A 70,037-nucleotide genomic window follows, 5' to 3' on the forward strand; every position below is an offset into this window, starting at 1 on the left:
TGTGGTTATTTCTTCTTTTGTAATTTTTTTTTATATATAATAGTGTGTTTACACATGCATATTTGTTTGGGAAAAAGATAATTCCCACATCACTCATGGGTAGGCAGCAAATCAAAAAAAAATAATAATAATAATATATATATATATATATATATATATATATATATATATATTTTTTTTTTTACATGCGCATATAAAAGTGAAAAAAAATTAATTGTTGCAGAATTATATATGATCAATCAATTATTCAACCCACAAAAATATTGTTATGATAATGTCATATGTAAAAAAATAACTTATTTATTTTTTTCTTATATTTATCAAGGATTGGATATTTTTAAATACTTACCGAACCAAATTCTATGATTCATATAGTAAATGATTGAGTTTGAGACAATTTTAAATTTAGAAAATAATACCTATATCGTGTTTGAATAAGGTTTATATTTTATGGAGTGAATATTCATTGCTCGAATTCATTTATGTAAAAAAACAATTAAATATAATATATATATATATCTTTTTTTATAATAATGTTTATAATTTTTTATATATTATATTTTAAATAAATAAATTTCAATATTTCATAAGATTATTAAATTTTTAAAATATAATATATTAACAAAAATATATTTTTATATACATAAAACTAGATGAGAAGTATAATAATAATAATAATAATAATAATAATAATAATAATAATAATAATAATAATAATAAAGTATGAAAAGAATTTGGGTAGTTTAATATGAATTTTAATAAGTTTGAGATTAATTTATGTATTAAAAATATTTATTATGTTTGGATTTAGGTGATTTTTGCATGTAACCTACTTTTTATCATCTCTATTAAATAATTTTTGTATAAATTTTTAGGTATTAAAATTAAGTTTCATTTCTGAGTGAGTTTAAAGTTACATTTCTTTATATTATCTAATATATTTAAAATATAAAATTTTAGGGTGCTTTTAAGTGACATCTAAGAGAGTGTTTGACTTAACTTATGAAAATTAATTCATAAATACTTAATACTTATAAGTTAATTTGAATCTATAAATATTTAAAATTTTAAAAGATTAAGTATCTTATTAAGTATTTATAATTAATTAATAAACAGTTAATATGTTTAGTAAAAAATAGCTTACAATTATATTTATTATTAAATTCACTAAAAAGAATATTAAATAAGATTTATAATGAAATTTTAAAAATTAAATAAAAACAATATAATAAAATATTTTGTCAAACTAGTTTATAAGTATATGTCTATTAAAATACTAAAATGAAAAGTTAAGTCTTATCAACTTATTTTTTTAATTTATAAACTCAATTTATCAGTTCAAAAATTATTATAAACAAATATATTAACCTATTTTTAAAATTTATAATTTAATTTTATCTGCTTATAAGCTAAGATGAACACTATATAAATATAGATGTTGAATAAAGAAAAATAAGGATAGGATTTGGGAGTGACAAAATTAATCTATATTATATATAAATGTGTGAAGGGAGGTGTAAAATATTGACTTTACTCAAATTACTTTTCATTAGTTATAGTGTTTACAATAACATTTTTTTGTTATTTAATTTAATTTTGAAATTTATATAAATTTAAAATTCTTATAACTTAAAATTTAATTATTTATATAATTTTAAAGCTTATATAAATCTAAAATTCTTAATCCCACTTATATTTAAATTCTACCTAATTAAATTTTTATTATAATGTAATTTAAAATAAAATTTTATAAAAATACTTTCATCATTTATATTATTAACAAAAATGGAAAGTATTTCATTTATATGAATAACTTTTTGATGAATCTAAATGGACTTTTATCTCTATTTTAATTATAATATTTATAAAAATGTATTTAAATTTATGTAAAAGAATAAGAAAAAAATAATTTTTGTTAACTAGACATATGAATTTTTTTATTATTTTTTTAAAGTTTTTAATTTAATTTTTATAAGTTCATTAAAAAAATATTTCTTGTAAAATAAATTTATATTTTTTAATTATATATATATATATATATATATAACAACGGAAAATATTATAAAAAATAATATTTTTTGATTTATAAAAAAAATATTTAATTATAATATGTAATACACAATAAAATTCTATGAATTTAAAATTTTTAAATACTATATAATTATTCACATAAAACAAGTTGTATATATGAAAAAATAATTTTAAATAGATAAATATATATTATTTAAAAATTGAGTTTAATAATAAAATTAATGTAATTAATAGGATACCTGAATTTATAATACTAATTTTTTTTATTTTAAAATAATAAATTATTAAAAATTTAAAAAATAAAAAATATATAATAATTTTTTAATACTATAATTAAATAATGAATACATATAAAAAGAATTAATAATTATATTTTAAATATAAAATTATTATTTAATTTAAATATAAACACAAATTGACATTAGATATAAGAGTTTAATTTTTATATGAATACAAGTATTAATTTATTTAATAAAATTTTTATTTTTTAGGATTTAACAATCTTTTTTATTGAAATTGATCATTTATTTTTAGAAAAATAATTATAAAAAATTTAATTTAAAAATATGTTATAAATTAATTTGACATAATATTTTACTGTGAATTGAATAATTATTTATATATTTTTTTACTATAATAATTCCAATTAAAAATAATAATATATTAATATTAGTATTTTTTTTATTCTATTAATATAAATTTTTTATTTTTATATAAAAAATAGTTATTAATTTATTAGTGTTAATATATTTATTAATTTTATTTTAAAACTTTTCTCTATATTATAAGACAATATAAAATTATGTAAAATATTATATATTAAATAAAAATTAATAATATTAATATTTATTTAATTTTAACCAATAAAATTAAAAATCGAATATAAAATAACTATAAATAAAAAGATAAACATTATATGAAATTATATCAAAATGAATTTATTTTACTATTATATATAAAAATTATTAAATAGGGTGGAAAAAAGTTTAAATTTTTCATGCTAATCATATATATTTTATAAAAATTATAAAATATTAAAAATTAATTAGTTTTGATAGACTTAACACTTTATTATTAAAAAAATTTAATACAAAAATATATCAATCAATAAAATAAATCAATAAAATAACATATAGTTAAATTTATATATTTATAAAATATTAATTATAAAATTATATTATAATAATCATTTTTTCATAATAAATTTCACTACTATAACTTTTTATTTTCATTAATATCTTATTATTAAAAAAATTTAATACAAAAATATATCAATCAATAAAATAACATATAGTTAAATTATATATTTATAAAATATTAATTATAAAATTATATTATAATAATAATTTTTTCATAATAAATTTCACTACTATAATTTTTTATTTTCATTAATATCCTTTTATTTTTATTAATTCAATCTAAAAATCATAAATATACATATAACATGTATGTCATAAAAAATGAAAAATTATATAATAATAATAATAATTTAATAAAAATTTTATACAAAAATATTGAATTATAGATACACGGAATGAGTACAATTATATAAATGATGGAAACTCAAATCCAATAAGATTAATGCTGAACTCAAATAGGAATGTCGCGTTGGATTTGGTGGCAACAAAATTAGTTATATAAGTAATTAGTATTATGCCCATACTATGCACAGTTATATATATATATATATATATATATATATATATATATATATATATATATATAGAGAGAGAGAGAGAGAGAAAGAGAAAATTTATATCAAATTTAATTAGTTTATTAAATTGTTATTAATTAAAAAATGTTATTCTTTAATTAAAAGAATTTTAATATTGCTATTTAAAATATTCAAACTCTAAAACGTTATCGATAAATTTTAACTAAATAAGTTGACAATCACTCTCAAATTAGTGACTTTAATGACTATAAATTTTTGTTTTTAATGGCCATAAGTTATTTTTTGTTTATAATAATAATAATAATAATAATAATAATAATAATAATAATTAAAATTTATTAAATATATAAAAGGGAGAGAAAAAACTTTTAAGTATTGATTTTCATTTAAACATTAGAGAATATGATTACGTGTGATGATTATATTTAATAATTATACAAATATAAAAAATTTAATGTTGATTTAAAAAAAATAAAAAATTAATAAGTGGATTACCTTTAATAATTAAACATGTTTAAAAGAAAATTTAATAATTAATTTATAACAAAAATTCAAATATCTGCTTAGTTCTAATTTGGAGTGGATGTTTTAAAGGAAATTAAACTTTTAGTTGTGGTAATAATTAAAAAGTTATGATAATATTTATTAAATTTTGAATCTAAACATGATATTTCATTAAATGTGTTTAAAATATTTCATTAAACGGTTTTGATTTTCCTTTAAAGTAATCCAAAATCTTGATTTTATTGTCATTAACGTTTTCAAATTAAAAATTATGAAATCTCAAAATGAATGACAATTATATTTGGTAATTAATGCTTTTCCATCATTTAAATTTAAAAGATCAAACTAATTAAGGATTGTATTTAGAAAATTAAATTTTATAATAATTATATATTATAACTATTCAAGAAATACATAAAAAATTATCAGTAATAAATTCAATTAAAAATTGACACTTGGCATAAATATGATATATTTAAAATTCTATGTCCTTTTAAATTTTTTTTACAAAAATCTGGACCACCTGTTCATTATAAAGTAAAAATAGAATATATATAAAATCAGCATTTATATTTGTTGGATATAATTAATAAATTTATCTAATTAATTTTTAGTTTTTCCTATATCTACTTAAATTGAGCTTCTAAGGTGTTTGTAATAATTAAATAATAAGTAATTAATATTTTTCTATTATTTAAGTTTAAAAGATCAAATTAACTAAAGATTATATTTAAAAAATTAAATTATATAATAATTATATATTACAACTATTTAAAAAATAAAGAAAAAATTTAATGTTGATTTTTTTTAAATAAAAAATTAAAAATTAGTGGATAGACATTACCTTTAATAATTAGACATTTTTTAAAAAAAATTTAATGATTAATTTTTTTACAAAAATTCAAATATCTCTTAATTTTTTATTCTATTTTAAAGCATATATTTTAAAGAAAATTAAACCTAATTAATATTTATTGAATTTTAAATTAAACATTTTGAGTTGGTAAATCATTATTAATTAAATATTAAATTTAATTAAAATAAATGTTTTTAAAATTAAAGGTAACTATTTTCTAATTAAAAAAATAACTATTTTCTAATTTAAAAAAAGTAACTTTTTTTAATGCTTTCCTAAAGAAAAGTACACATTAAAATTATTATGAAAATAAATTATTTAACTATAATAAATAGAATTTCACTTAATTTAGGATTATAAATTATTAAATTAAAATTAAAATAAATTTCTATTAATTAAAATATATTCCTTTCACACTTTCAAATTAAATCACCTCAACAAAAAAAGGTTTATGAATTTTTTTTTCTTTTTAGGAAATTAGGATTCCACTCATTAAAATTTATTTTCTTTTTAGTTAGGAAATTTTCTTGTAAGGTAAATTTTTTTAATTCATATTAAAAATATCTTTATTTATAAATTAAAATTTTATAAAAATTTAATTCAATTAATTTCTTTTTATCGATTCTTATATTTAATGGAATACCTCATTTATCATGAACAATTTGTTCATATTTTCTTATCAAAAGCTAGCAGTTGATGATCCCTCTCATGAGTTTTTCTGCTAGTTAACTTTCATGGATTTTTTAGCTAAATATTAGTTCGATTTTAATGCTGTATACAAAGATACTAATTTCTTTTTCTCCAAAATTGATAAATAAGAGCGGTAAAATGTATTATTTTGGGGGAATTCACGATCTTAGTTAATCTCAATAGTATATTATTTATCTAGAGGATAGGAAAATGAATAATTAAGAATCTTGAACTTGCGATATGAGGAAAATGATTTATTGGATAATGTGAATGAAGTTGAGGCATGCCATTAGCCAGTGTAATCGATGTTCTCTTCAGTGAAAGAATGAAAGATAGATTGCATGAATGGCTTGATGGGTTATTGAGGAATGAAAATGGAGGGTCTCAGTTATATGGGACTTCAAATCACTCTAGACAATAATTCCAAACTATTTTTCTACAAGATGTGTCAGCTATTTGTCTAAATAGTTTTACTTCTTTTCAACTTAAATTAATTCATTTAATAATATGCTGTGTTGACTTATTTTGTTTTAGTCAAGAAAAATGTTTCAAATATGATAGTTTTTTTTTTTTTACATTGTTTCTTATACTCAAGGAATTGAATTCTGACATTGATGAAAATAAAAATATGTAGATTATTAAGAAGTATTTTGAAAATATTTTTTATGTTTATTTGGATAGTGAAAAGTTAAATTTGAATTATAATTTAAAAATTAAATTAAAATTAAATAGTAATTATATATTACAATCATATAGGATAATATGAAAAATTTATCATTTTATGCATTTTAAAAGTCAAAATTGATTAAAATATAGAAAATTAATATTCTATAAATATTATATAAAATTTAATAAATATTAATAAATTTAATTTGGCTAATTTTTTTTAAAAAATTATTATTAATAAAATTATCATTTAGCATAAATATAATTTATTTAAAATTTTATATGATAGAATAAAAAATTTTCCATCAATAAACTTAATAAGTATTATATAAAATTTAATAAATATCAATAAATTTAATTCAATTAATTTTTTTTTAAAATTACTATCAATAAAATTATTATTTAAAATAAATATAATTCATTTAAAATCTTATGTTATAAGAAAAAAAATTATTATAAATAAATTTAATTAAATATCACCACTTAAAATAAATATAATAATTTTTAAAATCCATAGCACTAGATAAAATCTATTTACTTTAAATATCACTTCTTATCATAAATACAACAATTTTAAAATACTGCGTGTCAATGTCCGGAGAAAACCTACCTGCTTTGTGTACATAGATGGATGTTAATTATTTATTTAGTTCCCAAGAGTCATCTTTCTTCCTCTCACGGCCTGTTCTATTTTTGTTGCGTTCTTTGGCTATATACTGCAAAATCTCTCGCAGCTTTTTTTTCCTTAATCTCTCTCACAAATACTCTATTGCATGATTATAAGCTTGAAACTTGAAGAATTTGGGTTGAAATTTGGAGCAGCGGTACTATTTTTGAGAAGGTATGGCAACTTGCAACTTCATGTAAATATATATCTATATGCAAAAGTGAAATCTCCTCCATGCGCATTGGTGTACTGGGTTAATCAATTTTGGGTTTTGGGTTTAGTGAATTGTTGGGAAATCCTAGTTTGTTGTGTTTTTACTGTTGCATGAAAGTGAAACACATGAACCATTGTTCATTGATCCCTGTACTGAGAACAATTTGGATTAGCAATTCTTAAATTTGTTTTGTTACATGTCCATGAAATTTAATATGCCTTCAATTATCAAGAGAATAATGTGTTTCTGATATTGTCTGTTTTGAAGGCATTTTAAGGCTTATTGATATTTAATATGATGCCAATTGTTAATAACTATTGTATCGATGAATGCATAAATTTATGTTTTTAGATTTTAGCAATTCAGACTTAGCTATTGAATCAACAGATAATACTAGCTGATTGTTTTAGGCATGGTTGTAGGCTTGCGTTAGAGATGCTTGAATCTGTGATGGAGAATGTGATGTAATCATGACAAGTTGAGTCTATATAATGAATTATTTGAACTTAACTCGTTTCAAAAGCTAAGGTTCCATTCTTATTTCTTAACAAGTACTTGGTTAAATCAACTTGGTGGAATACAGGCGTATGAGTTCGATTTTAATTGTTCAACTTCAAATTAGTGTTTTATTTTTATATACCAAATAGTAATATAATAATTTTTTTCTATTTAAATGTTATATAAAAAAATACAATTTATTTTAAAAAATATAAAAGGCTAAATACTTGGTTGGGCTCATGAGCCACTCAAGTTGAGTATTATAAGACAAACTCGGCTCCATTGTTACATCAGCTACTTGAGTTCAACCTCAACTTGAATTATAATATTTTGTGAGTCAAGTCTGATTTGCTTGACTCGTTTACACCCCCATTTATGGGAGGATAACCATCAAATTGACGGTGTTTTAAGGAGAAGGCAAGTAAATATTCTGTTATGGGGATTGGGTAAATGTATATTGGTTCAAGAGTCGGTTGATGAAATAACAGCAAAAATTTGATAACTTATATACAACCATATAGAAGATTCTGTTCTTAAGAGCAGCAAGAATTTATGGAACCTCTGCTAGTTGAGATGAGCTTTTCTTGAGTTAAGCACCTATTGTGAATTTTAAAAATTTTCAGGGTTCCTTTCCAAGAATGAAACTTAGTCTGTTGAAAGTGGAGAATGGCTAAAGATGATGCATAACACTGAGTTTGATTTTAGGAGATCAAGTTGTAGATTCTTTTTAGATTTTGGAATATAAAGTTTTAAATGTGCATGGGGGTACTAATTATTTAAGTAGACACATTTGACATCATGTTTGTGCCTAGTTTACTAGTGGTTATTTGTACTTGATTTCAGGTATTGAGCTTTCATTAAGTTCATAGAATAGCATATGAATAGAATAGTTATTTGATGTTAAATAGTCGTTCTTAGCTTTGGTTCAAATTTTAAATGTGGAATGATTATTCCATGAAATATATTTTCCAAAATCTCAAATTTTGATTGAAATTCTAAATGTGTAATAGTTATTACATAGACTAATATCGTTCGAAATAGTTATTCCATCATGCCATGGAATAGCTATTCCATTCAGAAAATCAAAGGAAGAACAAGTTGCTTGTGTACAAAATTGTATGTTTCCATGCCCAGAGAGTTTAGTTCTATATGGCATAGATGCATCTATTCTTTTGAGTGCTAATTCAATATTGGTTCTGAATTTTTCATTTAGTTTGCCAAACCTTCATGTAGTTGGTTCACTCAACATTTGAAACTTCAGTCAAGTTTATTTGGTGGATATTTAATTGCACAGGTGATGTTTGTTGACCAAGAATGAATTGAGCTTAACTACATTTTTTATGCTATTTACGCATTTCCAATGATAATTATGTTACACATCAATAAATAGTTTCAAGCCTGCTTCACGGGAACTATTAGAAGTTTTGGATTGAAAATTGGCTGTGTCTATTTTCTGTTTGCATTACAGCAATGCAGCTCGTATTTTAGTTTGAACATAAGTATTGGAATTCTTCTAGTCAAGCTTTTTGTTAGAAACCAATTAATTTGAATTCAGATGCTAGTTGTTATGTACATCTTTTCCCTGATTGTCATCTGCCTTTTGTTCAATTACCACTTGGAAAAAGCTCATGCTTTAGCATGACTTATTTGTGATTCATTCCTGCCTAGTTTGTATGGCTGGCTGGCCTATAGTTCTATACTTTGCTGACAAACTATGTTGCTTGAATATTTTTCAGGTACAATTTTATATATAATGTTTTCATTTTTTTGTCAGTTGCTAGATCCTTGAGCACTTGCAACTAACTTTATCATGTGTTGCAACTTGCATATGTGCTCAAGTTATTAGAAGTGAGTGTACAGTCTGGTGATCCACCTTCACATGATCAAATTCATGAAAAGCAGCAAGATTTTGTTTGTTTGAATTATTTTTACACACCATATAAGCATAATTAAATGATTGTTTAGTCCATAGTACCAAGGTCCTCGTTAATCTCAGTCATCTCATCTGTATCTGTTCACAATATTATAACATGCAATAATGACTTTTTTTCCTTTTGCTGTTCTAGATGAGTGTTTGTCAGAAGTGTGGGGATAAAGGTTACACGAAGCATCTTATATACTGTACCAAGTGTCAGGGCTCCTCTGAGCATAGGTATGTAGAATGGCTACCTAAGCATGTTTGTTCTTTGAGAACCAGTACTTCACTTTTGATAACCAGTAGTTCACTATGTGACAACAAAATGTATTTAATGTTTAAATTCTCATGGAGGTTTAATTGGATCTATTTTGTTTCCTGAGTATTTGAAAAACAAAACATATTTGTTTGTTTCCATCAAAATGATGGTGGCAAGCTGGCAACTACTTTATTTTACATGTCCTGTTATTGCATCTGAATGTTTGGGTAATGGATTGTGATATTTATGTGATATATATGCTCTTCTTTTTTTTTTTTGTGTTTTTAGCTATTGTATGGACATTTTGCCAAGAAAAGGTGATGAAAATTTCATTTGGACTTGTGAGGAATGTAGTTCAAGAAATACTAAGTCTAGTCCTAATCCATCAATTAAAAGTGCACGCATTAGTCAAGCTGTTGAAATCAGGTTGAATAGGATTAAGATGCGAAGGCAGACCAGTTTCTTTACGGTAAAAGCACAGGCTTGTGCAGATACAGATAGGTTGACTAATGCAAAGAAGCCTACAGGTGATTGCCAGAAAGAGAAGATAGAAAGGCTGCCATCTTCTTTCCCCAACATTGGAAATGAAGAGTTCAAAAAACCAAAGAGAAGGTTGGTCCTTGAAGATTGCAGTTCTGATGAGGAGTCTGAATCTGTTAAACACACTGAAGTTCATCCTTGTCAACCAGATCATGCAGTCAGTGCTTATCCACTGAACATATCAAGTGAAATACCATATTCAGAAGCCAACAGATATGTCCATGCCCAACCAATAATTGATCCAATTTGGGGGTAGGATTCTCTCTTTGGTCATCTTTTGCTTTAGCATCAGGGTTATGGCCCTTAAACATTTTATCAGTTGCTCACATGGAAGGTGGTTTTTTTTTCCCCCTTCTGCTTCTATAAACTAAATTTTGTTTTCTTTTTTATAGGGGATCCTTTAGAATCCAAAATAAGAAAAACTCAACTTTCTTTGGACTTGTGGCCCATTTATCAAGTAAAGCTTGCCCAAAAGCAGAGGAAGTAGCAAAAGCATTACCAATGCGACTGAATGTAGCAATTGTTTCTAGATCTGAGGCATGGCCTCAGAGTTTTCAGATAGAACCACCAACTGATGAAAGTATTGCTCTTTATTTTTTTCCTCAACATGAAAGGTTGGCTCATAAATGATTTTTATTGGACTATGCTTCTTGTTGGGTCTTGTCTTCGAGATTTTCTAATCTCAGTCATTTGTACTTGAACAGGGATGAAAAAGTTTTTGATGACCTGATGGATGACCTAATCATTCATGACCAAGCTCTTAAGGCAGTGATAAACAATGTGGAACTATTGGTCTTCTCTTCTCGTGAACTGCCACCCGAACATTGGCGTAAGCTATTTGCTTTTCTTGTTTTATAGTTTTTTTCCCTGAATAATAGCTAGTAGGTTAATGACTCTAAAACCTTGGTTCAGTTTACAATTATAGTCGATCTTTTCAATTTTTTTGATAATATATGCAACCTTCCACATCGGTGTCAATTGTAGCTATTCTTGTAAGAGCATCTGCTAAAACTTCCAAAATGCTAAAGAGAGAGAACAAGGTGAAAACTTTTCAGGTTTTTCTTTGTTCCAAGTTTGGTTACAATTGATACTAATGTGAAATATTATGTATATAATAGACAAAATGAAAAGAATTGGTTATAATTGCGAATTGAAGCAAAGATTTCTTTTTCCAATAAATTAATTGATTTCTTGTATGAAGTTCTCTTATATTTTGAAGCAATTGATTCACAGGTTTTTGCAAGAAATATTTTTTATGGGGTGTATTTAAACCAAACAGCCAAAAAATCGCTTCCAAAGCAGTTGACTCTCACCTCACAATATAAAGAGAGTGTGATCCTGTCAAGTGGAAGCCCACTTTTCAAGCACAAGTAATAGATTGGTGTCTGATCCCAGATGCAATCAAGCTTCGCAATGCAAGAGCAACTGATAGTGTGACATGAAAGGGAACACCTGATGCAACATTACATGGCTCTTCTCAAGCAAAACCTGGTCTAAATCCGAGATGGAGATGGAGATATCGTTGTTATAGTGAACGGAAGAAGCAACACGTTTGTAATGGCTCTCAACAGAAAATTTGATTGCATCATATTTCATTACGCCCTTAAATACATAGAAATCTTTTCATCTCTCTTGCTCTCAGCAGTTTCTTTTTTCCTCATGAAATATGAAATTTCATTAAATTAGAAAGCAGTACATGAGGTGGGTTAGACGCCCAAAATCCATCCAAACAAAACATAAAAGAAAAGCTTTAAGCATATCTCGATGGATCTGGCCCATTTGTTGGCTCTAAGAAAGTCTCCAGATGCTTTCAAAGATGAAGTTTCTAGGTACTTCTTCAAGGTATTGCTGCCGCCAACTACTGGAAATGCAAAGAACAATGCTTTATGGGCACCGATAGGCATCACCAGCACCACAACACGATAGCATATAAGCCAACAACCAAGTCTCGGTCAAAACCAAGAGCAAAGAGAATTCAGAATAGAAAAACTCATCCAACAAAAGGACGTATCGCGGTGTGCAAATCAAGATCAGATCTGAAAATCTATATTTTTCATATTTTACAAGAATTTATAATTTTAAATGAATTCTTTATTTTTATTAAATAAGTTTTATTTATATTTTTTAATTTATTTAAGATTTTAAAATATTATTTTTATTTAATTTAAATTTTTAAATATATTTTTTATTTAAATTATGATTTTTTAATTTATTTCTATTTAAATATTTATTATATTTTTATTATATAAAAAAATTTCAAGATTTATTTAATAAAATATTTTTTTTTATAAAGTTATTTTTATTTTATTTATTTTAAATTTTTAATTAAGTCTTATTTATTTTAAAATTTGAGATTAAATCTTATTTAATTTAAAGAGTTTGATAGTGTGTTGACTCAAAGGAGAGGTGCCGGATGACAACTGAGACTTATCACCGACAGCTATTTTAACCTCAACCGGAAACCACCCTTGGAAACTGCTAAATCCTCCATCTCTCTACTTTGGCCATGGCCACCTCAAAACAGAGACATAATACAAATCCGACCTCAGACCTACCCAAAACAAACTACACCCAAAAGTTGTATATACCCGACCAAATGCGGGAAGGATCAACCTAAACTCCTATAAGGGGAGGGCCTTCCCTTGACCATAAAGGGAGCAGAAGGCCCAAGGAGGGCGAAACTCTGCTTCACTGAGAAAGAGAAACTAAAACAGAAAAACTAACAGAGGACACTCTCTCTCCCTCTTCGAATTGGAGAGAGAGAGAGTATCCAGTCCTCTTTCTCCCAACAGTTCGGATTGTTGACTTAATAATATTAGAATAATTAAAGATTTTTTAAAAAAATTCTATTTCTCAACCATCATATTAATGTTGTTTTAATTTAGGTTGTGCACCACAAAAAACGTTTAAATTATAATTTAATATATTTATTATTTTAAATATTATATTATAAATTTTTAATAAAATTATAATGTATAAAATTTTTTATTAATTGATAAAATTAAATTCTAAATAATGAACAAAATTAAAAATTAACTTTTAGCAAAGTTTTAAGAAATTATTTTATTTAAAATTCTAAACACATACTTTAAATTACAGGATATTTTTATTTTCTTGTTAAATAAATAAATACAACGGAGAATAAAAGCAGAGCAATATTTATCCTTTCAGTTATGGAATCACAGCACTGAAAGAGAAAGCTTGGCGCTGCTTGCTTATTTTCCAAAGCCAGCTTTATCTGTTCTTATTCTGAATTCCTCATAACAATTTTTCACTTTCCAGCTTCTTAATGGCAATCTCTACTTTATTTGCACCTGTTAATTCTCTTAATCCTATCACTCCTCCTACTTCTTCCTCTTCTTCTTTGATTCCTTTCAAAATTCATCACCACCGCTTCATGACGGCTCAAAACAGCTCAAATGGACGGTTGGCGATTCAGTGCTGTCATGAAACGGGTCCGTCCTCGGATCCCATGACTCTCAGGTACCATACGTGGGCTTTGTGTTTTAATGGATATGGGTTATTCAGATTCTTGGTTTTCTTCTGTGTTATAGGTGTTTGTAGAAATGTCTGTGTGGAGTAGCATTTCTTATTCTGATTCTGTGTTTTTTTAGTATTTATTGTTCCTGAGTTATGAGATTTTTTTCCTTCGATGTAGCTGTTATTTTTTTTTTTTTTGGTTGTAGATTGTTGTTTCACATTTTATCTAGTTGTTGGATGCTGGGAACATTGCAATGATTTTCTTCTCTTGCAGACCCCATTAATCATTTGTCTTTGCTGCCAACATTGTCAATTTTTTTTTTTTACTTAAATTTTATCTCTTAAATTTTGCAATGGTTTTGTATACTGGTACGTTGTTCTTCACTTTCTTCTTCTTCTTCTTTTCTTTTTTTTCACTTTAAAAAAAATCTTTTAGCAGGCAGACCCAAATGTCATCTATGACTGCCTTTGGAGTGAATGAAACTGGCTCTTCTAGACCATCTTACAAATGGCAAAGAGTGTTGCTTAAAGTAAGTGGAGAAGCACTTGCCGGAGATAATATGCAAAATATTGACCCAAAGGTAAGGGATGTGAATTATTATGTTATTATGTTCCTACATCTTTCTGTCTTGCTCTTCACTGATGCATTAATTTTTTGGTGAAGTATAGATCACAATGGCTATTGCAAGGGAGGTTGCATCAGTGACACGCCTGGGGATAGAGGTTAAACTTCAACACCTGCCCATGGATGCTTCTTGACATATATATTTTCTAATTAAATATTTCCTTCTATTTTTGTATTCGTAGTTGTGATTATATTCTTTTTGTGTTTTCTTATTAGTTATCATGGTTGTAGAATCATGCATGTGGTGATTACCTGTACATTTTTTTTTCAATTAATCAGAAGCCATATGATCTTTCTGGATGAAATATCCTTATGTGGAGATATTTTAATGTTATTCCAAAGTTGTACATCGTTTGATGACAATTGTAGAAGTTCTACAATAAGAAATATTACAAAATATAGCTTATGTATATTGTTGTTGGTTTCTAGCTCGTATCTGTATCATCTCTGGCAAATGTTTCAGGTTGCAATTGTGGTCGGTGGGGGAAATATATTCCGTGGATCCTCTTGGGCAGGAAGTAGTGGCCTTGACCGTTCATCTGCTGACTACATTGGGTAATTTCTTGAATTCTATCATTGTCACCTTGGATTTCTTTTAATACCGGAAGAACCTCAGCATAGAGTGATTTTCAAATTTGGGATCTTGATTCTAAAGCATGAAACATTATATATATATATATATTGCATGAAACTTATAAATGATTTCGGTCTGACTGACATAAATAAAATTTAAAGAAAAAAGGGGAAAACAAGAATAAGAGCTAACTACTTCTAGCTACCTCTCTTTTTTTTTTGGGTCTATTATTCTATTATTTCCTTTTGGTAATTGGACTTTCAAAGCAATCTCAAAACAATCTCAGTCTTGTACTAATTGACTATTTAACTGTGCAATTGGAACCTTCTGTTGGATTCCATTGGTGAAACATGGATATAAAACACATTTGATTATCTGGCGTTATTGAAAGTCTGATAAAATTTCCCAACGAGGACTGAAATTTGATTGGATGTAATTGGAATTCAACATAGCCCTTAATTAAATGATAAGACAGTGCAGTTGTACTTGATGCTGTTGGACAGGGGATAGGACAGATCTTAGCCTTGAATTATATCAAGTATACTATTATTGAAGTTTTAGACATTGTTGAACAAGTGCTTTTTTGGTCTTGTAACATATAGAATTATGTTCTGGTTATGCCCATCCTTTTCAAGCTCCTGCTTTCTTCTTCTCCCTGCCCTCTTTCTCTCTCATCCCCCCCACCCCCTCCCCTCCCCCCTCCACAAGCTTGTATACTTCTGCTGAATGATGTTCTTATTATCACGTCACTTGTTTTTATAGTATGTTGGCCACAGTTATGAATGCTATATTTCTTCAAGCAACTATGGAGAGTATTGGCATTCCAACCAGGGTTCAGACTGCATTTCGCATGTCAGAGGTTGCAGAACCATATATTCGTCGACGGGCTGTCAGGCATTTGGAAAAAGGAAGAGTTGTGATTTTTGCAGCTGGAACTGGGAATCCATTCTTCACCACAGATACAGCTGCAGCCCTGCGTTGTGCAGAAAGTAAAATTTTCTGTATCAGATCTCTATATTTGCATTTTGACAATTTAGGATATTCACATCCTCACATGTATCTGCACAATGTAGTCCTGATTCAACATGGAACTTAGCACTACCATAACTTTTCTGCAATGATATTGATATTCGGTTGTTCATCCAGTTAATGCAGAGGTAGTGTTGAAAGCTACAAATGTTGATGGGGTCTATGATGATGATCCTAGGTGTAATCCAAATGCTCGTCTTCTTGAAACTCTAACTTACCATGAGGTGACTTCGAAAGATCTTTCGGTGATGGACATGACTGCCATTACTTTGTGCCAAGAAAATAATATTCCTGGTATGTTTATATACTCTGCATCAACACATAGGTAGAGCCACCTTTTCCATTTTTCCATTTTCCTCTTTCCTCTATATACTGGTGAGCCTTAGGTAATGGTAAGATTACTCCTTTGTGTCCAAAAGGTCATGAGTTTGAGTCATGGAAATAGAATTTCTGCAGAAAAAAGGGAAAAGTAGGGGAAAAGCTGCATGTGATAGACGACCTTTTGATTGAAGCTCACATAGCAGGGAAACCCTGTGCATTAGTGATTTATTTTTTTTTCCCCCTCTATCAAGGTGTCAAAGGCTCTTTGAGCATTTGACTCATCTTGAGGTGAAATCCCTTGTCTAACAGGTACTATGAAAATTACTTAGACAAATCCTTTCGATGGCCACTAAAAAGGATTTCATGTGGTTTTGAACATGCGCTAATGCTTCTCGAGATGCCTGAATCAAGGACTCAACCACTCAGGGCTCTTGGGGGGGCTTTGGAGTGGTAGTATGGACAAGATTAACTATTCATTTTTTTTGCGGATGAGTTTGTGGATGAAATGGTCGCTCTACTCGAGCCACCAAACCAGCTTCTACTCGAGAAGCCCAGGAGCTCAAAATTGTTATGAATGCAGTATAAAATGACCCCTGATCTTTTTGCAACTAATATTGACTTTTTTTTTCCTTATTTTTTTCACTTTATTTATTGCCAGAAAACCTTTAGCAGCATCTATAAGTTGATTGGTATCTCTATCCTGCTAACCTTACAGGCACTGATTGTACTCAACTTCTTGTCGCAGTTGTTGTCTTCAATCTGTCCAAATCTGGTAACATCTCAAAAGCAATAAAGGGGGAAAGAGTTGGGACATTGATTGGAGGGGCGTCAAACACAGCAGTGGCAAGGACATGATATTGCTGAATGTCATTTGCTTGGTGGCTTCTCTTGATTCATTGTAGGAGTTTAGATTAGAGAGTATCTAAATTTATGCTAAAGGATTCAACCCTGGAAGCATCCTGGAATTTTATTTGGAATTTGGAGATAGGAGCATGATTCAAAGTTTTTAGGTAAGCATCTAAATTTCAAATTGACTAATTGAGATACTTGTTTCAGTTGGTGCCGAAAATGGTTTGGTCAAATATTGTATATATTTTGAACAACTGAATTTTAACGTCTACTCCAGAGAAAATATGGTAAACAACTCCATAATTTTGATGGACAAGTCAATTGGTTAATAATGCACAAGTTATTTTTATAAAATATTTAATACGTGTTCTTTTCTTTAATTTTAATTGTCATGTTCTGTTATTGATTCATGATTAAATCAACTCAAAATCGCCAGGACCAATTTACAAATAAATTGGTTAATCGAGCCATATGAAGTTTTCATTTTGTAAAATTAATAACTGAGCCACGTCATGCCATTCTATCTCAATTAATTTCATTTTAGTATGAAATGTGCTTAAAAACTTGGGCAGGAATAACCACAGTTTCGATTTAAAAAAAAAAAAAACCCACAGTTTGTACTTGTATATTTTGTAATTTAGGTCCAAATCTAAATTAAAATCAGTCTGAATCAGCCTGACTTGAATTAATCTTAAATTAGATTAGAATCATGGTAGTTTAATTAAAATTTAAATAAGAAATATTTTATATATTTAATAAGTGAATTTCTCTGTAATAAATAAATTTTATAATATAATTAATTTAATTTAAATAAAAAAATTTTAAATTAAAATTACTAATTTTATTAATGACTTATGTTACTTTAATAAAATTAAATAATTCATATTATTGAATTACTTTTTTATGAAATATGTTAAAATTAATAAAATAATTATCATTTAAGGTACAAAATATCTGTAAAAAAAATAGATTTATTTTTATGTGATGAATAGAGCAATCAATATATGATTCTGCTCCAACATCCTGCATTGCAGGCAGAAACATAGGAGAGTACTTAATTAAAACTTTTACCCTTTGTTTGGTTCTCAACTTGGCAAGGAAATGAAGGGAAGTTAAAGAGAGAAAATGAAGAGGAAAAAAAAAAACCAAATAATTTACACTAATAGGGGAGAGATATAATTTTTTCTATAAAAAAAATAATTATTATATCATCATTTTTTTTATATTTATATTATAAAAAAATATTTAAATATTTTAATCACTATTTCTTTTCATTTCTCATCAATTAGAGAGAAATATTTTAAATTAAAATTTCTCTTTATTTCTCCTCTTTTCTCTTTCTTTCTCTTCAATTCTCCTTGTCCAAATAAAAAAATTTAAAGAAATCAATTTTCTTTTCTTTTCTCTTTTCTACCAATCCAAATAAAAGGTTAAAGGACACAAAACCCTACCCTATCCACAAAATTCATAAAAACATATTAAATAAGCCCTACCAAACAAACCCTAGCCCTCATTATAAAAAAATAATAACAATAATAATAATAAAATAAAATTCTACAAAAATTACAATTACCATTAGCTGCCTCACAATTACAAAAATCTACAAATTAATTTTTCTCCTTTTCTTCTCATACACTTCAAACAAAGGTCAGTCAACTTAAAGAATCAACCCGCTCCTTTCTCAGTCAATACGAACAACACAACCAATCGCGAACCACCATCACCCCTCCTCTTCCTCCTCCTCCTCCTCCCCCTCCTCCCTCTTCTCCTCCTCATGATCCATGAACAGGTTGAAGATATCTGGTGAAGGTAATGGAGAAAACATAGGAGCTGATAACAAACCTGAAGGACTATATATAAAACTGTTGCTTCCATATGGACTGCTCATATCATAAAAGAATTTTGGGTCTGTCACCGGCGAGAAAAACCCGGAAGGCACCGGAGATAACATCGCCGGTGCCGGTGATAGGATCCCTGGAATCTGACCTATCTCTACCCCCTCTAACATATCCATCAGATCATTTCTTTCTTCAATGCTTGTACTGCTTCTCTCCCTCGGACTTGCCTTCTCTGTTGCAGCTAATCTTGCTTCTGGTGATACTTCTCCGTCGCCTGAGAAGTCCCCAGATGAGAGTCCCGTTAGGCGCTGGACCACGGCCATGAACTCGGAAACCTCGGTGTGGATGATTTTCGGGGACACTGCGTAGATGATCACTGGTTGCTGCTGCGCTGGAGGACGTGGTGGTTTCTTGATTTTGTTAGAGACTTGATGGAGTTTAAGTGCTGGAGGGCGAAGGCCTTGGATTTGGTTCTGTTTTTTTGTTGGTGATTGTGAACTTGACGGTTGTAGAGGTGGTGGCTGCTGTGGCTTTGACCTTCCTGGCGGTGGAGGTAGATTCCCGCCGGTGGCGAAGCCGGAGGGGTCCATGATGAGATCCTAGTTGATTTGTGCTACTATAAAATATATGGTTGAGAGAGAGAGAGAGAGAGAGAGAGAGAGAGAGAAGGTATCTTGTGAATGCTCAATTCTTGAGGCAATTATTTTTTCTGCAACTATTGAATAATGAATAGTTATTTTTTTTAATTATTTTTTTAAGTAAAGTTTGGCTTAGCTTATTTTATTAATTAATTTAATTGTCAGTGAAAGAATTATAAATAATTAAATTATTAATAAAAGTTAAAATTCTGAAACACGAATGAAAATATATGATAAAATTAAAATTCAAAATACTAATCATTAAAAGAAAAAAATAAAAGTCAAATGGAGGACACGTGTATAATAATGACATATGACTACTTGAAAACTATAAGATTTTTATTTTTTAAAATATAAAATTTTAATTAAATAATGAAAACTATAATTTGATATATATGACAAATGGATTTTGGGAAAGTTTCAATAGTAGGATATAAATAAATTTGAGATAAATATAAATATTATTGGAGAAAGGTTCAATTTACTTTATATATTTATTAGGGAGGTGTAATTTAATTTATTTTTAATTTTTTATATAATTTAATTTATAAATTTTGATTTATACTTAAATTAGTCTAATTAATAAAAATATGTAATTATTTAATTATTTTTTTAAATATTAAAATATTATTTTTATATTGTATAATTAATTAATAAAAATAAAAATATTATTTTTATTATTCAATGTTATTAATTAAACTGAAAATATAAAAAAATATTTTTATATTAATTAATAAAAAAATTTTTATATTTTCAGTTTAATTAATATAAAAATATTTTTTTATATTTTTAGTTTAATTAATAACATTGAATAATAAAAATAATATTTTTATTTTTATTAATTAATTATACAACATAAAAATAATATTTTAATATTTAAAAAAATAATTAAATAATTTATTTAAATAAATTATTTGATATATAAACTAATTAATTAATTAATTATATAATATAAAAATAATATTTTAATATTAACAAAAGTCATTTTTTAATATTGTTTAAACAAAATAATTAAATATTTTAAAATTGATATTAAAATATTATTTTTATATTATATAATTTGTATAATTAAAATATTAAATAAATTAAAAAAATAATATTTTTATTAATTAAGCTAATTTGAGCATAAATCAAAACTTATGAATTAAATTGAACTAAAAATTAAAAATGGATTAAATTGAACCTATCCAACAAGTAAAGGGGGCAAATTTAACCTTATTCCAAATATTATTAGATGAATTTTAATTTTAATTTGAAATATAATTATTTTTATTCCAATAGTAAGAAATGATAATTAGAAGTGATGTTAATTTTTAATATAATTTATTATTTCTATATTTATATATGTTTCATTTTTTTAATTTAAATTTTTTTCCTTTTTTCATAATTAATAAAATTTTTGAACTTAAAAGATTGTGGTTATTAATTCAATATAATGATTTTTAGTTTTATGGTTTAACTGAAAAGTTGGTTGAAAAAAAAAAAGAAAAGAAAAGTTGGTTGAAAATTGGATTTAGTTTTGTAATTAATTAATCCTAAAAATGAAAGTGCCAGAAGATCTTGTGATAGTCCACCTGGAAAATATTTAAATTTTGACTTAATATTATTTATTATTTCTTAAATATTATCTAATAACCCTGGACCTGGCTTCTGGGTGGCATTTATTCTTGCTTCTTGATACTTCATTGTCGCCAAAAGAGAATCTCGTCAGGTGCTGGACCATGGCCCTCAAGTTGGAGACCTTTGCGTGGATGATTTTCAGGGCGACTGCATAGATGATATAGGCTGCTTCGGGGGAAGTGGTGGCTTCTTGATTTTGTAAGTGTTTTTGGTGGACTTTAATTGGTGTAGGGACGAGGGCCTTGGATTTGCTTCTGTTTTCCTGGTGGTGGTGGTGGTGGTTGTAGAGGTGGTTCTTCCGGCGGTGTGGGGTGGATCCCTGCTGTGGGAAAGCGGGAGGAGTCCATGATGAGATACTAACCCTTTGTTTGTAATGTAATAAAGGATTAATTCAAAGACATAAAAGAGAATTAGCCACAATTGCCTAATTCGTTAATGTAATAAAGGATTAATTCAAAGACATAAAAGAGAATTGGCCAAAAGAAACTCAAAGATGCAAAGATGTTTAGGTTCAAAGCTTAAGAACAATCTTTAGAACAATCTTTTTCTTTTTCTATTCTTCTTTTTTCATCTATTTATTTATATCCTTACCTTCTTTCATACTTAATAAGAAGCATATATGAAAGAAGACATGAAAGCAATTTCACAGGAAAAATATACCAAAACATCATATGATGGGATCCCAAGAGGCAAAATAAGCTGTAAATTTATGTAATTATTCTTTATTTTTCTAACAGAGATGCCTTTAATAGTGTATCCTCCATTCTTTTCCTTAAATCTTCCTAGTTAAATCTTTCTTTCCCCATAAATTGACAATTTCCTTAGTGCTTTGCCTTATGCATGCCCCCATTCTTTTCATATGCACAGTTTGATTTCACTTTGCTTTGTCCAAAATTATAAGATCAAGAGTTCACTTCATAAAAATCTCCATCATCTGCTGCAACTGAAAGAAGATCTATCATGGCAGCTTTGGTGTAAAATCTTTCACATTTACAGCTTGCATTGTTGCATGCTAAATTCTTCAACAAAATAAGGTATCAACTAGCAATTTTAGCTTAGCCCTGTCATTTATATTCAAGGCATTTTGAGAATATTTCTTCATAAATTAGAATGCTCGCGCACATACACATACATTATATTGAAAGTTTTCTCGTCTACTATGTTCCCTTGAAGGTGAAAGCAAATTTTTTATGCTAGTGAAATTCAATTTTGCTTATTCAATACTTAATAGTTAGCTTTGAAAGAAAAGGTTCAAATCTTTATTAGCACTTAAACATATCTCCAGAGATCGGTATCATAGGCTGCTAAATTGTCAGAAGAGCATGGAGCCTTATAGTGATTTATCCTCGAGGAGAAAGCCCGCAAGCAAGGCAAAAGCACAGGCTTTAGGATCACAGGAGGGAAGTTCAAGTTATGATCAAGGTAATTAAATTACTCTCCAATGTATATTTTTTCTTTTTGGTCTCCTGTACTCAATATCGAAAAGGAATTAAAAAAAACTTAGATATGCATTGCTAGCAATATCCTATCATTGTGCCATCTTCGTCAAGCTAAAATTTCAAAATTAGTTTATCAAATTTCACTTTAGATGGCAGACTACAGCAATAGATTGATAATTTTTTATATAACTCCAATCATTATGCGTCTAAACCAACTGGGGTTGGCTCAATTTGTACATCTGTAGGTAATTGCAAGTCAGGATCATGGAAAATACTATCTGCATACACAAAAAAAATACATATTTGGACTATCTTGGAACCATATTAATCTGTCATCTTGAATATTGAACAATGTGTGTATCTAAACTTGGCAGAGATAGAAGACACCGAGTACCTTCAGAATCTGCCTCTATATAAAACGGTCGATAATGGAGATTGGGAGGCTGCAATGAAATTCCTTGAAGAAAACCCTGCTGCACTGACTGCTAGCCTTTCAGCAGATGGGGACACAGCCCTTCACGTTGCGGTTCTGGCAGGGCATGAAGAGATCGTCAAGGAGTTGATAAAAAAGTTGAGTGCGGAGGACTTAGCAATCAAAAACGAAAACAATGCTACTGCGCTTAATTATGCAGCCATTGGAGGGATCACAAAAATTGCAGAGGACTTAGTTGAAAAGAACAAAAACTTGCTTACCATTCCTAATCAGAATGACCTGATACCGGTTGTTGTTGCTTCACTTTATGGCCATAAAGAAATGGTTCGTTACCTCTATAAAGAGAGTCCCAAAGAGGAACTTAGTCCTGAAAAAGGCAAGAATGGGATTATGCTTCTTACTACTTGTATCCTTGGCGAACTCTATGGTAATAAGATACTAATTGATAGTTTTCTTTTCTGCTCTGACCCTTTTCAGAGCCTACAATGTAAGAGGCTTTTGTTCTTTCATGTAGATATTGCATTGGATTTGCTTCAACTTCACCCACAATTGGCATTTTATCAAGATAGTGACAACGATACAGCACTTTACATGTTGGCTCAAAAACCTTCTGCATTTCCCAGTGGAAGCACACTTCCTCTCTGGCAACAATGGATATATGATTGTATGTAACGTTTCCCACATATCAATTTCAGAATTGAACTTCCAATTGTTTTAATTAGAACTAAAGTTGAAGTTGTTCTGAAATCTTTCTTTTTCCAAATTAATAGATAAGAATATGGCACTTGCAGCTTATATGACCAAAAGGAAGTATTTTAGCCCATGAACTCTATCTGTTTTTACCTGAAGATGTACTATAAGTGTACTTTTTAGCTTGATGACTTGCCTGAATGATCCCTTATTTCGTTTTGAAGGTATCCGCGTTCCTGAGCCTCATTTCTCTAACAACACCCATGGAGACATCGAAAGGCCTCGCAATGGACCGATCATACGAAGGAACACCAATAGAGGAGGTATATTACAAAACATATGCAGCAAAAAAACTCATTATATGAACAGATATTGATTCTTCTTATACTTTTGCAGCACTTTTCCAATTGTCAGTTATCATTTGGAAATGCCTGAAACCATTAGGTAAGCAACATCTAATACTTAATTCTTAATAGTTTAATAATTATCTGATTAAAGTGCTTAAATTACCTTATTTATTCTCCCAGTTCCAGGAATCAGGCATCTGTATAACCTAAAGCTGACACATGCACAAGCACAAGAACTTCTGTGTTGCATTTGCCAACAATTATCGACCCTGCGTAAGTCAGAATTTGACAGACTTGGAGTTCAGAAAGCCATATTCATTGCTGTTGAGCATGGAATTGTGGAGTTCATTGTAGAGATGACTAAGCACTACCCTGACATTATATGGTGCGAGGATGAATGTAAACGGGGTATATTCATGTATGCAACCCTGCAACGCCAAGAAAAGATTTTCAGTCTTATTTATAAGATGGGTGCCAAGAAAAACTACATGGCAACTCATTGGGATAAGTTTTTTAACAACATTTTACATCAAGCTGCATACTTGGCACCTTCCTCTCAGCTTGAATGTGTCTCAGGTGCAGCATTGCAAATGCAAAGGGAATTACAATGGTTCAAGGTAAGCTTTTTTTTTTTTATTTTTTTATTTTTTTTTTTTTAATTCAATGGAAGTACTTAAGAGCCATACAGTGGGGGAGGTAGTACTCTCCATTTTTCAACATATTAGACTCGAACTCTAGACGTGAGAAAACCAATTAGGGGTAAGGTAATTAATTGCATAAAGGACAAGATTTTTTTTTATTTTATGTTATTGACTGGGCTCTGACTGGGGTTTTGAACTCATAATCGTATAGTTCTGGAGATGGGTTCACTGACTTTTTTACCTGGCAGGAAGTGGAGAGTATTGCACAGCCCAAGTACAGGGACATGGTGAACATTTATCATAAGACTCCTCGAGCTTTATTTTCAGAGACCCACAAGAGATTAGTGGAAGAAGGTGAGGAATGGATGAAAAACACAGCTGAGTCCTGCACGGTTGTGGCTGCTCTTATAGCAACCATTATGTTTTCTGCAATCTTCACAGCTCCTGGAGGTTATGATCAGGCTGGCGAGCCTCTATACCTGTATCAAAATCTGTTCATGGTTTTCATCGTATCTGATGCAATGTCTTTATTTGCTTCCACATCCTCATTACTTATGTTCTTGGGAATCCTGACGTCTCGATACAGAGAAGAAGATTTCCTAATGTCCTTGCCTACCAAGTTGATAATAGGGCTTTCCAGTCTTTTCTTCTCTATAGCAACTATGATGATAACCTTTGGAGTAACTCTCGTTATTTTTCTTCACAAAAGAATACCCTGGGTTTCCTTTCCAATCATTCTGCTCGCTAGCCTTCCTGTCACTCTGTTTGCTCTGCTGCAATTTCCTATTCTGGTTGAGATTTTCTTCTCTACTTATGGACCTGGGATTTTTGACAAGCCTAAGAAGTGGCGGTTCTTTTAATCATAATTCATGCATATCAACTCTCACTGCTTTGATTGATTTTGTTATTACTCGTTTCTGGTGATGAAGAGCAAAACTATTGATGTGTAGTTTTATTTGTTGGTGATGGAAAGAGGAAGCATACCTTCTCAATTTACTAAATTATAGAAAATTGGGAGAATATTGTTTTGTTATTTTTCTAAGTCTTGTGGTTATTCAAGGATTTCTTTTATTGTAATTTGCATAAAATTTTGGATTAAGGGTATTCACCCTCGGTCCAACTATTGTAAACTCTACCTCATGAATAACCTTTACATTCAATATTTGTATAAGAATTGCACACTCATTAATGCCAATAAAATAAAAAAATGCCAAACGCTTTGGTCAAATTATAATTATATTCAAAATTTTTATTTTTGTATGAAATATTTAAATATTTAAAATTTATCACAATTATATTTAAAGGGTAAATTAAATTAAAAAAGTTAACAGTTAATTACAATATAATATCTAAAGTTTTATTTGATTAACAATAAAAGTTTTGAATATAATTTTGTATTTTTAGTCCATTTATTAAATTTTATATTTAACAAAAAAAATATATTTTATATTTATTTTTAGATGAAATTTTATATTAAAAAATAATTTTATTAATTGAAATTAACATAATTATCTTTTGAATCAAGTCAAACAAATCTACATATCTAAATATGAAATATAAAAATAAATTCATGTCTTTTTACAAAAGAATTTTGAAAAAAATATATAATTGAAAAGAATGTATATTACAATATTTATTAAACAAAATATGTATTTTATATATAATTGACTTTAATTAATGTATGTATTTTATTTGATGATGCTATAATTCATGATAAATTGAATTTAAACATAATTTTTTTTTCACTGATTTTTATTTTCTTTTTCTTTGTGAAGAGGATGTTAGAATTGTAGAACTATACATATTATCGCATTGAGTTTTTTTTTCCCTTAAATTAAAATTTAAACTCATTGATGAGTTTTTAAAAAAATTAGTGAGTAATAACTGGAAAAAAAAAATTGTATGTAGGACCAATTTATCATGTCAATTAAAATATATGATATATAATATTAAGACATATAAATTTCATATAATTCGTATGAGTTTTTCACTTTGTAAATCTTTTGAAAAATGAAAAAGTGAAAAATTAAAAAGAAAATACACAAGTTTTTCAAAAATTTTCAAAATGTTTTTTCATTTTCTTTTTTTTTTTTGAAGAAAAGAATAAAATTGTAAAATCATGCACATTATTATCATGAGTTTTTTTTTAATTAAAATTCAAATTCATTAATGGATTTTTTAAAAATTTAGTAAAAAATTAGTGAAAGAAATTTATATTTAAATTTGATTTATTGTGAATCGTAACATTCATAAAATAAAACACACACGTTAATTAAATTAAATTATATAAAAAATTTATATTTTTATTTAACAAATACTATAATTCATGTAGGATATATTTTTTTTAAAATTACTTTGTGGAAAGATATGATTTTACTTTTATATTTTATATTCATATACATAAATTTATTTAGCTTGATTTAAAAGATAATTACATTAATTTCAATTAATAAGAAAAATTTTTAGTATAAAATTTTCTTTAAAAATAAATATAAAATATTTTTCTTTTTGAATATAAAATTTAATCAAAGGACTAAAAATGCTAAATATTTATGTTAAATTATGATTATAGCTAAAATTTTTATTTGTTAATTAAATAAAATTTAGTGTTATATTATAATTTACCGTTAATTTTTCAAATTTAATTTTACCCATTTAGATATAATTGTGATAAATTTTAAAAATTTAAATATTTCACACAAAATTAAAAGTTTTGGATATAATTGTAATTTAATCTAAATGTTTAACATTTTTTATTCAATTGGCTTTGTTTTAATTATATGTTGGGTAAGCAATTTTTAATTAAAACATCAAATTCAATTAAATCAATTCATTTTATTTGAATGGGTTAATTGATTTGATTCGTTTATCTATATTTGAAAATTTTGATTATTTAGTTTAATTGAATTATTTTATCAAATTAATAAAAAAAATCAAATCAAATCGAATAGAATTAATAAAAGATTGCCTATTAGTCCAAATCCAAAGCTTTAACATTTGAAGATCAAGGATTTCCAAGCAAGCAAATACTCATAATCAAATCAAAAGATCAAATTAAACTAAATCAAAATTTTTTGTTTGATTCAACTAACTAGTTAGTTTGCTTTGATTAGCCATAAAAGTCTATTCAATTTTTTCGGTTTGAATATAATCCACTAGAATGTAAAAGAGATCTCAAAATTTTGAGAAAAATAGACGCAATTTTGGAGCAAAAATGGCGATTTTTTATAATAATAATAATAATAATAATAACAAATTATTTTTTATTGTTATTATTATACTCCCATTAAAAGTTGCGAAAGACCAGTTCTAAAACCAAGGTTATTATCGTCTTTTTAGCGAACGGCAACGAACTTCAGAAGAAAAGACTATTCTCCCGGTCAGCAACTCTCACGAAAAGCGCACATCAAATTCCGTGCGCACACGTCGCGCACGTTAGCATCTCTGACCCACTCCACTCCATTCCACTCGGTCGCTCTATTCCCTGCGAGTGAGAAAGAGAGAGAAGGAGACCAAAAACACATTTCAATCCAATTTTCCAGAGCTACATTCTCCTCCCAAATCCTTATTTTACCTTCTTTTATCCCTGTAATTACGACCCTACGCTCCACCTCATGGCTCCGGCTTCCACCACCTCCTCATCGGGGGCGGGGGCGGCTCGGCGTCTTATTGGCTCTCGCCGGCGAACCGAAGCTACTCCCTTGCCTTCGCCCCCGGACTCACCGCCACCGAAGAAGCTGAAGCCCATGTCGGAGATATTAGCCAAGGCTAAGTACGCCGTGGTGGAGCCAGCTGACTACAACGACTTGAGCTGCGAGCAATGTGGCTCAGGTGACCGGGCTGACGAGCTACTCTTGTGCGATAAATGCGATAAGGGATTTCACATGAAATGCGTGAGTCCGATCGTTGTGAGGATCCCGATTGGATCGTGGCTGTGCCCCAAGTGCTCTGGCCAGAGACGAGTAAGAAGTGGGGGAAAATTCTCTCTCTTTTTTGTTTTTGTTTTCAAATTTCTTTGTTTCTGTTGTATGACTTTAGCAATGACAAATGTGACAATGTGGGTTCATCATTTTGTTTTAGGGCTTTCGCAGAAGAAGATAATTGATTTTTTTAGGATTCAGACATGCAATCGTAGGAAAGATAAATGCAGTTATCGTCAAGGTGATTTTTTTATATTTCTGCTTTTAGCAATTGCTTTTGTGTGTGATTGTTAAATTGATTTTTTTTTTTTTGGTGGTTGTTGAATCATCTTTCAGGCTTGATGCTATAAATTTCCACTTGAAGTTATTAATCCGGCCTAGCTGAAAATAACATCTACAACAATAACAATAATGAGGAATCCAATAACATTGAGAAAAGGAGAAGAAGAGTTAATAAATGAATGAGGAAATGTGGGAATAGTTACATGCATTGATATGGAACATACAATAAAAAAAAAAAGAAAATGGTGGACATAATTAAGCTTGCAAAACGTGTTGGAGATGCTTTTATGACATTTCATGTATCACATTGTATGATTTGTACCTGTGATGGTAACACTAAACTCTCAGGGAATTAGGCAAAGGGCTGTTTTTTTTTTTTTATTTTTATTTTTAATTACAATTATGATCACATGCAGACATATATATTATTTGTTGAATGGTTATTAGATTTGTAAATTGTTTCTGTTGAACTTATTTACTTGCCACAATTTGAAATTTATTTAAGCTCAATTAGTTTAGACTGATAAAGGGTTCCATGGTGTAGTGGTTAGCACTCTGGACTTTGAATCCAACAACCTGGGTTCGACTCCTGATGGGACTTTTACTGTTTGCGCCATGCCGGCGCCCGGGTGTGGTGTTAAGTGAGCAAGGGTTCCCACATCATGGACGGGTGTGGGTAAAGAAGTTAGTCCATAGGACAGATGGTAGAATAGATAGTGGAACAGAATACAAGATAGACATAGAAAACAATAGAAGATATCATAGAAAGAGACCAATAAGGAAGGAGCAAGTTAGGAGGAGGATCAGGGTTGGTACTTGGAATGTTGGATCACTTACAGAAAAATTAATGGAGCTTGTGGATACCTTGGAAAGGAGAAGGGTGAATATTGCTTGCATTCAGGAGACTAAATGGGTAGGAGAGAAAAGTAAGGAAGTGGGTAATTCAGGGTACAAACTGTGATTTACCGGAAAGGAGAGAAATAAGAACGGAGTGGGCATAATCATAGACAAGACATTGGAAGATGCAGTAATAGCTGTGAAAAGAGTACGAGATAGAATTATACTAGTAAAGCTAGTACTAGAAGGAGAAACAATAAATATAGTTAGTGCTTATGCTCCACAAATAGGACTAGACAGTGAGAGTAAACAAAGGTTTTGGGAAAATATGAATGATTTAGTACAAAGCATACCGAATGAAGAGAATGTTTTCATTGGTGGAGATTTGAATGAACATGTAGGAAGTGATAGACAAGGTTATGAGAATGTTCATGGAGGTTTTGGTTTTGAAAGTCGAAATGAGGAGGGAAAAAGCATCATGGATTTTGCTATGGCATACGACCTAATGCTAGCAAATACTTACTTTATAAAAGAGAGTCACATTTAGTGACTTTCAAAAGTGGGCAACATAGAAGCCAAATCGACTTCCTCTTAACAAGGAAAACAAATAGAGCTTTATGCAAGGATTGCAAGATCATTCCAGGAGAGGCTTTAACAAGTCAACATCGGTTGGTGGTCTTGGATGTCAAGTTTAGGAACAATTCAAGTAAGATCAGAAGAAATAGTGTAGCTCGAACAAAGTGGTGAGAGTTCAAAGGAGTAAAGCAAGTGAAGTTCAAAAATGAGCTTTTCGAGTCCGAAGTATGGAAGCTGGATATGGAGGCCAATGATATGTGGATACAAATGGCATCAAAGATTAAAAAAGTGGATAGAAAAGTACTTGGAGAGTCTAAAGGACATGGACCACTCTCAAAAGAGAGATGGTGGTGGAATGAGGAAGTACAAAAGGCAGTGAAGAGAAAAAGAGAATGGTATAAGAAATTACCTAAATGTGATAATAATGAGGCATATGAACAGTACAAAATAGCAAAGAAAGAGGCAAAAAAGGCAGTTAATCAAGCAAGAGCATAGGCCTTTGAAAAGTTATATGAGAAACTTGGAACTAAAGAAGGAGAGAAAGATATTTATAGATTAGCAAGGAGGAGAGAAAGGAAATGTCAAGATCTCAATCAAGTTAGGTGCATTAAGGATAAAGAAGGAAAAGTGTTGGTGAAAGATGAGGACATTAAAGAAAGATGGAGAAATTATTTTAATGATCTCTTTAATAATAGTCAAAATGGTAATAGCGTGAATATAGATTATAGAACAATAGAAAAGAATGTGAATTATACTAGAAGGATTAGATTTTTAGAAGTAAAGGAAGCACTTAAGAGAATGAAAGTGGGTAAAGCCTGTGGACCCGATGAAATACCAATTAAAGTGTGGAAGTGTTTGGGAGATATGAGAGTGGTATGGTTAACTAAATTATTTAATAAAATTCTAAACTCAAAGAAAATGCCTGATGAATGGAGGAGGAGTAGTATCTTAGTACCTATTTTTAAAAATAAGAGAAACATACAGAGTTGCTCAAACTATAGGGGAATTAAACTCATGAGCCATACTATGAAGTTGTGGGAGAGAGTTGTGGAGCATGGACTACGTCATGATACTTCTATCTCTCTCAATCAATTTGGTTTCATGCCCGCTCGTTTAACTATGGAAGCGATTTTTCTTATTAGAAGCTTGATGGAGAAATATAGAGATGTGAAGAAAGATCTGCACATGGTTTTTATTAATTTGGAGAAGGCTTATGATAGTGTTCCAAGAAATGTCTTATGCAATGTGTTAGAACAAAAGAGGGTATCTATTAGGTACATACAAGTGTTGAAAGATATGTATAAAGGAGCAACTACTATTGTGCGCACTGTGGGAGGGGACACAAGAGATTTTTCGATCTCAATTGGATTACACCAAGGATCAGCCATAAGCCCTTACCTTTTTACATTAGTTTTAGATGAATTGACGAAACATATACAAGAGAGTATTCCTTGGTGCATGATGTTTGCGGATGATATTGTTCTGATAGATCAGACACGAGGAGTCAATAGAAAGCTAGAGCTTTGGACAAGTGCTCTAGAGTCAAAGGGTTTTAAGTTAAGTAGAACGAAGATAGAATACATGCATTGCAAGTTCAGTGAAGGCCAAACTGGTGATAGGGAAGGAGTTAGTTTGAATGGAGTGGTACTGTCTCAAAGTAATCACTTTAAATATCTAGGCTCAGTCCTTCAAGTAGATGGGGAATGTGAGGAAGATGTTAGTCATAGGATTAAAGCCAGATGGTTGAAGTGGAGACGTGCCACAGGAGTTATATATGATCGTAAGATTCCCAATAAGTTGAAAGGAAATTTTACCGTACAGCCATACGACCGGCTATGTTATATGGTAGTAAGTGTTGGGCACTGAAAGAGTCGTATGCGTCTAAGATAAGAGTTACAGAGATGAGAATGTTAAGGTGAATGAGTGGCCATACTAGACTAGATAAAGTCCGTAATGAGAGTATTAGAGAAAAGGTAGGAGTGGTGCCAATTGAAGATAAGTTGAGAGAAGGGAGATTGAGGTGGTTTGATCATGTGAAGCGTAGAAATACGGAGGCTCCAGTTAGACAAGTAGAGCACATTAGGTTAGAGGATAGAAAGAAAAAAAGGGGTAGACCTAAATTGACTTGGAAGAGAGCAGTACAACATGACCTAGAAGCATTACACATTTTTGAGGATTTAATCCAAAATCGTTTAGAGTGGAGAAAGCGAATCCATATAGCCGACCCCAAATTTTTGGGATAAATGCTTAGTTGAGTTGAGTTGAGTTTTTTAGTTTAGACTGATAAAGGTAATTTATGTATTTATCTATTTATTTGATAAGAAAAGAAAATAAGAAATTTTCTTAAAGAAGAAAGGAGTATAAGGCATCCTCCTAAACTAAGCAACTCTCAAGGGGAACTAATCAAAACAAGTAAAATGAAGTGCCCCCTCCAATCATACCATACAAGAAGGAGGCTCCTTGTTAAGACCCTGAAGTCAAAACTTGTAAAGATTATTGCTTCATCTGTTAGGCACTGTTTGTTGTAACTGGGCTCCTCACCAAATTGTCCCCCCATCTTTCTATATTTTCATTATCCTATTGAAGTGGGAAAAATATCTAGGATTTTGGGTTCTTTTATTCTCTTGTTATATCAGGAATAGGGGATTTTCTTTATTGTAATGGTGTGATATATCAGGGGCTATTCCTATTTCATTTTCTCTTAGCTTGATTCTACATCACCTACATGTGAAGATCTCAATGTCTTATTATTTGTTTTTTCTTTTTCTTTTCTTTTTTTCTTCTCTTCACCACACCACCACCCCAACCCACCACACAACCACACCCCACCCGGGCCCTCTCTTAATCTGTACAACATCAATGTACAATTACGCTTAGCATGAATTTAACAAAAAGTTTGAAATACTGAAGGCAAAGGAATTTCTTTGCTCGTCCATCGCTATCCTAAAGTGCTTAACTTGGAATAGTACTCAGTGATCCATTCTAGTGTGATTCTGTTAAGAGGATTTCCTTAGGTGGCTGCACTATGTGTTAAGTTGGTGATTCAACCAATAGCAATTTCTTTAGCATAGAATTCGCTACTGATTATTATAAGGTCTTACCTTCAGATCGCACTTCATAATTAATTACTTTATTAAGGGGTCTTAGAGTAATGCTGATCATATGATTTTTTTTTTTCCGGAAACGATGCTGAATATATTATTCAGGATGTATAATAGTCTATCCATTTAACTAGACTAAACACCTTGAAGTTTCCACTTTTTTTTATCAACAATTATGCTTCATCAGTTACCAATCCTATGGGGCATGTATTCACCCATCCATCTTCCATTCCTTGTTTTGCAATACCTTTTTTATTAAAGTTCCTGCTTCATAAGTTGGGGAAATTCATGTAAACTAGTGGGGTTATTTGGAAACAGACTTGTATTTGTGTGATAGCATTATCTGTGTGTAGTGTGTGAAGAAGATTCTAGTCTGATGCTTTGGATATGTACTATTGATATGTGAAAATGGCAGCCAATTTTTTTTAATTTCTAATTTGATCTCAAATGGGTTGTATTGGGTAGATCAATTTTATTGAAAATGCTGAGAATGATTTAGGAGGAAAGAAATGATAGAAATTTGTCGAACTTTTATTTCCCCATGATCTAGGAAATGGAATATTCCTGATCTTAGATTCTGATATTTGGGGGAAAAGGGGAACATGACCTCCCACAGACATTGTTTCTACAAGTTATGCATCCACTTAAAAGTTAAAAGTTTTAGAATCAAAGTTCATCTAGAGGATCTCTAGCATTGCACTCCACATAATTTTGTGTTATAGCTTTCTCTTCTTCCAATGGATCAGGCAAATGAAAAATAAGAATATATTAAATTATATCCATTACATTATGGTATACCAAACATTCTCTAAAGTCCTCTAATGGCTGTTAAAAAAAATAGTATATATTATCTTGTTCTAAAGTGGGACTTGGATCAATTTGGACAGTCCTACCTGTTAGCTTTTTTGCATGAAGTGGGCCAAGTGGCTTCTCTTAAGACTTTAATCTGCAGTCTTGCAGTTGCAAGTCCAATGCTTTTACAATTGCACCAAGCAACGGCCCCTTCATGGTACTGATACTTGAATATCTTGATATACTTTTATGACCATGATCCTGAAATTATGTTTCTTTGCTCTGTTTTGCCATTTGGATTCCATGCTATCTCAACATAAAATCGTATTATCATTTTTTGGTTTTTGAACATTGTGCCTGTAGGTTTAAAGGTATGATATTCACTCTTCGCATGCTCTGTTACATTCTTCTCCCATGTATTAGCATTTTTAACAGCAATCATGTTTGTGCCCAAGCATAGACTGCTCATTTACTTGAGTATGATTTGTGATATGAAGTTGATGGTTTTATTTGCTTCTGGTTGACTTCAAGACACAAGAAAGCGTCGGAGGCGTTCTGGATCATTGGTATATCAAAAGAAAAGGCGGAGACTGTTGCCATTTATTCCATCAGAAGATCCTGCTGAAAGGTCAAAACAAATGGGCACCCTTGCTTCTGCGTTGATGGCATTACAAATGGAGTTTAGTGATGATCTAACCTACTTGCCTAGCATGGCTTCTAGATCTGCCAATCAGGCAAAATTTGAAGAGGGTGGCATGCAGGTCTGAAATCAAAAATTCTCTTTTCAACAACATTTTCCCTCAAGAGTTATTTGGTCTCTTACGTTACATGTTAGTTACAATTTATTAGGTTCTTTCTAAGGAGGATATAGAGACATTGGAACAATGTAGAGCTATGTGTAGAAGAGGCGAATGCCCTCCCCTTGTAGTGGTTTTTGATTCTTGTGAAGGGTACTTACATCTTGAACACATTTGCAGCTCTATTGAATTTCATTGTTCAATATTGAGTTGATTCTTATCTGTCTTGTTATGCAGATTTACTGTTGAGGCGGATGGCCAGATAAAAGATATGACATTTATAACTGAGTACACAGGCGATGTGGATTATATTAGAAACCGTGAACATGATGACTGTGATAGTATGATGACCCTACTCTTAGCAAAAGACCCATCTAAAAGTCTTGTCATCTGCCCTGATAAACGTGGAAATGTTGCTCGCTTTATCAATGGCATTAACAATCATACTCCGTAAGCCTTTCTAATCTATTCTATTGCTTCTCCATATTCTGACTCAAAAATATTCTTCTGATTAAACCTCCTCATACCTAGGCCTTTATTCAGCTAGATTTCTGTTTGGAAAACAAGCTATCCCCCTTTACTTTCAATTATGTTTGATTAATTGTGTCAAGATTGTGTTAGAATTAAGAAATATTAAGTCTATCATCCACAAAGCTTAAAATATATCCAATTTTGTGCAGGGATGGTAAGAAGAAGCAGAATTGTAAATGTGTGAGATACAGTGTAAATGGTGAATGCCGGGTATTTTTGGTTGCTACTCGTGATATTGCTAAAGGAGAGAGGCTATACTATGATTATAATGGATATGAGCATGAATATCCTACTCAACATTTTGTCTGAGAAACTTATAGATAGTTGTCTGATAGTTCGACAGAACTAGTATTTGGATCCTCATAGATGCTTTCTCATCGGCATATAATTTCACAGCTTAATCAATGTTGTTGCGGAGTTGAAAAAATCTCTTCTAATGTACTCTTTGGCCTTTTACAGTAATTTATGTAGAGCTACCTGTCATGAGGCCATGAGAAAATTTAGAGGAGGCAAGTAAGGTTTCCCTTAGAATTTAGACATGAAATTTTGATATCCTAGAAATATTTTTAGGAAAAAGAATCCTTTTGTAATACAGATTTCAATTGAAATCTTTTCTTTTACTGGGTGACTCTCATTGCTCTGCTTTTGTTTAATTCATAATTTGGTCGTCTCTTACAGAAATCTCATGAAGATATTAAAATTTCGTCCACTTGCTCCCTAACACATCTAAGAATTTTGATCTTTAAATTGGAAATATGACTAACATTTTATTGTTGTTTGTTTCTATTGAACTTATATTTGAGGTGTTCTCCCTTGTTCTTGTTGGAAAAAATAGAATTCCATGGATTTTGACCCATGGACATGCATAAACCCATAAACCCTTGCTTGAATCCCTGATAGGGGCATAATCACATTGAAAATGGATTATACTTATAATTTCATAGCCTAAGTATTCCTGGTTTACAGATAACTCACACAGAATTTCTCCAAGAAAGATATAGAAAGAGAAAGGACCTTAAGTAGATAGCTTAAGTGACATATTTCATAGAATCTTGCTCCTTCACCTTCTTGATTTTGATTTTCTTGGGTCAAGGTCACACATGGAAGTAGGAGAAAAATTCACATTATGCAGTCTTTTTTTATCAGTTGAGATTGGTTTTTCTCTTTTATTTGATTAAGAGTTATGTACTCTTTAGGGTCCTTTTTTCATACTGACATTGTAACCTTCGCTATTGTGCAGTAATTCCATATCCACTGATATGGACCTAGACCAGGTTGGCCCATCATGGGTGAACCAGATTTATTCCAACAGTTATGTTTTTAATGTTCTAGATTCTTCCCTTGGAATCCAGGAGATGTATCATTTTCTTTTCATTTCAGTTTCTAATCTATGATCTACTTTCACAAAAATAGTCTCAAGATATAATGCTTAGCCATGGGGTAGATTCAAAGGCATTCTTTAAAGCTGCAAAGTTAAATAATTAACTGGAAGCTCTGGGACATGTGAGCTGCTCTGTGCATCATGTTGCTGCCACAGCTCGAATTTACCGGACAGTCATGTCGATGGTTTGGAACTTGTGTTTGCCTTCCATGCACAAGGAGCTTATGTTACCTGTTCAAAAGGATTAGTTATGCTGCTGCATCTACCCTTATCACTGGCCCAGTCAAGGTATTGAAACTTACTCTTTATTAATAGGCATTGGCGTTTCAATTCTTTCAATGTATCTGCTCAAGAATATGGATCTTTGGTACTTAAACTTGATTAGCAGCACTGTTTTTGAGATGGATGAGATAATTTACTTATTTTGAAGGAGGTTGTAGTTGGAGGTGGTTCCAATTGATGAGACAATAGGTAAATGCTGCTTTTTACTTCACTATAGTATTGCAGTAAGAATTCATTATTTGTATCAGAATATTTTTTTTCTTAGTTGGAAGAAAAGCTTTTAGCTTGATCAATCCTCTTTTTATACTCGAGAAACCATATATATGTGACATCATCATATTTTCTTTGATGATCATGGAGAAAATGTCAATTGCAGATTACTTTTCCTGGAGGAAAAAGGAAGGAGATAGAAGGACCTTTCTTTAAAGTTAGGTGCTTCCTAGGGTGAATATCGAGGATGTTTATTGACATGGTAAAGTTTTTTAATAACATTGCATTACTCCAACAAAGCTATAGTACAAATTCTGAAATGTCTGAAAATGTTCTCATTTTCTAGCATAGAATTTGCTTATTGATAAGAACGGTCTGTGAGACACCATGGATCAGTATCAATGATCTTGGCCACATCGTTCTGCATTTGCATTTTTCTTTTCCAAAAGCTCTGATGCTTAGATAAAAGATGTTTTATTCCAAATGAGGAATATCATTTACAATAAATCCTTAATCAGATGTTATTTTCTTTTCAGGTTCTTAAGATTTAAGTTGTGCATCCAAAGCTGTTGTTTAAATGACGCCATTGCTTTTGTTGCTTCTGTTGCTTCTGTAGTGAATGCAAAGATTACTTCTGGAAGCTGGTCTTAGATTTCTGGGCAATTAAAGGTGATGACAGCTACAGATCTGTGCAGTTAAAGCAACTGCAATACTTGTACATGAATTGAATTATGTATGCTTTGTTTTTAGGGGGTACTGCATGCTTTGTTCATATAATGTCAAGCTGAGCATCTGCTTCACTTCTACCATTCCTGTTGGCATAATTGAGTCGATTGATTATCTAATGTCACTTTAAAAATATTCCTTTTGTAAATTTTGGTGTATGATCTAATCGTAATCCTTCTTGTGTGAGAACATATATTATTTCTGGGCAACTTACAAAATGACTAGTGAGATATGATTGTAATTATGGCTTACTCTTCACTTTTTTAATTTTAATTTTAATTTTTTTGGGTTCAATTCCATTAATTAATTAGTCCATCTATCAAAAGTCCCTCAATTTGTCAACTTTGGTATTAGAATTTTAATTGTTTCAAACTAAAAAGAGAGTAATTTATAATTAACCAAAATTTAAAGTCATTTTATAAATTATAATTCTTTTAATGAAAAATAATATATATTTTTCTATTTTTAAAGAAAATTGTATTCATGATTTTTAGTAAAAATAAAATGAGTGATAATTTATTTAATTGATATTAGGAGAGGAAGTGATATGTATATATTAAAATGCACAATTTACAACTGAGATGGTGAATTTGAAGATGAAAAAAAAAAAAAAGAAAATAAATAAAAATCGGAAAGGGGTGTAGGTGCGGTGTCAGGTTATGTGAAGTGGTTTTACTTTTATGTGTATCATCCATGTCCTCGAAAGGCCAAATGCATGATTACATCTGTCGGTGGCCACCGCTACAACCTTTGCCCCACCTTAAATTTCACATTTTTTTTATTTTTTATAAATAAAAAATGAATATCATAATAATAATAATAATAATAATAATAAATCCAAAAATCAGTACTATTATCACGTAAGCATGTAAAATAAAGGAGCCTGAGATTGAAAATTTTTCAGTCAATCACTTTAACACTTAAATTAAAAAATTATGGATTAATAATGAAAAATAAAAAAAATAATACAGTAATAATTTAGATAATATTTACATACTTAATTTTTGTAACACCCTAAAATTTTAAATTTTATGAGCATTTTTGGTATTTTAATTTTATTTAAATTTTAAGAATTTTTTTGAGATTTTTTGGATTTTAAAAATCGGGTTCGATTTTCCGAAAATATAAACTTTGATGAATTTTAAAAATTAATTTAAAGACCACGTGGCAAAATTAAAAATATATTTGGAGTCTAAGTATTTTTCTGAGTTTTCTGAAATTTTTTCGAAATTTTTGGACCTCGTTTTCGGTCCCGAGGCAGAGTAAAAATTCAAAATTTTGTATTCTGAATCGAACAGGCCGAATCTAACCGGACCGGTCTTCTTCTCTTTTTCTTCTCCCTCCCGCGCGCGTCGACCTTCTCCTCTTCTCTCTCTCTTTTCTCTCTCCTCCCTCCTCCCCTTGCCGCGCCGCCGCCTCCCCTGCGTCCCCACCTCGCCGCCGCCCCACCTCGGCCCTTCCCCACGGCCGGCCGCTGCCTGGAACGCCGGAAAATGGCCTTAGAACGGACGCGCAGCGCGCGCGCGACTGTTGGACTTCCCGGCCAAAATCCGGCCGATCCGGCCACCAATTGGACCGGGTCTTGTGTCTAAAATCATCTACTCGGTGAGAGCTTTCCATAGACACCAAGAACGCCGAAATCCATCGAGCGGTTTGTCCAATTTTTGCTCAAGAAGTTTTTAGCCCATTTCGATTTTTGGGCTAGATTTCTCGAAAACCGTGAATCCCACAAGAAAACCGAGGGTACCAGCACGCTCCACTCGTTGAGAGCTTTGCAGCGACATAAATTTCAAATTTTTTCGACACCGTTTTTCGATGGGTCCCACGAAACTTCGCAGTGTTTTTCCGTGCATTTAATGAGCTTAGAAAATTCTGAAAAATTTATGTACTAACCCCCATGTTATGGGCTTCGTGTAGGTATCTTAGATTCGCAGAAATTCGACAGTTGACCGGGTCTGCGAAATTCCGGCCAGATCGACCCGTTACCGGAAAAGTCTCCGAATTGGACCGAGGTTTTGGCTAGCCCCCCATTGTCAGACATCCCGAGCGCGTTCCCGAAGTCGGAATTGGCAAAGGTAAACCCGAACCTTGCTTTTTCGTAATTTTCTAGTGCTTAAATGGGATTAAAAATCCATAAAATATTCGTGGTAGCTTAGAAAATTATGATTCTTTTTGCACTAGCTTAGTAATATTGCTAAGGACCGCGGGGCAAAGTTTTAGAATTTTTAGAGCTTATTTGGGCAGTTTTTGCAAAAATGATCAATTATAGGGACTAAATTGAAATTTTACATGTTGTGATGGATGATTGATTTGGTGGGCCCAGGAGGGGCTGTGTGATGTGATTGAGTTGTGGACATATGGATTGTGAATATAGAAGTGTGTTTTGAGCCCTTTTGTAGGTCGGGTAGGTCCTAGGTATAGGGGAGACTCTGGCGGATTTTCGGCACGACTTAGGACGTATTGGTCTTTTTCTTTGTTTGTATTGAGTCATTTATATTAAAAATTGTAATGTAATTGTCGTGTGAGCCGATGCCTTCTTCCTCCGCCCACCGCCACGATGCCGTTGTCAAGTCTGTGAGTAAAATATTAATTTTAATTGTAATTTCGATATTATTATATGTTCAGCATGCCCATGCATCACTTATATGCATATATTTATGTAGTTAAACTCTAGGCACGATTTATGATGCATTGATAATCATAAAGTGCCATGATGTTGTTGTGGTAATTTGGAGCAGCGTGCGTGCGTTGGCGCGTGTGATGTGGTGTGGACTATGGATAGGACGGGTAGTCACGGCTTGAGTTCTTGTTGGGACCCGATCCTTCGAGGGTAGTCACGCTTGAGTTCTTCACGGGACCCTCGATTTGGTTTATTGCGAAAGTCCGCTTGAGTTCTTCACTGCACCGTGTTGGATTTAAGAGAGTCAGATAGGGATCGGCTCCCATATGTTATGATTGATGCTACGAGTGCGTGAGTGCTCCAAATTACCTTATTGATGTTATGATGTGAAAATGATGTTGATGTTGCATTTCAATCAAAAGGGTGCATTAGTTTTAGAAAGTTATAGAGATTATGGTTAAAATTGATATTTTACTCTCTGAGTCGAACGCTCACTCCTGTTCAATATTTTTTTTCAGGCTACAGGAGGATTTTATTTTGGTTAACCTGATTTTCTCCTTCGCAGGTTGTTTATCAATATTTGTGTAATTTTATTTACTCCTAGAATTTCCGCATGTGTTAGAATTATTTATTTGGTTATGGTCTGTAATATTATTATCATGTTGGACCTGTAAACGTATAATGATATGCATGTTTGATGGATTGGATGAGGGAGCTGAGCTCCCATTTATTTTTTATGAGGATATGAGTATGTGGAGGGTGAGCTGAGCTCCCCAATTGAGTATTTATTGTGTTTACAGGTCGGGTGAGTCGAAAACTCCCCGTTGGAAAGTCCATTTTATGGCCGGACTCTGTCCGTTTGTTTTTTTGAATTTGGGCCCAAATGGGCCTTAGAGTTGGGTTAATGAACAGTTAGGCTTACTACGGGCCTCGGGGGCTTTAGGCTGGCTCAGGTCCTAGTGCCGGTCCGGCCCATAGGTTGGGTCGTGACAGATGTGGTATCAGAGCTTAGGCTCCAGATTCTTAGGGAATGTTTGTCTAAAGTGTTGGAAAGAATCTACTAGGAGTCACATGCGGAAAAATAGGGTCCATATTCGTCTTGCATTGTCATCTTTGCTTCTAGTTTCTGCTTCATATATTGTGTGTAAATATGAGTCTATAGAGCTGTGTAATGTGCAGTTTTGAATTTTGTGGGCTAATGCTGCTGAATTTTAGGAAAATGCGTAGAAGCAGGAGAGCTGCCACTGCACCAGAACCAGATGTGCCTGACGAGGTGTCGGCACAGGATGAGGCGCCTGCCCTGAGGAGGCAGGATAGGAGGCCTAGAGCTGCTCAAGTAGAGGAGCAACACCCCGATCTGAGATCGGGCCCTTTATGGCACAGGGTCCCATGGACCCCATGGCAGCTACTCTAGCTGGTCTGCAGAGAACCATCGACATGATGGCGCAGTATATGGTCCACCCTCCATAGCAGCAGCAGTCCACCGCACCAAGAGGGGAACCTTATAAATAGATAATTAATTTCAAGAAGTTGGTGCTTGGAACTTATGATGTGTCAGACGATGCATATCGGTTTTTAGATTCCTGCAGATAGGCAGGAACAGAATTACAGTTGACTGATAGAAGACTGATAGAAGACTGATAGAGTGTATGCAGCATGTCATGGGGCCTATGCCTAGACAATGGATGAATGACTACGTGTTACCCCGGATGGAGGGTTTGACATGGGCTCAGTTTGTGGAACTGTTCATCAATCGGTTTGTGCCAGAAAGCTTCAGAGATCAGAAGCAGTGGGCCTTTGAGGCCTTAAGACAGAATGGCAGGTCTGTAGATGAATATGCTACAGAATTTCTGAAATTGAGCAGATATGCCCCTACAGCAGTAGCTACAGAAACTATGAAGGTAAAGAGATTCCTAAAGGGGCTTGACAGGAGGTATGCGAACCTGGCCATGATGTCTAATCAGTCTTTTGATGTGATGGTTGATCGAGCCAGACAGATTGAGATTAGCTATGCTACGGATGACAGCGGGAGAGCAAAAAAAAACAGAGCAGAGGGTTCTTCAGGTGTTCCCCACATGGCTACTACAGACAGTGGTGGCCAAACTAATTACAGAGGAAGAAGCAGGAATAAGAGAAGTGGTTTCAGACACAAATCCCGAGGATTCGCACTGTGGTACGGATCCAAAGCAGTGGTACAGTGGTACAGCCTGGTCTGGTTCAGGATCCTCCTTGGCACCTTGTGCACAGTGTGGAAGAGGACATACAGGACCTTGTTTGATGGGATCAGGAGAATGCTTCAGGTGTGGCCAACCAGGTCACTTTGCTAGGGAATGCCCCGTGTTCAGTGAACCACAGATGGGGTCACAAGGTTGTGTTGCAAATGTTCCTCGCCAGTTGTATCCGGGTGCTTCCAACATGGCAGGCAGTCAGTTCAGTGGCCAACAGGGCCGAGGACAAGGGGGACGTGGATTTGGAGGCAGATCATGAGGTAGAAGTCAAGATCGTGGTTCTCGCCACTCGTGATAGGGTCAAGCTCGGGTTTTCACCCCGACCCACCAGATGCTCGAGCTTCCAATGCGCCAGGCGTATTCTTCTCGGTCCTTCTTATGAGGCTCGTGTTTTAATAGATCCGGGTGCTACGCACTCATTTGTCTCCCCTGTGTTTGCCATGAGGTTGGGTAGAAACCCTACAACCTTAGGATGTCCTTTGTCGGTAGCTACCCCACTTAGCGACGACATAGAGGTAGATATGGTTTTTCTGGATAGTCCAGTGGTAGTGGATGGAAAGATCCTCCCAGCAGACTTGGTTCCTCTACCAGTAATGGATTTTGATGTAATCCTGGGGATGGATTGGTTGTCAACTCACTATGACACTTTAGACTGCAGGAACAAAAAGGTGTATTTCCACATACCTGGTGTGGAAGAGTTTAGCTTTGATGGTGACAGGAGCGTGGCTCCATATAATTTGGTGTCAGCAAATAGTGCTAAAAAAATGTTGAGGCGTGGATGCCAAGGGTATTTGGCATTGGTGAGAGATACATCTGTAGAAGGTGTCAGCATGGAAAATGTTCCTGTTGTCAGAGAATTTATGGATGTCTTCCCAGAGGAGCTTCCAGGGTTGCCACCAGGAAGGGAAATAGAGTTTTGCATTGATATTGTGCCGGGTACAAACCCCATATCAATGCCGCCTTACAAGATGGCACTAGCAAAATTGAAAGAGCTAAAGGAGCAGCTACAGGAGCTTTTGGACAAAGGTTTCATACGTCCGAGCACTTCACCCTGGGGTGCTCCTGTTCTATTTGTGAGAAAGAAGGATGGGTCATTGAGGTTGTGTATCGACTACGCATACCGAACAAGGTGACTGTGAAGAACAAGTATCCACTTCCTCGGATCGATGATTTGTTTGATCAGCTCCAATGAGCTAGATTCTTTTCCAAGATAGACCTGCGATCAGGCTACCATCAGTTGAGAATCAGGAATGAGGACGTGTCCAAAACGGCTTTCAGGACAAGATATGGTCATTATGAGTTCTTGGTGATGTCTTTTGGACTCACTAATGCACCAGCAGTCTTCATGGACTTGATGAACAGGGTGTTCAAGCCATTTTTGGACCGTTTTGTCATCGTATTCATAGATGACATTTTGGTGTACTCTCAGACCGAGGAAGAACATGTGTGGCACTTGAGGATGGTGTTGCAGACGTTGAGGGAGCACCAGCTATATGCCAAATTTTCAAAATATGAATTTTGGCTAGAAAGCAACTCATTCTTGGGACACGTGGTTTCTAGTGACGGCATTCAAGTGGATCCCAAGAAAATTGAAGCTGTAACTGATTGGCTTAGGCCTACAACAGTCACTGAGGTGCGAAGTTTTCTGGGTTTAGCTGGCTACTATAGGCGTTTTGTACAAGATTTCTCCAGGATAGCGGCTCCCCTAACTAAGTTGACTAGGAAGAATGTTCCATTCATTTGGACAGATGACTGTGAGGTGAGTTTCCAGAAGCTTAAGGAGTGTCTTAACCACTGCCCCTGTGTTGACACTACCTGTGAGTGGTGAAGGATACACCGTGTATTGTGACGCCTCCAGAGTTGGCCTAGGGTGTGTTTTGATGCAGAATGGAAAGGTAGTGGCTTATGCTTCAAGGCAGCTGAAGAGGCATGAGCAGAACTACCCCACCCATGACTTGGAAATGGCGGCTGTAATCTTTGCACTTAAAATCTGGAGACACTACCTGTATGGTGAAGTGTGCGAGATATACACCGACCACAAGAGTTTGAAGTACATCTTCCAACAGAGAGATTTAAACTTGAGACAGAGGAGATGGATGGAGCTTCTGAAAGACTATGATTGCACCATCCAGTACCACCCTGGGAAGGCCAATGTTGTAGCAGATGCTTTGAGCAGAAAATCTTCTGGCAGTTTGGCACACATTTCAGTAGAGAAGAGACCATTGATTCAGGAGGTACATGAGTTGATGGATCAAGGTTTAATCCTAGATCTTTCAAATGAGGGGGTATTATTGGCTCACTTTTCAGTGAGGCCAGACTTGAGGGACAGAGTTAGAGTTTCCCAGCACAGAGACCAACAATTGATGAAGATTATAAAAAGAGTACAGCAAGGTGAAGGTGGTGAGTTTGGATTTGCCAATGATGGCGCCCTAGTGCAAGGTTCTAGGATATGTGTGCCCGATGTGGACAACCTCAGGAATGAAATCATGCGAGAGGCACACTACACACTGTACAGTGTCCACCCAGGTTCCACCAAGATGTACCATGATGTGAAAGATAGCTATTGGTGGAATGGCATGAAGAGAGACATAGCAGACTTTGTGTCCAAGTGCTTGACTTGTCAGAAGGTGAAGTTTGAACACCAGAGACCGTCAGGGAAGCTACAAGAGCTCCCTATCCCAGAATGGAAGTGGGAAATGATTACTATGGATTTTGTGACTGGGTTGCCTCGTACCACGCGAGGATATGATTCGATATGGGTAATTGTAGACCGCTTGACCAAATCAGCTCACTTCTTACCTGTGAAGACTACATATTCTGTGGCACAGTATGCCCGGCTCTACATTCGAGAAATAGTCAGATTGCATGGAGTTCCCGCCCATAATATCCGGAGAGGACCCCTTCACTTCTGTTTTGGAGAAAGTTGCAGGAGGAACTTGGCACACGCTGAACTTCAAGACGGCTTTCCACCTCGCATGCAGACGGACAAATTGAAAGGACAATCCAAACACTGGAAGACATGCTTCGCATGAGTGTCTTGGATTTTGGAGGTCAATGGGATGAGCAGCTAGCTTTGGTGGAGTTTGCCTACAACAACAGTTATCACTCCAGTATAGGGATAGCACCCTATGAGGCACTATATGGAAGAAAGTGTAGGTCTCCTCTGTGTTGGACAGAAATGGGGGAAACGAAGGTGCATGATGTAGACCTAGTGTAGTACACTTCAGAGGTAGTTCCTTTAATCAGGGAACAACTGAGGACAAATTTTCAAGAGATGTAAGAGTTATGCACTTGCACGGAGGGATGTGGAGTTTGCGAAGGCGACTATGTATTCTGAAGGTTTCTCCAATGAAGGGAGTCATGAGATTTGGAAAGAAGGGCAAGTTGGCACCTCGGATATCTGACCTTTTGAGGTTACCGATAGAGTTGGAGCAGCTTGCTCACCGTTGGAGCTACCACCCAACCTCTCTCACGTTCATCCCGTGTTTCACATCTCCATGCTCAGGAAATACATTCCCGATCCTTCTCATGTACTGCAGCAGGATGTGATAGAGCTAAAGGAGAACTTGACATTTGAGGAGCAGCCTGTAGCCATAGTGGACTACCAAGTGAGACAGCTGAGATCCAAACAGATCCTTATGGTTAAGGTTTTGTGGAGGAGTCAGTCAGTGGAAGAGTGCACCTGGGAGTCAGAACGGGACATGCAAAGCAAGTACCCTTATATGTTCAATGTATAATCATGTGCTTTATTCTGCCTTGTGTAAAATTCGAGGACGAATTTTTTGTAAGGGGGGAAGAATGTAACACCCCAAAATTTTAAATTTTATGAGTATTTTTGGTATTTTAATTTTATTTAAATTTTAGGAATTTTTTTGAGATTTTTCGGATTTTAAAAATCGGGTTCGATTTTCCGAAAATATAAACTTTGATGAATTTTAAAAATTAATTTAAAGACCACGTGGAAAAACTAAAAATATATTTGGAGTCTACGTATTTTTCTGAGTTTTCTGAAATTTTTTCAGAATTTTTGGACCTCGTTTTCGGTCCCGAGGCAGAGTAAAAATTTAAAATTTTGTATTCTGAATCAAACCGGTCGAATCGAACCGGACCGAATCGGACCGGTCTTCTTCTCTTTTTCTTCTCCCTCCCGCGCGCGTCGACCTTCTCCTCTTCTCTCTCTCTTTTCTCTCTCCTCCCTCCTCCCCTTGCCGCGCCGCCGCCTCCTCTGCGTCCCCACCTCGCCGGCGCCCCACCTCGGCCCTTCCCCACGGCCGGCCGCTGCCTGGAACGCCGGAAAACGGCCTTAGAATGGACGCGCAGCGCGCGCCCCACTGTTGGACTTCCCGGCCAAAATTCGGCCGATCCGGCCACCAATTGGACCGGGTCTTGTGTCTAAAATCATCTACTCGGCGAGAGCTTTCCATAGACACCAAAAACGCCGAAATCCATCGAGCGGTTTGTCCAATTTTTGCTCGGGAAGTTTTTAGCCCATTTCGACTTTTGGGCTAGATTTCTCGAAAACCGTGAATCCCACGAGAAAACCGAGGGTACCAAAGATGCTCCACTCACGAGAGCTTCATGCGACATAAATTTCAAATTTTTCCGACACCGCTTTTGGTGGTCTCACTAACTCGTAGTGTTTTTTCGAGCATTTAATGAGCTTAGAAAATTCTGAAAAATTTATGTACTAACCCCCGTGTTATGGGCTTCGTGTAGGTATCCTCGATTCGCGGAAATTCGATAGTTGACCGCGTCTGCGAAATTCCGGCCAGACCGACCCGTTACCGGAAAAGTCTCCGAATTGGACCGAGGTTTTGGCTAGCCCCCCATTGTCAGACGTCTCGAGCGCGTTCCCGAAGTCGGAATTGGCAAAGGTAAACCCGAACCTTACTTTTTCGTAATTTTCTAGTGCTTAAATGGGATTAAAAATCCATAAAATATTCGTGGTAGCTTAGAAAATTATGATTCTTTTTGCAATAGCTTAGTAATATTGCTAAGGACCGCGGGGCAAAGTTTTAGAATTTTTAGAGCTTATTTGGGCAGTTTTTGCAAAAATGGTCAATTATAGGGACTAAATTGAAATTTTATATGTTGTGATGGATGATTGATTTGGTGGGCCCAGGAGGGGCTGTGTGATGTGATTGAGTTGTGGACATATGGATTGTGAATATAGAAGTGTGTTTTGAGCCCTTTGCGAGTTGGGTAGGTCCTAGGTATAGGGAGACTCATGGATTTTCGGCACGACTTAGGACGTATTGGTCTTTTTCTTTGTTTGTATTGAGTCATTTATATTAAAAATTGTAATGTAATTGTCAGGTGAGCCGGGACAGCCTTCTTCCTCCGCCCAGCCGCCACAGTGACCGTTGTCAAGTGTGTGAGTAAAATATTAATTTTAATTGTAATTTCGATATTATTATATGTTCAGCATGCCCATGCATCACTTATATGCATATATTTATGTAGTTAAACTCTAGGCACGATTTATGATGCATTGATAATCATAAAGTGCCATGATGTTGTTGTGGTAATTTGGAGCAGTGTGCGTGCGTTGGCGTGCGTGTGATGTGGTGTGGACTATGGATAGGACGGATAGTCACGGCTTGAGTTCTTCGCTGGGACCCGATCCTTCGAGGGGTAGTCACGGCTTGAGTTCTTCGCTGGGACCCTCGATTTGGTTTATTAAGCGAAAGTCCGGCTTGAGTTCTTCACCGCACCGTGTTGGATTTAAGAGAGCTGTATAGGGGATCAGCTCCCATATGTTATGATTGATGCTACAGGGTGCGTGAGTGCTCCAAATTACCTTTTTGATGTTATGATGTGAAAATGATGTTGATGTTGCATTTCACTCTACAGGGTGCATTAGTTTTAGGTAGTTATAGAGATTATGGTTAAAATTGATATTTTACTCTCTGAGTCGAACGCTCACTGCATTCAATATTTTTTCAAAGCAGGAGGATTTTATTTTGGTTAACCTGATTTTCTCCTTCGCAGGTTGTTTATTAATATTTGTGTAATTTTATTTACTCCTAGAATTTTCGCATGTGTTAGAATTATTTATTTGGTTATGGTCTGTAATATTATTATCATGTTGGACCTGTAAACGTATAATGATATGCATGTTTGATGGATTGGATGAGGGAGCTGAGCTCCTATTTATTTTTTATGAGGATATGAGTATGTGGAGGGTGAGCTGAGCTCCCCAATTGAGTATTTATTGTGTTTACAGGTCGGGTGAGTCGCAAACTCCCCGTTGGAAAGCCCATTTTATGGCCGGACTCTGTCCGTTTGTTTTCTTGAATTTGGGCCCAAATGGGCCTTAGAGTTGGGTTAATGAACAGTTAGGCTTACTACGGGCCTCGGGGGCTTTAGGCTGGCCTAGGTGCTAGTGCCGGTCTGGCCCATAGGTTGGGTCATGACAATTTTTATTTACTCTACTCTTGATATTTATAGGCCATCGCCTCAGTTTTTGAAAATTGAGTTAACATTTTGAAATTATTTCTTAAAAATCAGACTTGATTTAAAGAAAAATCAGACTTGATTTATGATTAATATTACTATTGCTTAGCATAAATTTTGCTTGGCTTTAAGTGAGTGATAACATTGTTTCTTTTACTATTGTCCGATCAGGGTTTAGACCGAATTATATTTTATTCAGCTTTAGTAAGTTGAGTAGTCTCTCGCTCGGTTTTAACTTTCTAAACGAGCATTGACATTTTGATTATCATATAAGATATTTTATTCCATGCACTGACTATTTGACTCGATTTGAAACGAGTAATATCAATTTCATAATGCAAATTAATGCGATTTTAATCTTGATATTTTTTTTTACATTAATAATATAATTAAGTATCATAGAATCTATTTCGTTCTTGTAATTTTACCAATTTTAAATCAAATATATCAATAATATTATTTTTCAATTTAATAGAATAAATACATATAAAATTCACAAAACTATTTTAATAAATAAATTAATTAATTTTCAATTGTTTATTATTATATATTTATATATGTATTAGAATCTAATACAGTAAATATTGTTAGAATGTTTCCCATTATGCTAAGCAAAATCTAGCAGTTTGTGGGATTTGCCTCCAAATCACTATGTCCCACCCTTCTACACTGTTTCAGATAGGTTTAGGATGCTCTTATACTGCAAATTTATTCCCATTATTTTTTGTAATTACTTTTTTTATATATATATTTAAAATCTATTTTTATTCAAAATAATAAGCTAAGGGTTGAATAACTTATCAAAGATTAAAAATAAATATCGAAAATTTTATTTGTTAATTAAAAGTCCATAGCTTTCTTATATGAATTTTCTAATTAATTATGGGAAAAAGTTCACATTTTTTGATATTGGTGACCAGTGGCTTGATTCTTCATAAGTGAAACCAAAGGATCATATTGGAAGAATTTTACAAATAACATTTTATAACTTACCTCAATTAAAGGGATCGAAAATATTATTTTTTATTCAATAGAGTCTAATATACTGAGTAATAATTGATGGACTATAAAATAAATAGATAAGAAAACTTAAACTCAAACCTCCTTACAGTACTCCATACACTTGAAACCAGACTTTGATGGGATCAATTTTGCATTCTTAGATGTGTATCCATTGAGAGGCAGAAACTGAAACTTTGAAGTAGCTAGCAGGGGTGAGCATTATTCTATTTAAATCGTATAAGCTGAACCGAATCAAATCGTCTTAATTCGATAATTCAGTTCGATTTTTAATATAATTTGATTTAATTTAGTTTTATATTATAAAAATTTTAATTATTTCAATTTGATACAATTTGATTTGAATCGAATGCTTACCTCTAGCAGCTAGGTTGCAGAGCAGGATAACCGCGAAATAACAACATTTTAGCGTCACTTTCATGGTTTTTGAAAGCAATCCAAAGATAAGGATATTCTCCACTATTATTCCCCCATACGTTTCTATCACCTTTCATTTTTTTTTATTATTTTTTCTTTTAAAAATATGTTTGCTGTATATTACATATCACATTTTTTATATTATTTATATTTTTTTAAAACATAATTTTTTAATTAATTAAAAATAAACGTATATATATAAAATATAGAAGGCACATCCCTTTTAACAAAATCATAATAATTTTATATAATTAAATTATCGACTTTTCCTTTAATAAAAATACTTATCATTAAATTATTTTATTTTAATTAAAATTTTAATTATATATATAAAAATTTACAGCATTGTTTTTCGATGACAGTGAGGTCAGGATAGGAGCAGGCACTATGAAATATGAGCTAATAACTATATATATATATATATATATATATATCACAATCTGCAAACATATAAGAAAATAAGCAAGACCCTTCAAGAAAATCCCAACTCCAAAACCTCCATCAAGCTTTTATTTTCCTCCAGAAAGGGGGTATATGCATACATATTTATACATAAATATATGGGAAGCTTAGAGGAGGAAAGGCTTGTTCAAATGGTTCATGACTTCATAGAACAAGAATCATCACCACCTATTTTTCCTGCTTCATCAAACTGCCTTGCTATGGACCATCAAGCTAAATACTTTGCTTTGCAGGTAAACTTTAAATATATGTTTTAATTTATTGTTCCTTGGCATTGATTTTTATGTGTGGGGTTTGAAAATTTTTGTGTGATGGTTAGGAGATACTTGGAAAAATGACAGAAGCGGAAGCTAAGGTTCTTGACAGTGTGTTGAAGCATATGAGAAGCAATAAAGAAGTTGAAAAAACAAGTAGCTTCAAGAAGTGGCTTGTCATGAACTTGAAAATTGATGGCTTTAATGCTTCTATTTGTCAAACTTCTTGGGTCACTTCCTTAGGATGCCCTGCTGGTGGGTCTCTCTCTCTATACACACGCATTTCCACTTTGCCTATGAAATGATCTCCTTTTTATGCAACTGTTCTTTATTCAAGTGCTATAGTCTTTCAGAGTTTTCTTTTGTATTTTATGCTTAATATTCTTTGGTATTTTGCCACAATCTTTGGGAAAGGATCACCCATGATTTAGGTACTTGGCAATTGGCATAGAATTTTTCTTTTTCCTTGTAAAGGGAACTGCTAAGAATGCTCGAACAGTGTTAGCAGTTTGAAAATTTGCAAATCTACATTTGAAATATCTTTATTTGTGTAGAAATTAAATCAATCTCTCTTTTATTTTGTGGGTTTAACAGGTGATTATGAGTACATTGAGATCATTGTGTTGAAAGAAGAGAATGGGAAGACAAAGAGTAGTAGGCTAATAGTGGACATAGAGTTCAGGTCTCAATTTGAACTAGCAAGACCAACACCATCCTACAAAGAACTCACAGACACACTTCCAACAATTTTTGTAGGCAGTGAAGAGAAGCTCAACAACATCATCTCTTTACTTTGCTCAGCTGCCAAACAGTCTCTGAGAGAAAGAGGTCTTTATGTGCCTCCATGGAGGACCACCACTTACATGCAATCCAAATGGCTCAAAGTCACTGCCAATAGTAAAAACAATATTGGCTATAAAGAAAATAAGGAAGCTAAAAATGGCTCTCACCATGGTTTTAGCATCTGGTCACCTCCAATGGTTAAGCCCAAGAGAAGGGATTTGAGCAGTGGTCGCGGAGGATCTGCCTTGTCTAGTCAGTTCTCTAACATGGGCATAAATTGTTGTTAAACATTTTGCTCTTGTAGTTTCTCCAATTTTCGTTCTTCTTTTTTTACCCCCCAAAAAAAACTAGAGTTTTAGAATTTCTTTTGGCACTTGAGTGATCTTTTTGTACTGAGGTGATGAGGCTATTTACTAAATAATTAATATTTTATTTTATTTATTTTCATCTTCTCAATATTTTGACATTAGTGAGACTTAAAATTAATTTATTCAATTCAATTCGATAAAAATAATAAAAAATAATTTTAAAAAATGTATAAAAATTATAATTTACTTGTTTTGATAATTAAAAAAATTTTTAAAAATCATATCAAGCTCACTTAATTTTTTTTTTAATTGAATAATCTAATTTACTGACTTACTCTAGTTTTGAAAACACTAAGGAAACAAAAGTTAGTTTTGATTTCTGTAATTCTATTTAAAAATGGCACTATAAAAATTGAAATAATAATAAAAAAAATTTAGAAAAAAAGTATAATTTTCTAGAAAGAATGATAATAAGAAGAAGGCATGAATCCAATAATTGGATGGCTCAGCATATTGAAGCATATCCAGAAGTGAGATAGCCAAAGAGATGAGAGAATGTTAAAGTAAGAAACAAGCAGCTGTTTGAAAACAGGTGGCACAAAACAATGGGGACTGAACCACAAATTAATAATTCTTTGTATTTATTAGGCTTCTCTGTATTTGTTCATATTATTATAAACTATAGAAAATGACAACACAACCACATCACATTATGTAAGGTTTTGATTGATACATAGTTTTTTGTTCTTTTTATAACCCATATTGATAATGAAGTTGCTTCCTTCATATGGATCTTCAATGGTTTGAGAATAGGAAAAAGGTTAGAATGGGGATTGGATTGACTTTAATACCTTGGAGAAATTTTTTAACATGATAACATTTAAAAATATTATAAATATTTGAAATGATTGAAAAGACAGCGATGAATGTATTTTTCAAGTTAGAATATTTTCTATATTTATTTTATACGGTCTATAAATTTTTTTAAATTTATAATTGTCATTTTTAATAATATATTCTCTAAGAATCGAACTTTAGCTCTCCTCTTTAGCTCTCCTCTTGAAAGGGCAATAAGCTTTATTATTGCACACCATACTTAGTGGTGTATTTTTTAATTTTATTAATATAAAAACAGAGTTATGAGATTGTTAATATAGTATGATTTTGATTTGTTGATAATAAATAATGAAATTATTTTTTAAAATTTTATTTTTTTTATTAGAGTTATGTTGTTTATGAGGTTTTTAATTATTTTTATATCATAATTTAATGGATTTATCTTGTAATACAAAGAGATTATCTTGGCAAGTTCAAATACATGATAAGTAATGAACTAGTAATCACATCTCCCCTCCATAAAAGAAGTTACACATTCAACTTGTAATTTTTTTTTTTTTATAAATTTATAAATCTTATATGTTTCTAAAGCAATAAATTTATATATGTTCATCACTCATCTCATCTTATTTCGATGTGTAAATTTTACACTAACATATTTTTAATAAAAAATTTTATATCTCTAACTTTTTCACTTTCTTAATATTATAAAATTGAAGATGATCTGTTAAAAGCTACAAAACAAGAAATTATGAAGCAAAATATTGATTCAATCTTAGCAAATTTTAATGTAAAATCTGAAGAATAATATGTTAATTTGTATCCCTTTGAAATTTGAAGTGTTGTGTGGGTTAAAAATGAGAGAGAAAGAAAGTAAAGATTCTTTTCAAACTCCCTTCATTATGCAGTAGTAAATTCTCTAGTTCTGTTGATAAATCAGTAAGATGCATGATTGAACTCTTAGGATTAAAGCAATGTATTTCATCTCAAAATTATCAAGTTCCCAAGGTTACATATTGTACTTTGCATCATTGCATCATCTTCTTGCTGCAGTGGAACACAACACTTTTCTTGGTTGGCTTAGCTTTGATGGGTTTCAACTCGAGATTTCATGCTCTTTGAAAATGGCTCACAAGACAAGACAAAATGAAATTGCCTAAAAGCAAAGATTTAAAATTACCCTTCAAGTGCTAAGAGAAAGGAATAGCAGCATCCATCTAATTTTGATATGAAAGATCGATCAATGGCCATCAAATCAATAGCTGGTCTGGCTGATGGCCACCAATTTTATGATTTTCTTCTAATCGTGGATGTCGATTGTGCTTTGCGTACGTGTCGATGTTTTACTGATTTACTATTTTAATTAAGAATATTAGTAGAATTTATCAGATGAAGCTGGAATATCAGATCAGAAGAGTATCTGATCCTCCAACTAATAAAAAAAAAAAAAAAATTACCTTCTGGTTCTCTCTTAAAAAAATGTCAAATTTTCTTCTTTTTCTGGTTTTTATCTTTATGATTCAATTAATTAATAATTATTTATTAATAAAATTATTTTATTTTTATTAAATTTTTTAATAAATTGTTAAATTAATTATTAATTAAAAATTTAGTATTAATTCAATCATAATGATAAGAAAAAGAGAGAGAGGTAATGAGAAGGCAAAGGGGAAATGATAATTTTATCTTAAAAAAAGAAGGGTAAAAACATAATTTTATCATTTTTTAACCTAAAAATTTAGTATTATAGATTAAAAGGATTGTTGTAAAATAAAATTAAAATTCATAAATTTTATAATAATAAATTAAAGATAAGATACGTAAGTGAAATAATACTTAAAGTTGAGAGATAATCGATAAAAATTATCTTTTAATTCATTTAATAATTTCTCATAACTAGAATAATTGATTCACTGGATAATTTCTTCTAAAATAAAAAAATCATTAAAATTGAGCTGGGGCTTTATCATTTTTTGAAAAAATTGTGTCGTTTTGAGTTAGAATTTTGGAGTCCAATGAAAAATAGAAAAATCTAAGCAGAATATTGTAATATTGGCACCATTTTATTAGGGCCAAACTAAATCAATTCAGCGTGGCCCATCGAATGTGGAAGGGGAAGTGTAAGAAAGCCCAATCATGCGACATCCAGTTTTGGGCTAGTCGTGGGTGAGGACAAGCCCATCCATGATCCATGAATCTGTGAATCCTTCACTTGCAGTCACACTTTGATCAAACAGCCAGCCGGCAGGGAGAGAGAGACAAGGCGTTCTTCTGAGTAGGGTATTTCATTTCTCTGTCCACGAAGTAAGAACTCACAGACGCAGGGGCTTTCTCTCTGGATCTTGAAATGACGAAATTTAGAAAGCTAGGTCGACCCACAGGTCACCGTATGTCTATGCTCAGGTTCTTAATTTACACTCTCTTTATGTGTCACTCTGTTGTCCATATAATCCTGCTTTAATTTCAGAAAATATTTAATATATGATCATGTAATTGTAGAACAATGGTTTCCCAGTTAGTGAAGCACGAGCGCATTGAAACCACTGTTGCCAAGGTGCTTATTTTTCCTTCTTTTGTTCTACATTTTTAAGGGTTTTTCTAGGGTTTATGGGAACTATATTTAATTTGATTGAGATTTTACTTCTGTAGTATGTTTATTTTTATGGGTTTGTTTTCCCCCTCTTTTTTATGTTAAATATTTTAATCAAAATCTTGTTGTGGTTGGGGTGTGAGCTGATTGAAACTTAATATTGGATTCTTTTTAAACTAAGATAGTAAGAATTATATTTAATTTGGTTGATTTTGCTTTTATATATCATAAGTTTGTTTAATTGTTTGTTTGTGGGATGTGTGGTAACGGTGGTAAAATGAAAATGAAAAAAGGAAATATTTTGGCAAAAAGGAAAATTTCACTGAGCTACATACATTTATTTTGTTTTCCAATTTGCAGGCAAAAGAGATACGACGACTTGCAGATAATATGGTACAGCTTGGGAAAGAGGTGTGCTTATGAAATCATTTATATGATTAAGTTAGCATTCTATTGCATGCTGCACTTTCTATAATGTTGAATAGATGATACTGGCTTAAGGATATGAATGCAATCTTGTCCAAGTTCCTAGCATCTCAACAAAGTAACATGTTATGTTTGTTAAGGGGCTTATTTTTGCTTCTGTTCATTCTAAAACTTTTGGGAAAAGGTAGTGATTATGATTCCCCCCTGCACCCATGAATTGCAAGTAACTTTAGTAGAAGGATATATTGCTTGTTCACCATATGGTTCTCAAGATTACGTGAAAAGCATTTTGCTCAACAGTTGTGGTTTTTAATCTCTATAAACATTTTCCCTTTATATATTTTAGCAAGAAGCATATGTTGTTGAGCTTTAGAAATCCTTTATATGCAGGTATAATTGGAAATATGCATAATAGGTGTGGCCTTGAATTGAGAACTATCATACAGTGCTAAAACAGAATTGGCTTTCTCTACGGTTTAGCTTATTCTAGGAGTTGGGGAATGGGAATGGGGCAAGGATGAACTCATTTTCCATCCTCATCTCCACCTCAATGGGGAATTTCCATCCCATCTCGTACCTCCCTAAATTAAGTATTTGTATAGGCCTGAAGTTGGGGATCCCTGTGGGGCAGAGATTATACTTCCATCCCCTCCGGCGGGGATCGATTTTCCCCAATCCCATCCCTGAGGAGACAAAAATAAGGACTTCCCAATTTGTTCAGGATGTATCATTGCAGGAAAAGTGAAATCCCTGCCTCACTACCTTCCTGACATATTTCTTTCATTGGTGGATTCTAATATTTTGTGTAAACTTTCTTTTTAAGAATTTCTTGACTTTTTCTGAGCCTTTTTCTCTTTGTGCTTTACCTTGTCCTTTAGTTTAAGGATGTTTCTTTCATTAATTGCGTAAGCTATACCCCTTTAGTGCTCCTATTGAATTTACTTAAAAAGAATAAATGTAGCCTTGTGAAAGTATATGGAGTAACACGCTATAATTATTGCATTCTATTCGGCAAAAATTACAGGGCTCCCTTTGTGCTGCAAGGCGTGCAGCTGCTTTTGTTAGAGGGGATGATGTCCTTCACAAGCTATTTACAGAACTGGCTTATCGTTACAAGTAAATCTCTTACCTAAACTTTATTTATTTATTTATTTATTTTTTCTCTCATTCATGTAATATAATATTTGGGCTTATATTATGTCTTGCAGGGATAGAGCAGGTGGTTACACAAGACTGCTTCGGACCCGCATAAGAGTTGGTGATGCTGCACCAATGGCCTACATTGAGTAAGATCTCTGTTCATCCTAGATTGTTTGTTTGACTAAGGAACTCATTTCTCCTGCTGCCAGACATTGCTAAACTGCTGCATTTGGATGAAATTTATTTTACTGTTCGTCTGTTTCTCATTTGTGGCTATGATGCCTAAGCATGCAGTCTTAATGCTTTTGAAAATGACACTCACATATCACTATTGCAACGCTAATGTTTTGTCTTCACTTAGGCTTCTTGTATTATAGAAAATGCATTTGATATTGAAGGAATAAACTGATTCTTAAATGGATATTGTCCATGTGAAATAAGAAATACGTACACATATGCACACATGTATGTTTGCAATGGATAGTTGGATACATTCTTCATATACATGTATATGCATATTTTCACACACATTTGAGGTATGTTCTAGAATTTCTTTCATTCCTCACTTAAAATATTTTTCTCTTCATTCCTCCATTTATTTTGGGGTTTGCTTAGTATTTTACTGATGCAGCTAAGCTGCAAATCTGAACAGGTTTATCGATAGAGAAAATGAGCTTAGACAGTCAAAACCTCCAACTCCTCAACCACCACAGCGAGAACCTTTGGATCCCTGGACAAAATCCCGACTCAGCAGACAGTTTGCACCTCCTAAAGAAGAAAAGAGTCCTCAGATGTGATATAAAAGTCATTCAGCTCCTTTTTTTCAGGAAAATGTTTCTACTGATTTGTTAGCTTGCAATGTATCTCCGACTTTTCCTGTTAAGCAAAGTTCAAGTTTTATACTGGTGGCGCTTATACCAGCATAGCAACTACATAAATAACTAATGATTGCTGTTTTTCTTTGAGAACATAGATGAAATAGTGTTCTAATTCACTCAAATCTCCCCTTCAGCAATATGATATTAGAAGTGAGCAACTATCGAGTCCTTCTCAATGTGGCTGTGGCTGTAAACTGTAATGGGAAGCCATTTTCATTGACTACGATAATGAAGTTATTTTAATAACATTAAAATTAAATAGTAATTAATATTAAATTAATTAAAAAAAAAATCTGTTTGCACCGTTCAAACAACTGTTCATGAGCAGTATACATGTATATTTTTCTGCTTGGATTGTTATATATGATAATAGATTTGAAAATCCTTTTTATTTGCAAACTCAACCAAAACAAGCAAAAACTTAGTTTAGACGTATCTTGAAGAAAATTAAATCTGAAGCAACAAAAAGGAGGATAAGGTGCGGCTGCTAATTATGTTAATTAATCATCACCAACCCTAATTATCACTTCAATTTTAAAAAAAACAAACAAACAGTGATTTTTAATATTTTTTTTTTGTTACCTTAGAAAGTTCATTGAAAGGTTCTTCGTCATTACCTGCCCATCTCTTCCTTTTCCAGATATGGTCTTTCTCCTAATACTACCCATCAAAGCTACTACTAATATAGGCTCATGTCAACGTTTCCTTTGTTTTTTGTCATTTTCTTTTATTTATTTATACTTTATAGGTTGAAAAATCATTTGTCTAGACGGAGAAAACGGAAGAGGACATTAGAGATATTCACGTAATAATTAGCTCATATTAAAAGCTATAAATGATAACCATATTCAATCAAGTAGGATTTATTTTAATGCAATTGAGTCATATTTATTTTCTTTATAAATTAAAGTATATTCATTTCACTTATCAATTAATTATTTCAAGTAATAGAATTTAAACAAATTTTATAATTTTAAAAAGTATTTCAAACACATAAATTTTCTTATAAGCTCATTTGAATTAAATTTTTTTAATATAATATAATTAAATTAAATTTTATTATAAGAATAATTTGGAAGTGTGTATTGATTAACTTTGAAAACTCTCCTTCTATGGGTACATATATATATATCTTGGACACATAATACTATTTTCTCGACTCTTTCATTATAGTTACGTGTTTTTCGTTGCTAATCTTTTTATAAAAAATAATTAAAAAAAAAAAGCTAAAAAGAAAAATAACAAAGAGAAAAGGGGCAAGGATGAGATGTCAATTGGACAAGTAGGTGATCGGCAATAATCCATTATAAGTGTAGTACTCCCAAAACTCATGTCAATATCACAAATATAAGAAATACTTCATATCTTAATTCCACCCACCATCCTTTAATTTTAAGAATTATTTTATTATATATAAATTAGATATAATAAAAAAATAATTTAAAAATTTAATCTGTATAAAAAAAAATACAATGAAAGAGTTATTAACAATGTTTCAGTCACAATTAAAGAGATTAATATGTTAAGGTGAATGAGTTGCCATACTAGACTAGATAAAATCCGTAATGAGAGCATTAGAGAAAAGATAAGAGTGGTACCAATTGAAGATAAGTTGAGTGAAGAGAGATTGATGTGGTTTGGTCATGTGAAGCGTAGACATATAGAGGCTCCAGTTAGACAAGTAGAGCACGTTAGGTTAGAAGATAGAAAGAAAAAAAGGGGTAGACCTAAATTGACTTGGAGGAGAGTAGTACAACATGACGTAGAAGCATTACACATTTCTGAGAATTTAACCCAAAATCGTTCAGAGTGGAAAAAGCGAATCCATATAGCCAACCCCAAATTTTTGGAATAAAGGCTTAGTTGAGTTGAGTTGAGTATTCTCTTCACGTGATAAAGGGAAATATTTTTAACATACTTAATTTACTTTAAGTATTATGTTTATATTAATTTTTTATTAAAATTTTTAATAAAGGAAACTTTGAACAATATTAAATTAAAGTTTAAATTATAATATAAATTAAAATTAAATGAGGATGATAAAATAACCTTAAAATTGAAGAATAGTGAATGATATTAAACCTGATTCAGAATAAGAGAGAGATGCAGAATGAAGCTAGCTTCCACTGGATGGGTGTGTAGGAGGTTGCTTTGCTTCCAATACAATTATACAAATACATATACAGCCAAGCCATAAATATTACTATCCTATTGTGGTATACTGAAAAAGAAATTTTAAAAAAAATCTCTGAAAATTAATGAAAAAGAAGCATACATAGGCATATAAAAAATTGCATGGAGGATTGAGTAACAGAGGGATACGTAGAGACTGGTGCAAGGTTGCTTTCTTATAAAGAAGTCCCACCTGCAGACAATTGTCTTAGTTGCTGTGCTTATTCCATCGTGTCACTTTCTTATTGGTGTAGATCCACTTCAAACTTTTAAGATGATAAAATTGCTGCTTCATTTATTATTTCTAATAATAATGATATATCCTCATAGACCCTTATAATAAGATGATATTATATGAATTAATTTTTATTTTAATTTTTTATCAAGGATATGATAGAGAAAATAAGAGTTTAGAGGGTTTATATTGATATTTATTAAGTTAGAGTAGCTTATATTAAGTGGTACAATACCTTATTTTTTAGATAGAGCATTTTTTTATTTTATTATAAGGTAAGGATATTATTTTATTTTTGGCACTAGACAACCCTAATATAATATATTAATTGTAGAATTTTTCTCATAATAAAAAGATTGTAATAGTTTTATAAACATAATTAAATATATTGTTATATTTTATTTTTTTTATTACTCTTTTCATTTATTCAATAAATATGTTATTAGCGGCACTAATAATTTTATTTAGAAACACTAATTAATATTCTTAAGTGTTTATTGACACTTTTTTTTACTTTCTAATTCAATTATAAATCATTTCCAAAATTATATTTCTTTTAATTAATTAATTTTATTTTTATTATTATTATTATTATTATTATTATTATTATTATTATTATTATTATTATTATTATTATTATTATTATTATTATTGTAGTCTTGACTAGTCCTACAGCAAGTATATTGTGTGTTTGGTGAGACAACTTTTGAAAGCAGCCTTAAACCTGTATCATTTGGCGAACATTGATATTACTTTTGGATTAAGAAAATGGAATAAGCTATAGCAACTCATTATTAATTAATTTTATATTTAAAATTAACAAACAAACAAATAAATGAAAATGATAATTTGAGAAATGGACTATGTAGTTTACAGATGAGTGTTAAGAGGAAAGAAACAATTTCTATTTGTTGACTGAGTTGGGTTAACAATCAATTTTCCTTCTATTACTTATTATTAATCAACTGAAAATCAAGCTTGATTTTAATCAATTTTGTTAAGTAAGATGGGACATTTGATTACCAAATTCTCAACCAAACCATATTGTTTTCATAAACCTAATCTGGCAACAACTTCCAGAAACATTGATAATAATGTTTTCTTTCTTCTGAAAATTTTTGTTTTAGTAACTACAATTTAATTAGTTTCTGTTTATGTTTCTTTGTGTGTGTGTGTGTTTTAATTAGTTTCTTCTCCATATGGGTTAAGAAAACCCCATCAGAACGTTGATGTTTCCCCTCAAAATAATTTCATTTAATTGTAAGAAATTAAATTTATCATTGACAAATGTTTAGCTCATTATGTTGAACAAACTTCATTAATTAAAATTCAGTTTAATTATGGCTATATTAATTAACTCATCAATGGGAGTTTTTATGATTATTTTTCAGAGATTAATAAAGTGTAAAGTAAACTTACTTATCAACAAAAGTAATTATTATGATTTATATAATTGACAATCATAATTAAATTTTTATATTAAATTAGTTGAGTTCAGCTATATAAAATTTTTTTCATTATAATTATTGATTGGAATCAGTTCTGCATGAATATTAAAAATAAGAAAAATATAATTAAAATAAGAGAAAAAAGTTGGTGACAAAAAAAGAAAAAGAAAGGAATGAAATAGAAATATAGAATTTCGTAGTGAAAGGAAAATTCAAATGAAAGTTACTTGGTCTATATGCTCTCAACCTGTTCAGTGCCTTTCTTCTCCATATTTTTCCATACTCTAAAAACTCCAAATATATAACAGCTGGTTTGCTCCACTATCACTTCATTCTTTGTTTTAAAGTCTAATAATAGGAAATGCTTTCCCTTTCTGATTGATTTCTGCTTTCTTGAAAGACTCTACACCTTCTTGTCTTTTCTTTTGCTGTTCTTCTTTACGGAAAGTTTCTTGATTTGCTGTTTCCTTTCTGGACTGTTTTCTATGAAGTTAAGTTCTCATTTTCTTGCAGAGATTAGATGGTGCAATTTCTAGCTAGTTGCTGATTAATTTATTGGAATGAGAGGATCAATAATGGGTAACTCACCAGCTAATGTTGAAGCTAGGCATCGTTTGTCTTCTTCAATGTGAGTTTCAGCTTTTTGTTATTTCTTGTTTCTCTCCCAATGATTAAGCTACAATGCAAGGCTAGCTTCTTCTGTTTCATCATCAAATTTCCTTTGACTTTCTTTGGAAATTAACGTATTTATTCATTTTCTTGATTTTGAAGTTCTGGAAAACCAAATTTCTGAAAGATTCATTTATGATTAGGTCAAGGGCATGGTTGAGTGAATTTACTTTCAGAAAATTTTACTCAAAAAAAAATCTTAAATAATAGAAGAGTACTATCATATCAAATCAATAGATGAATGTCAAATATGAATTAATGTTAGTGTATATTATTCAGATTCTTTTATATATATAATTGATTCTAAATGAGATTCGAATTCTAAACTTTATAATTCTAAAGATGATTCTAATAATATCATTGAGTTAAAGCTCATCGATGAATTATAACACACAGATAATATGTACAATGTATCTTGTGTTTTAATTGATGATATTTAAAGCATGTTCTATAATTGTAAATTGAAGTAATCTTTTGTTGTTAACCTTTCTTTTTCTCCAATTGCAGCATATATTAAGATTAATTAATTAGGCAAGCATCAATCTAATTGAGTTTTTAATTAGGTATTTGTCATAAACCATGGTATTAGAATAAAATAAAATTTTTTTATCTCTATTATTTCAAATTCATAATTCTAATTTTTATATTATATCATATTAATTAGTGAAAAAATATCACATAGTATAATGATTTAGGAAATGAACTATAATTAATTTTAAAATTAAAAAATGGCGTAATTGAAAAATATCAAAAACTAAAATTTAATGAAAAATTCAAAATTTTATAGTCACAAGAACTCAAGTACTTTTGGGTCATTAGCAAATTCAAAGACGAAAATTCCACTTAGAAACAACAAAAATTAAAGCTTATATATGAAAGTTAACCCAAATTTAAGAGATGCCATTGCAATTTAGATGGAAAAATATTTCACTCTCATTATGCTCATCCTTGCCTATTATTCACAAGCTATGGTTATATCTCATTGAACAGAGAAGACATATACAAAAGAAGGTTACAGAAAAACAAAGTGAAAGGTGTTGAAAAGCCTTTCCACATCCCCATCCAAGACAGGAGTTCATGCTGCAAGTTTCCACTCCTGAAACTTGCTCTTGTGATTCTCATTTGCTGCACTATTGTAACACTCTTTCACTCTCCAGAGGTTGATCTATCACATCCTAGCTCAAGGTATGTTTCATTTACTTTTTTGCATTTTTCTTTTCTTATTTGGAAATTCTTAAAGGGAACTGCAAAATGAAGTAAATTTTGTGTTCATCAGGTGGATATGGGGAGGATCAGATCCGCGATATGTCTCGGATATTGATGTGAATTGGGATAGTTTGATGAAGGTTATAGAGAAGCTGGGTGAACAGAATGACTATCAGGGAATTGGGCTTTTAAATTTCAATAGGAGTGAAATCAATCATTGGAAGCAGCTTTTACCTGATGTTACGCACATTGATCTCCAACTAGACCATGCAGATAGAAATGTAACTTGGGAATCTTTATACCCAGAATGGATTGATGAAGAGCAAGAAACTGATGTTCCAGTTTGCCCATCTCTACCCAAATTGGATGTACCTAGAAAAAGACTTGACCTCATTGCAGTTAAGCTTCCATGCAGAAATGAGTGGAATTGGTCAAGAGATGTTGCCAGGTTGCACTTGCAGGTTGCAGCAGCAAATCTTGCTGCTTCTGCCAAAGGGTTTTATCCTGTCCATTTGCTTTTTATTACCAATCGCTTTCCAATCCCAAATCTCCTTACTTGCAAGGAACTTGTCCTACGAGAAGGAAATGTCTGGTTATACAAGCCCGATTTGAATGTTTTGAGAGAAAAACTCCAGCTCCCAGTTGGCTCCTGTGAACTTGCTCTTCCTCACAGAGAAAAAGGTCAGTTTGTTTAGCATTGAAGTTCAAAGTTGCTTTTTTGAGAGGTGCCTTTTGGATGCTAATGCAAAAATGCAATTTAAAACAATTGTTTAGCAGTTTGAATGACTAAAACATGTCAACCTGAAAATTCATTTTTAGAGGCTTCTAATCAACATATTGAAGTCAGCTTCTTGCTATATACATGTATATGCCTGGTGCTGCATAATACCAGCTAACACAATCTCTTGAAAACAGAACCATTTTATTCTGGAAATCTGCGGCGAGAAGCATATGCAACAATTCTACATTCTGCACATGTTTATGTCTGTGGAGCCATTGCAGCGGCTCAAAGCATCCGCTTGTCAGGCTCAAACAGAGACCTTGTAATACTTGTGGACGAGTCTATCAGTGTTTACCATAGAAGTGGACTTGAGGCCGCAGGATGGAAAATCAGGACAATACAAAGGATAAGAAACCCAAAAGCTGAGAAAGATGCATACAATGAATGGAATTATAGCAAGTTTAGGTTATGGCAGCTAACAGAGTATGACAAAATCATTTTCATTGATGCAGATTTGCTTATACTTAGGAACATTGATTTCTTGTTTGGCATGCCAGAAATTTCTGCAACAGGAAATAATGCTACTCTTTTTAACTCTGGGGTGATGGTCATTGAGCCTTCAAATTGCACATTCCAGCTACTGATGGAACACATTAATGAAATTGAATCCTACAATGGTGGAGACCAGGGCTACCTGAATGAGATCTTTACGTGGTGGCATCGTATTCCTAAGCACATGAACTTCTTGAAGCATTTCTGGGTTGGTGATGAAGAAGAAGTTAAACAGAAGAAAATTCGCCTTTTCGGTTCAGAGCCACCAATCCTCTATGTTCTTCACTATCTTGGCGTGAAGCCATGGCTATGCTTCCGAGACTACGATTGCAATTGGAACGTAGACATATTTCAAGAATTTGCAAGTGATATTGCTCATGAAAAGTGGTGGAAGGTACATGATGCAATGCCTGAGCAGCTGCATCAGTTTTGCCTCCTGAAATCAAAGCAGAAGGCTCAACTAGAATGGGACAGGAGGCAAGCTGAGCAAGCAAACTATACTGATGGACATTGGAAAATTAAAATTCAGGATCATAGATTAAACAAATGTATCGATAATCTGTGTTCCTGGAAGAGTATGCTACGACATTGGGGAGAGACGAATTGGACTGATGATGAATTCTTCAATCCAACACCACCTGCACTTTCCACAGCTTCCTTATCTGGCTTATGAGTTTTGTACCTTCTCTATTTAAATGACACAGAATCCAGACATGGGTTCCCTTTTTTTTTTTTTCTTCATTTTTGAAGCATAAGAGTGTTTTAGACTCATTCTGTTTTTGACAGAAATCATCACTTCTGATGCTGAATTACTTGCAGATTTTTCCTTGTACTAGATGCTATATCTTATAACAGAATCCTTACATTCATTTTCATTTCAAATGCATAATTATACAAATGAAATAATTACACTTAACATGCATTCATTTAATATCAACATCTAACATGATTGGGATTTTTGCCAAACCAAGGTCATAAAAAAAAAAAGCTCTAATTTGGTTGCATAATAAAATAATTCCCAAATCAAGGTGATATGAAAAGCCCACAGTTTTAGTATTGGCTTGCATGACGATAGTAAGACTATTGGAAATTAAAAAAAAAAAAATTATAAAAGACTTTCCTACGGAGAATCATGCATGTCCGACGCTCATAGTGTTAACACATAAAATTTCATCCAAAGTGTTGGCACTCAGAAAATGGTATTAAGAGAATTAGCCGAGTTTAATTCACCCTAAAAACTAGCTTAGAGGAATGCCTAAGGCCATATAAAGGTACATTAACCTATCCCAAATAAATAAATGTAGGATCTTAACACACCTCCTTACATTCAGGATCGAAGCGTTAAATACTTATGGAATGTCCAAATATTAGTTGGAAGGCTCTGATATCGCTTAAGAAATTAGGCTAAGCTTAATTCACCCCAAAAACTAATTTAAGGGGAGAAAAGAGTCCAAGACCATGTAAGAGCCATATTCCCCCCTTATCTCAAATCAATGTAGAATCTTAACAAGCATCACGTTGGAAAAGCTTCTTTGTTTTTTTCTTTGTTCTGTTTTTTTTTTTTTTTCATCTTTTTTAATAGTGAAAATTTATTGAAAAAGCCTACTTCGACTCATTCTTTTTTAGCATAAAATAAAATGATTTCAACAGTAATGTGAAAATCCAAACTTGCCATTTTGTAAGGGCAAAATAAATATTTCAATTAAAAATATGTTTTTTTATAATATTATTGAATGCATTTATTATATAAAAAATAATAAATATATATATATATAAATTTATCTTGGCTAATAAATTGTTTTGTATTCATGTCACTATGAATTTTATGAAATTCATTTAAAATAATTATAACATTTTTATCATTTCAAAGTTAATAATAATAAATTGCAATTCAATTTAAATAGTAGTCATATTATAGTATTTATATAAATTTTTTATAGTTATACTGTAAAAATATTTTAAATGTGAATTTAATATATATAAATGTTTTAAAGATTTTTATAGATGCATATGAATATTATATATATTATACCTTTTTAAAGATATAAAATAATTTATTTATTTTTTTTATTTAAAAATAATAATATAAAAGTGAAGAAAAATGTCTGATTAGCAATAACTTTTTGATCTCTTTGCTTTAGAAAGCAAAGATTACCTTTAATAATACTTCAGAGATCTCTTGCTTTAAAAAAGCAAAGATTACCATTAATAATTACTTTAGAGAAACAAATGCAAAGCAAGTGGCCAATTTTCAATGCTCTTTGTTGCGTGTTTTTGTTAATTTTTCGCCAACAACAATGATTATTCATGCCTTTTGCAACTGTGTGTGTATTTATCTTGATAAAAAAAGAAGGCCAAAAAAATGCTGAAAGATGAGTTGATGGACGTGTGTTTTTTATAAAAAATTTGGGATAAATTTTGACAATTATTCTTGAACTTATCTAATTGTAACATTACAGTCTCTCAACTTAAAAATGTAACATAAAATTTCATCAACTTTGAAATTTTACACAGTAAAATCCCTCTAACCTCCAATTACTAGTTTTTTAGTTAGATGCTGACCTAAATAATTTCAGCATGGAGTTTAGTCAGTATTTCTCTTTTCTCTCTCAAGCTACATGTAAATTGAATTATTTTTCTCTCTATAGACAGAATAATTTTTCATGCATAAAGAGAATAATTTTATATTTTGTATAAGAGAGAAGAGAGAAATATTGACTAAGTGCCATGCGAGAGCTATTTACATCAGTTTCTAACTGAAAATCAGTAATTAAAAGTCAGAGAGATTTTACTGTGTAAAATTTGAAAGTTTATGAGATTTTATGTTACATTTTAAAGTAACATAATTTGAAACCCATAATTTGTTAAAAAAAAAAAATTGGAACCCCATAATTTGGGAAATTTTTTCCCGTGGTTTGGCAACAAGCACAAGATGATTAGTTATAAAATCAATATGGTTTTAGGGATTTTATTTATTTATTTATTTTTGTTAGTCACTGAAATTTAATTAGAAATAATGGGCATTTTCAATGAAAACAATTAACCAGGAAAATCAGCTGCAATGGCGAAAGCTAAATCAGAAATGATGGGTTCTTAGAGATTTAGACGTTGGGTCATTAATGCTTTATTGGAACAAAGCCCAAATTTGCAGGGGCATGAGAAATTGTATAAAAGGTAGGTAGAAATTTGAGCAAAAGGACATTGTGGCATATTAAATTAAAATTGAAGGATTTTTATGGTATTTAGTTGAGGAACAATGTCAAAATAACTTTCTAAATCAAAAGATGGTTGGTGAAACTAAGTCTGAAAAATTGTAAAGTTTATGTATGCATGAAAGGCTATCTAAAAATAATCAAACCAAACAAGAAAAGGTTTAGGCAAGGCAACTACCCCCTCTCTCACTCTAGAGTTTTTGGACTTCTATAGGGCATGTGGTAGTTATTGACTTATATGAATCATCATACTTACTTTTTATTAAATTATATTATTTTAAATTAAATATAAATTAATTTTTTATTTAATTTAATTTTATAATAAAATTTATTTCATTTATAAATAAATTTGATGATAAAATTTATTTATAAATAAATTTTTTTGTTTCATATATTTTATATTGAATGTGAAATTTATTTTAAATGAAATAAATTTTGTGTTTAAAATAAATAAAATAAAAATATATATAATAAAAGGATAATTTTATCACTTAGAATATATATGATTTTAAGTTTGAAATTCATTTACAAATTCTATCAATTTTGATGAAATTTAATTTAGTTATGATAAACTTCATACAATTAATTATTAAAAATTTCAAATAAATTTTTATTTAAATTAAATTCTAAATCTTAAATTTATAAATGAATTTCGCAAATACCAAACACTTCCTTAATTAAATTATGGATGGTCTCAAATTAAATGGTTCCATTCATATAAACAAATAAAATTAAATGAAAAATTATCACCTTTACCTCTTTGGAAATGATAAGGGGGAGGCAGATGATAGCACTATAGCACCATTGCCTGTTATGGGAGCACCACTGAGCTAGTGGTGCTCCCATAACAGGCATGCTATTGGTGGCAGGCACCAAGTAAGAGCATTTCCCACTTGAAGGATCAATAATTAATTCTTTAATGCTTAGGC

At 31.8% G+C, this 70,037-nt stretch overlaps 8 protein-coding genes and 1 long non-coding RNA gene across 13 annotated transcripts; 8 read left to right on the forward strand and 1 right to left on the reverse strand.

Annotated features, from left to right (window-relative positions):
* Positions 1–7,003: 7,003 nt before the first annotated feature.
* On the forward strand, positions 7,004–12,143 carry LOC110651768 (uncharacterized). Of its 2 annotated transcripts, none has more exons than XM_058150417.1 (6): positions 7,004–7,263; positions 9,868–9,953; positions 10,330–10,767; positions 10,908–11,129; positions 11,220–11,344; positions 11,749–12,143. In XM_058150417.1, exons 2-6 carry the CDS (start codon positions 9,868–9,870, stop codon positions 11,838–11,840), a joined length of 963 nt encoding a protein of 320 aa, XP_058006400.1. In that variant the 5' UTR covers positions 7,004–7,263; the 3' UTR covers positions 11,841–12,143. The 2 variants fall into 2 exon arrangements, with proteins under 2 accessions (XP_058006400.1, XP_058006399.1); XM_058150416.1 differs by having other exon boundaries at positions 7,005–7,263; positions 10,264–10,767.
* Positions 12,144–13,631: 1,488 nt separating this feature from the next.
* LOC110651767 (uridylate kinase PUMPKIN, chloroplastic) lies at positions 13,632–17,749 on the forward strand. 2 transcript variants are annotated; one of them, XM_021807173.2, is made up of 7 exons: positions 13,632–13,998; positions 14,435–14,576; positions 14,665–14,718; positions 15,084–15,175; positions 15,957–16,183; positions 16,341–16,517; positions 17,290–17,749. In XM_021807173.2, exons 1-7 carry the CDS (start codon positions 13,805–13,807, stop codon positions 17,397–17,399), a joined length of 996 nt encoding a protein of 331 aa, XP_021662865.2. In that variant the 5' UTR covers positions 13,632–13,804; the 3' UTR covers positions 17,400–17,749. The 2 variants fall into 2 exon arrangements, with proteins under 2 accessions (XP_021662865.2, XP_058006401.1); XM_058150418.1 differs by having other exon boundaries at positions 13,633–13,998; positions 14,432–14,576.
* Positions 17,750–18,945: 1,196 nt separating this feature from the next.
* LOC110651764 (protein MKS1) lies at positions 18,946–19,945 on the reverse strand. Its single transcript, XM_021807170.2, has one exon. The coding sequence runs from the start codon at positions 19,819–19,821 to the stop codon at positions 19,114–19,116; it is 708 nt and encodes a 235-aa protein (XP_021662862.2). The 5' UTR covers positions 19,822–19,945; the 3' UTR covers positions 18,946–19,113.
* Positions 19,946–22,168: 2,223 nt separating this feature from the next.
* On the forward strand, positions 22,169–26,194 carry LOC110651765 (uncharacterized). The gene is made up of 8 exons (XM_058150419.1): positions 22,169–22,523; positions 22,775–22,911; positions 23,303–23,788; positions 23,876–24,025; positions 24,276–24,374; positions 24,448–24,495; positions 24,579–25,015; positions 25,288–26,194. Exons 2-8 carry the CDS (start codon positions 22,812–22,814, stop codon positions 25,897–25,899), a joined length of 1,932 nt encoding a protein of 643 aa, XP_058006402.1. The 5' UTR covers positions 22,169–22,523; positions 22,775–22,811; the 3' UTR covers positions 25,900–26,194.
* A 2,256-nt stretch (positions 26,195–28,450) lies between these two features.
* Positions 28,451–36,495, forward strand: LOC110648078 (probable Histone-lysine N-methyltransferase ATXR5). Its single transcript, XM_058150420.1, has 6 exons — positions 28,451–29,008; positions 29,120–29,200; positions 35,079–35,308; positions 35,397–35,497; positions 35,582–35,794; positions 36,025–36,495. The coding sequence occupies exons 1-6, from the start codon at positions 28,654–28,656 to the stop codon at positions 36,182–36,184; spliced, it is 1,140 nt and encodes a 379-aa protein (XP_058006403.1). The 5' UTR covers positions 28,451–28,653; the 3' UTR covers positions 36,185–36,495.
* Positions 36,496–37,275: 780 nt separating this feature from the next.
* LOC131181602 (uncharacterized) lies at positions 37,276–38,718 on the forward strand. The gene is made up of 2 exons (XR_009150135.1): positions 37,276–38,010; positions 38,365–38,718. It is a non-coding gene; the product is annotated as an uncharacterized LOC131181602 (long non-coding RNA).
* Positions 38,719–51,648: 12,930 nt separating this feature from the next.
* On the forward strand, positions 51,649–53,155 carry LOC110658290 (uncharacterized). The gene is made up of 3 exons (XM_021815844.2): positions 51,649–51,910; positions 51,997–52,186; positions 52,526–53,155. Exons 1-3 carry the CDS (start codon positions 51,776–51,778, stop codon positions 52,999–53,001), a joined length of 801 nt encoding a protein of 266 aa, XP_021671536.2. The 5' UTR covers positions 51,649–51,775; the 3' UTR covers positions 53,002–53,155.
* Positions 53,156–56,026: 2,871 nt separating this feature from the next.
* On the forward strand, positions 56,027–59,015 carry LOC110648076 (uncharacterized). Of its 2 annotated transcripts, none has more exons than XM_058150423.1 (6): positions 56,027–56,262; positions 56,359–56,413; positions 56,810–56,842; positions 57,900–57,991; positions 58,084–58,161; positions 58,668–59,015. In XM_058150423.1, the coding sequence occupies exons 1-6, from the start codon at positions 56,207–56,209 to the stop codon at positions 58,810–58,812; spliced, it is 459 nt and encodes a 152-aa protein (XP_058006406.1). In that variant the 5' UTR covers positions 56,027–56,206; the 3' UTR covers positions 58,813–59,015. The 2 variants fall into 2 exon arrangements, with proteins under 2 accessions (XP_058006406.1, XP_021657874.2); XM_021802182.2 differs by having other exon boundaries at positions 56,044–56,262; positions 56,810–56,860.
* A 3,925-nt stretch (positions 59,016–62,940) lies between these two features.
* LOC110648075 (UDP-glucuronate:xylan alpha-glucuronosyltransferase 1) lies at positions 62,941–66,771 on the forward strand. Of its 2 annotated transcripts, XM_058150421.1 has the most exons (5): positions 62,941–63,059; positions 63,262–63,376; positions 64,408–64,602; positions 64,694–65,304; positions 65,539–66,771. In XM_058150421.1, exons 2-5 carry the CDS (start codon positions 63,309–63,311, stop codon positions 66,567–66,569), a joined length of 1,905 nt encoding a protein of 634 aa, XP_058006404.1. In that variant the 5' UTR covers positions 62,941–63,059; positions 63,262–63,308; the 3' UTR covers positions 66,570–66,771. The 2 variants fall into 2 exon arrangements, with proteins under 2 accessions (XP_058006404.1, XP_058006405.1); XM_058150422.1 differs by having other exon boundaries at positions 63,023–63,376.
* Positions 66,772–70,037: the final 3,266 nt, after the last annotated feature.

This window comes from Hevea brasiliensis, chromosome 7, assembly GCF_030052815.1.
Source record: "Hevea brasiliensis isolate MT/VB/25A 57/8 chromosome 7, ASM3005281v1, whole genome shotgun sequence".
Lineage (NCBI taxonomy): Eukaryota > Viridiplantae > Streptophyta > Magnoliopsida > Malpighiales > Euphorbiaceae > Hevea > Hevea brasiliensis.

Coding starts and splice junctions, on each gene's coding strand:
- LOC110648075 (XM_058150421.1), top strand. CDS start 63,309: ATGAGAGGATCAATAATGGGTAACTCACCAGCTAATGTTGAAGCTAGG. Junction 63,377..64,407: donor CATCGTTTGTCTTCTTCAAT/GTGAGTTTCAGC, acceptor CTCATTGAACAG/AGAAGACATATACAAAAGAA. Junction 65,305..65,538: donor TCTTCCTCACAGAGAAAAAG/GTCAGTTTGTTT, acceptor TCTTGAAAACAG/AACCATTTTATTCTGGAAAT.
- LOC110651767 (XM_058150418.1), top strand. CDS start 13,805: ATGGCAATCTCTACTTTATTTGCACCTGTTAATTCTCTTAATCCTATC. Junction 16,184..16,340: donor AGCCCTGCGTTGTGCAGAAA/GTAAAATTTTCT, acceptor TTGTTCATCCAG/TTAATGCAGAGGTAGTGTTG. Junction 16,518..17,289: donor CCAAGAAAATAATATTCCTG/GTATGTTTATAT, acceptor TTCTTGTCGCAG/TTGTTGTCTTCAATCTGTCC.
- LOC110651768 (XM_058150416.1), top strand. CDS start 9,868: ATGAGTGTTTGTCAGAAGTGTGGGGATAAAGGTTACACGAAGCATCTT. Junction 10,768..10,907: donor ATAATTGATCCAATTTGGGG/GTAGGATTCTCT, acceptor TCTTTTTTATAG/GGGATCCTTTAGAATCCAAA. Junction 11,345..11,748: donor ACTGCCACCCGAACATTGGC/GTAAGCTATTTG, acceptor ATTGATTCACAG/GTTTTTGCAAGAAATATTTT.
- LOC110651764 (XM_021807170.2), bottom strand. CDS start 19,821: ATGGACCCCTCCGGCTTCGCCACCGGCGGGAATCTACCTCCACCGCCA.
- LOC110648076 (XM_021802182.2), top strand. CDS start 56,207: ATGACGAAATTTAGAAAGCTAGGTCGACCCACAGGTCACCGTATGTCT. Junction 56,414..56,809: donor TTGAAACCACTGTTGCCAAG/GTGCTTATTTTT, acceptor TCCAATTTGCAG/GCAAAAGAGATACGACGACT. Junction 56,861..57,899: donor TGGTACAGCTTGGGAAAGAG/GTGTGCTTATGA, acceptor CAAAAATTACAG/GGCTCCCTTTGTGCTGCAAG.
- LOC110651765 (XM_058150419.1), top strand. CDS start 22,812: ATGGAGCCTTATAGTGATTTATCCTCGAGGAGAAAGCCCGCAAGCAAG. Junction 22,912..23,302: donor AAGTTCAAGTTATGATCAAG/GTAATTAAATTA, acceptor TAAACTTGGCAG/AGATAGAAGACACCGAGTAC. Junction 24,375..24,447: donor AAGGAACACCAATAGAGGAG/GTATATTACAAA, acceptor ATACTTTTGCAG/CACTTTTCCAATTGTCAGTT.
- LOC110648078 (XM_058150420.1), top strand. CDS start 28,654: ATGGCTCCGGCTTCCACCACCTCCTCATCGGGGGCGGGGGCGGCTCGG. Junction 29,009..29,119: donor TGGCCAGAGACGAGTAAGAA/GTGGGGGAAAAT, acceptor ATTTTGTTTTAG/GGCTTTCGCAGAAGAAGATA. Junction 35,795..36,024: donor GGCATTAACAATCATACTCC/GTAAGCCTTTCT, acceptor AATTTTGTGCAG/GGATGGTAAGAAGAAGCAGA.
- LOC110658290 (XM_021815844.2), top strand. CDS start 51,776: ATGGGAAGCTTAGAGGAGGAAAGGCTTGTTCAAATGGTTCATGACTTC. Junction 51,911..51,996: donor CTAAATACTTTGCTTTGCAG/GTAAACTTTAAA, acceptor TGTGATGGTTAG/GAGATACTTGGAAAAATGAC. Junction 52,187..52,525: donor TTCCTTAGGATGCCCTGCTG/GTGGGTCTCTCT, acceptor TGGGTTTAACAG/GTGATTATGAGTACATTGAG.